This window comes from Papio anubis, chromosome 4, assembly GCF_008728515.1.
Source record: "Papio anubis isolate 15944 chromosome 4, Panubis1.0, whole genome shotgun sequence".
Classification (NCBI taxonomy): Eukaryota; Metazoa; Chordata; class Mammalia; order Primates; family Cercopithecidae; genus Papio; species Papio anubis.
The window spans coordinates 3,919,258-3,990,304 of NC_044979.1; the positions used below are offsets into that span (position 1 = coordinate 3,919,258).

The following is a 71,047-nucleotide window of genomic DNA, read 5'->3' on the forward strand; positions in this document are numbered from 1 at the left end:
GATTTCTGTGTATCAGGAAGCAACAAACACTAAGTAAGCACTTGCTGTGGCTAAATGCATATTGCACCCGGTGAGTGGGGGATGTGCAGATGGGGGAGTCCCACAGTCCATCTGGTCCCAAAACCAGCTACAACATCCACATTTTACTCAGACAAGGGGCCCTCAAGCGCCGCCTCACGCTGAAGTGCTGCTTCACGTGAATGGAGCTCAGGATTCTAAGCCAACAGGCTTATCTAGAACTTTCTGCATGTACCAAAGCAGCCTGCTTCCATCTCACTGCCTCCTTTCCACTGTTAGTGTTCTGCTGAGGCTTCTCTTGGGCTCTACCTCTCCCTGCCCAACACCTTAGAAAGGCCTGACCGGTGCTGGAGGCACTGGGGGCACCTCTCCTTCGGATGTGCTTCCCACGTAAGGCAGGGATAGGGAGACCTGTCTGTCTAGAGAGACATATGTTTATACGTCAGAGAGAAACACAACACCTGAGTTCTCTAACCATTTCCTGCAAGACCCCTCTTGACACACCTTAGGAGTTTCAGGGCCACACTGCCTGGCATAGCTGGTTCCCAGTGTGGACCTGTCTCCACTGCCAGCCCCTGCCCCACGCTCTCCACCTGAGTCCTGATCCCTGATGACCAGGAGAGGCTGTGCTGCCTCTGGCCCTCACAGTAAGCCAGCTGGCCTGCGGAGCGAGACTCTCGCTGCCTCCCAGCACTCCGGGCTGCAGTTGCTGTTTCATCTTCCATGGGTGTAAAACACCAAGCAAGTCACATAGTGACATGATACAGAATGACCTCTCTGTGCTGGCAGTGGCACCACAGAAAGAGGAAGACTAAGGGCCAGAAGCTGCCTGTGCAGACCACCATTATGGAGCCTGGGAAATGAGTCCTAGAAAGATTATCTTTTTTTTTTTTTTTTGAGATAGGAGCTTGCTCTGTCACCCAGGCTGGAGTGCAGTGGCGTGATCACTGCTCCCTGCAGCCTCTGCTTTCTGGACTCAAGCAGTCCTCTAGCTTCATCCTCCCAAGTAGCTGGGACTACAGGCATGTGCCACCACGCGTGGCTAATTTTTTAAACTTGTTGTAGAGACTATGTTGCCAGGGCACTATGTTGCCCTGGTTGGTCTTGAACTCCTCAGCTCCAGTGATCTGCCTGCCTCCAGTGATCCTCCCACCTCGGCCTCCCAGAGTGCTGGGATTACAGGAATGAGCCACCGTACCTGTCCTAGAAAGATGAAAGGATCAACACTCAGGACCCCAACCACAAGCCCAAAGAGGGAAGCCTTGGCAGATAATAGTAGTAATGACAATAATAACCCACAGCATCGTCAGGCATCATGCAGCTCTGTGAGTGCAATCCCACAGCAAGCCCCAAAGGTAGGCACTCTTCTCATCTTACAGAGGCACCCAGGGGCTTGGTGACTTCCCAAGGCCACACAGCCTGCCAACTGTGCTAAGTGGTGACCTGATGCCTTGAATGGTAACCACACCATCTGGCTCAAAACCACTGGCCAGCACTGCCTCTCACAGAGATGCCTGTCCCATCCAATGTGGATAAATGAGCATAGAGAAGAGAGAGGCTGAAGGAAGGCCCAGCTACCCATCCAGCTGCAGGATCCCTGCTTTTAATCCTCAGAACCTCCCTGTCCCTGAGGGCAGATGTAACGAAAGAAGGTTTGAATCTTCTAGTTTTATCTGAAAGGACACAGCTGGCCCTGAATGCCGTTCACCCAATAACCCACACGGGAGAGATTCCAGATGTTGTCTTAATACCCGAGCCCCAGCTCCCACTTACCCTCTTTCCTGGGCTTTGATCTCATGAGTCTTAATCCCCGCTGGCGACCTGGCCTTCATCCACCTGTTTCCGTCCACTATCCGGGCAGGCAGCAATGCCAGCCTCTTTGGAATTCTTTGGCCTAAACACCTGTTCCCAGCAACGATTCCAGTTCCTGAAACCGCCTGCTTTCCCAAGGGATGGCACCAACACAGCTGGAGTGAGGCTGTCACTGCTCCCTCCCGCAAATGTCCCGAAATCATCAAAAAAAAAAAGAAAGGAAAGCTGAGTTAATACCCTGCAATCAAAAGTCAGGAGATGTGTCTGTTTAATAACAAATTAGATTATTTCTTCCAAAGTGGACAAAATATGATTAAAAGCTGAGATTCTTATTATACATCGAGAAAATTTAACTCCCTACAAAAACAAAGAGTTTTGCTGTAGTTCACTCCAAGGTTTTGCAATGCAAACGACCACCAATGAAGACTTAGGAGCCTGCCTGGATGGTGGCTTTGAGCATGGGCTAAGCACCCAGCAGACTAAATTGGAGCTCACTAGCTGTGTGGCTCTGTCCTCCAACCCCTCTGAGTCTTATTCTCTTCCTTCCAACATATAACCACAGATGCTGTGATACTGCACGAGAGAAACTCTTGGGGATGAATTCCTGTCACTAACGCCAGCTCCTCTCAGTCACACACGACAGCTCCTCTCAGTCACTCTTCTCTTTAGACTTCAGCAAGACCAGCGGGGCTCAGTTGTGCCCGTCTGTACCCACAGCTCTCAATCCCAGGTCTAGGGCTTAGGTCAGGGAGAAGATGAAATGAGCCCAAGGAGGGAGGAATAGAAATAGGGGCACAGGGCAGAGAAGCACAAGGCAGTGGGGTTGGGAGGAACTGGTGTTGTGGTCCCTCCTTCAGCTCTTTCTTGGAAGGACACTCAGGAGTGTCCCATGGAGATACCCACGGTGTGTCTGCTCCTGCACAGCCCCTCTGGATGCTGATAGAGTCGGTTTAATGTTTGACCTGCCTCACGGGCCTTGCTTCACTTTTCCTGTGCATCTGGCCTGTCCTCCATGAGCTCTGCAGCCAGGATGCATGGTCTTTGAATTTCTGTGGAGCGTGCCCTTCCCATCCACGTTTGTATCTTGACAGTGCAGAGGAAAGAGGGCAGCTTCCTTCCCCTGGCAGCTGAGCCCTGAGTCTCCTGTACTGGCCTGTCTTGAAAACTGCACCTGAGTTTCTTGTATAACAAATAGGGTTCCAGATTTCAAAGCTTCATAGACCACTGTCGGGGATGGGAACAGCCTTGAGAAGTCACCTGCTTCGAACCAATTCTCTGTTCTCTGAAGCCACATAAATGGATGCAGCATCAATGACTTGATCTTTTTTTAACTGCACCCTCTGCAGGCAGAGAAGGGGGCAGGATTGAATTCCGCGTGCACGCTGTCCTTTGCTGACCTTTTCAGTCCGTGCAGGCGAAAGGTGCAAAGTCCCCGTGGGTGAGGCAGGCAAGATGCAGAGGGCTTTGGGGTGGGTGGGGTTGTTAGTCCCTAAGCTCATAGGTCCCCAGATAACTGAGAGCTGCCTCAGTGCTCCCTGGTTGGACTTAATGTAGTCTGAAGAGACGAAAACTCCTGGTCAGTCTTTCCCCGGCCCTCCTACCTCTGTGGTCACATCACCCAGTCGCCACCGACCTTCTCTGGAGGAAAATAAACCCCAAACTCTTGACATTCAGTTCATCTAGAGTTGCAAAATTAAAGTTTAAACAGGAAGAAACACTCACTGTGAAGGGAAGGCACCTGCAAGCCCTGGGGTCTGGGCAGAGGGGAGCCTTTGAAGTTTCAGAGCTGGGTTCCTCGTCACTCTGCAGTTGGCAAATGAATTTTCATTCAGAGAAAATCAAATCGCTTTGGAAGGTGGCTAATGTGGGAAGAAGATGGGGGTTAGATCACTGAGGTTGGATCTGTTGTGTGACACCTGAAATGGTTTTCCTGAATTCGGAGTGCCCAGGCCAGGTCTTTTTGTACTTTGCTTTGTTTTTTGTTCCTGAGACAGGGTCGCATTTGGTCACCCAGACTAGGGTGCCGTGGTGCAATCACTGCTCACTGAAGCCTCCATCTCCCATGCTCAAGGATCTTCCCACCTCAGTCTCCCAAGTAGCTGGCATGCGCCACCACACCAAGCTAATTTTTTTTTTTTTTTTTTTTTGTAGAGATGGGGGTCGTGCCATGTTGTCCAGCTGGTGTTGAACTCCTGAGTTCAAGTGATCCTCTTGCTTTGGCTTCCCAAAGTGCTGGAATTACAGGTATGAGCCACTGCATCTGGCCCAGTCTGGCTTTTAAATGGAGATGACAATAAGCCCAGGGGAGTATTGGTAAGGCCTGAGCACTGAGCTGCCTCCTTCCCTGCAGGCCTGGTTTTGTAAATATCAGTCTGGCAGCAGGTCCCTTTCCCCCAGGGAGCTTCACAAATCATACAGTAACCAGAGCTCCTGAAACAGAAGGCCAGGTGGGACACACTGCAGCAGGAACTGGCTCACCACCATCCTGAGTCCCACATCCCAAGAGGCTGTTTAAATTAAAACACAGCCTATGCAGGTAAAGTCTCCATGTAGGTCCTGAGGTGGCCTCGCTCTCTGTGGACCCTGGGGCTCTGTGGCCAGTGGGCACCCCTCACAGTTGGTTTCTTTCTGGAGGATTCTCCCTGCTGAGTGTGTGCTTCCTGAGGGCAGGGCCACCTCTCAGCCCAGTCTGGGGAGTGACGGGGTGAGACGTGGATGGGAGAAGCCTCTGGGTTGGCCAGCCCTCAGCAGGCATCTGATTTCATGATCGTCTGGGCTCTCTATGCATGAGCTGTCTCGGTGGTTCACTTGGGGTGGCTCAGATGAACTCCAGGGTGAGCTGGCATCTCTGGTCCTCCCTTAGAGCACCTCCAGTCTTACCCCGAGAGTTCTTGGTACCTTCCGGGTGCATTCAGCTTCCAGAGCCTGTGGAAGGGCTGCAGGAGGCTGTGCTCTGTGGATTTAATGAATGAATCTGAACCTCAGAATGTGCCTTATATAGAAATAGGGTCTCTGCAGATGTCATTGGTGAGGTTGGGGTGGGGTCACCCTGGAGTAGGGTGGACCCTCAGTACAATGGCTGATGTCCCTGTAGGAGGAGCAGAGGCACAGAGGGACACCCAGAGAAGAGAGCCATGCAACAGCAGAGGGGAGACTGGAGCCAAGGACCCCTGGGATTGCCGGTCACACCAGAGCTGGGCCAGGTGTGGGTCGATCCTCCCTGCAGACTTCAGAGGGGGGGAGGCCCTGACATCCTCCTCTAGGACTTCCAGGGTCCAGAGCTAAGAGAGAAGGAATGTCCACTGTTAAAGGTGCCCAGTCTGGTGGTCACAGGAGACTCATACAGCGCTTGGAAGAGGGGTCAGTGGACAGCCAGAAGGGCAGCAAGGCCAAAAGCTCCAGAGCTGCCACCTCCGCTGTGGTGTCACTTTGCTTATTTTGGTGCCTGTGTGTCCTCACTTGTCTGCCCTGAGGGAGGTGAAGTGCAAAGACCAGGGGTGGGGGAAGGCGAGTGAGGATGCTGCAGCCCACCCCCATTTTCCTTCCAGCGACTCCCCAGCCCCAGCCCCCACCTAAAAATACTTTCTGGGGCTGCCTTGGTGTTCCGAGAATGTCCGTGCCCATGTGGTATGGTCAAGTCATGTGGCCACAGGAGGTGATGAGGAGGAAGTTTAGCGCACTCAGGGCCATGGTGGGGGGTGCCAGGGCGGTCAGGAGGCAGGAGACAAGAGCAAGGGAGTGGCTGGGCAGGACTGGGGTTTCCGTGAAAAAGGAAGGGCAGGGAGGTGAATGCTTTAGGACTGGCCAGCTGGAATCATCTCAGCAGGTTTGGCTGTGGGGTGGGGGTGGTCCCTAGTCACCCAGGACCTGGCCCTGGGATGGTCAGGGCAGGGGAATATTGCCCGGGGTGGGGGGGGCTTTAGGGCTGGAGAGAGGAGGTCTGCTGGCTAGTTTGCATATGAAAAGGCATGCTCTCAGAGCCCTTGCTTTATCGCTTTATCAGAATTGGCCAGCCCCTGGAGGGACAGGCTCTCCCCAGCCAGAAAGCTTTTCTAAGACGTCAAAACACAGTACACAGAAAATTTAGAAAATATATACAATACACACAGGTATTACTGTCATGGAGACCTGCAGTGAGCAGGGCTGCAGAGCCAGAGCTCACGGCCACCTGTGCCCCCGGAGTCCCTGGCATCTCAGGTGGTACCTTTGACCAGCACAACGTGGGCTGTGGAGCTGCAGAGCTCTGCCTCTCGGTGGGGCGGGTGTGCAGGCCGGTTCTGAGGGCAGCGCAGGGGCTGCGGCAGGAGCCTGGCATGTGATGATGGGGGGCTTCAGTTTCATCTGCAGAACTCTGCTTGCAGGTGCCCACAGTGCAGAGACCGCAGGGGTCCCCGCGCCGCCGGGCGCCCGAGGACGTGAGACCGCGCACCATCTGCCCGCTGCCCGCTGCCATGTCCGTGTGCTTGGAGCAGGGAAGAGCTCAAGCCAGTGACCTTGAAAGAGGGAACACAGCTGAGAAACGTGTCAGACATCCTTCCGGGCTGGCAGCGCCGGCTGCACATCTGTCTGGAGTGTGTGGATGCCAGAAGTCACTGTCCATGGGGTGACAGCACAGCCTGGAGCTGATGAGAGGCTGGGTGCACACTGCACGTCTCCAGCAGGTCCCCACAGCAGGCTCTGCTGCAGGCATCGGGGTGGAACTGAGACTGGACAGACCTAGGCTGCCAGCAGAGGGAGGGTCGGGAGGCCTGTCCCAGGGAGGCACAGAGGGGGTGCAGCAGGGCCTCCCCCAGCCTCTCCCTCACCTGGCGCCCCGCCTTCCCTCCTTTCCTCGTGATCGCCTTCCCTTCCCTTTCTTCTTCAGAAGGAGGAGCTGTGGGCAGAGGGACCTTGGAAAGCATGGCGTTACTTACCTTTCTCACCTCTCAGGGCTTATGCCATCCTCCTACGAATGATGAAAGCCATCATCCCTGCCTCCACCTGGGCCCTGGAAGAGAGCACTGAGTTAGAGAACAGGGAGCTTTCCCCTTAGCGTGGCCCCCAGGTCAGTTTTCCCAGACGGAGGTCCTCGGAAGATTGGCTTCTCTCGGTGTTTCCAGCAGGCCAGGCAGAGTGAGGGGCAGCTCGTGTTGGAAAGAGTTCAGGACTCGCCGCCACCCGTGGCCTCTCCCGGAGGTGACAGCGTACGTGTGAGCACAGCGAAGGCTCCGAGCAGCCCCGGAGGAAGTACACATGTGTGGCTTTGTCTAACCAGACATTTCCCCTGGAGTCCTTTCCCCCCAGAGGGTGGACTGACACCTCAGAATCCTGTGTTCTGGAGACCCCGGGGAATCCTCCCTGGCGGCCCGGCAGGGAAACGGTCTCTGGGTGCAGAGCAGCAGTGCCTGTGCTTTTCGTGTCTGTGAGTCACTCACCGAGCAGTCTTTGCCCAGTGAAAGGTTTGAGGAGTTGTTAACTGGGCCAAGTCCTGGGGAAGTGATGAAGTAGAGACAGTTTGTCTTCAGTGCTGGCCACCTCCCATTTTTAGTCCCTTCTTTCCTGTCTCCAGAGAGGGCTTCCTCTCTGGTCTCCCACCTGCTCCGGCATCGGTGTTTTGATTCTGCCCAAACTTTCCTCTCTTTTAAATTATCCTTCATGGCTAAGATGGGAGTACTTGTTTATACTAATGTGTAAATGACTAACCAGCTAACATTGCTTAAATTCTGTGTGGGCAGGAGGCTTTGCACAGACCTCTCACGTGTCCTGAGGTTTGCCTTTAAGCAGAAGACTGTCTCCTCTGACAGCGTTAACTCTGTGCACCTGCTACGCTTGATGAGTATTTAGGCTTGGTGAATACCTAGATGCACCAGGTCAGTTCTGGGTGAAGAACAAACACCGTGAGCAGGACAGGCGGGGTCTGGAGGGGTCTGGAGCGGGAGGCAGATGCACCAAGGCAGGGGGAAATACCTAAAGACGGTTAGTGTCAGCACAGCATCGCTTCAGGCCGAGCAAGCAATGCCTGTCCAGGAAGTGGCAGACGGTGGAGTGTGGAGCAAGACATGGAGAGAGAAGGACGAAAGATGCTCAGATGGGGGCTCAGCAAACTTTCTCTACAAAGGCCAGATGACAAATAAAGGAACGGTGGCTGTGTGGGCCACTCAGGGCCTGCCTGAATCATTGTCTCTGTTTTCCGACAACCCTTCAGGGATGTAGGCACCACGGTCGGCCTGCCTGGGGCCACCTTTGGCCCAGCTGCCTGGCTAGACGATGGAATTTTGCCCACTGGAGGGCACTGTTTTTAGAGAAATTTCCTGGTTGCCTTCAGCGGAATTAAAACACAAATGTAAAACGTACTGGTGGAAGTCCAGGCAGGAGGAGGAGGCAAGTTCCTGTTGGCAGCTGTGGCGGTGAGTGTCACCTTGTCATGCTGGCCCGGCCGTGCCATTGTGCAGTTAGACACCCATCTGGATGTTGCTGGGAAGGTATTTTCTGTTTATAGAAATGGCTAGGATGGGAGTACTTGTTTATACTAATGTGTAAATGACTAACCAGCGAATATTGCTTATATTCTGTGTGGACAGGAGGTTTTGCACAGACCTCTGACATGTCCTGAGGTTTGCCTTTAAGGAGGACCGTCTTCTCTGACAGCGTTAACTCAATGCACCTGCTACGCTATTGATAGTATAAATAGTAGATACACTATAGTGTTTAACACCTATAACCAGTTGCATTTCAGTAAACAGAGGGCCCTCCACAGCATGGGTGGGCCTCATCCAATCAGCTGAAGGTCTAAAGGCAAAGACTGAGGTTTCCCAGGGAGGAGGAATTCTGTCTCAAGCTGATAATGTAGGAACTCAGCTAGAGTTCCCCGCCGGCTAGCCTGCAGATCGCGTGCTCAGGACCTCAGCATCAACTCTTACCAGACTCTCAGCCAGCAAGACGGTTCGACAGATTTCAGCCTCGCCAGTCCCTACAATCAGTGAGTGAATTTTTGTTAAAATAGATGTCTTCCTCTTGACAAAGACATAGACATATAGATGTGTGCACACATACACGCACACGCACACGCACACACACACACACCCTATTAGCTTTGCTTCCCTGCAGAACTCTGGCCAACATGCAGCTTAGAAAACAGCTGGTAGTCCAAATGACGTATTGTCAATCATATGGGGGCGTTGAACCTGCACACTGCAGGCGGGAGAGTCCGGGGCTGCTGGGCAAAGCAGTGTGGCGGGGGGCTGGAGCCAGGGCCAGCCTTGCCCCTCACAGCCACGGAAGGTTGTGCAGCCTGGCTAACGGGCACAGCCTCCTGCAATTCAGGGACCAGGTGCCTCAGCCTGTCAGGAGGAGGGGTGAGGGAAACGCTATAAGAAACCCTCCTTTCCTCTCCACCGTCCTGGTGGTCTAGAAGGTGGCTCCCTGACCCCAAATACTAGGCCCATCATATGTTGTTCATCTGCTTTGAATCCAGATTCAAGTTCAGCTATCCCTGAGCAGGTTCCGTCCTGTCCTTTGAAGCCAGCTTTTCTTTTCTCAAGTATGTTCTACTGTAGAACTGAGAAGAGTGTGCAGGCCCAGGGTTTGTGTTCAGTGTGGCAGAGGTGGCAGGTGTCTCTTTCGTCGGGGAACCACATGTTAGGGGCACACATTGCCATCTCCTCTGCAATTAGGTGAGGTCTGAGGGCTACACTTTGGAGGGTGGATGGTAAGTGGATGGAATCTGCTCTTGTTCCACCATCCTGTGGACTGCCGGTGGCCATCTGCACCGGGGGCAGCCTTGGGGATAGAACCCCAGTCATGTAGCCTCGACTTTTACTTGAGAGACAAGTCCCAGGCGTTCTACCCTCTGGGGGGCTCGCCGGGGGGTGCCCTGCCTGGCTCGCCAGTGCCTCCCTCTTCTGCATCTGCTTGCACCTTGGTGGGGATTCCACGTCGGCCGACTAGTGAAATGGGGCCTGAAGTAGGCTGAAGTAGGGCATACTTGCTGGGTACCCTTGGGAAGGCGGGATCGATGGGGCAGTGCCAGGGCTCAGGTATGTGATGTCACGCCTCCCAGGTGCCCCCACTATTCCTTTTGTCCATCATTGTCATCATCTTCGCCTTGGGCTTTTGTGACCCGGGTGAGCTCCCTGCCCCATGGCCCTGCCTTCCCAGCAGGAGACAGAGTCTGGGCAGCACTGGAAACACACAAGCCCTGGGATTCCCAACCTTCTGTCCTGCCCTCTGGCTCCAGGCCTGCAGCCTAAGTGGGACAGGAAGTGTCTGAGAGCATGAAGGGTTAGTGTGCCTGTGTGTGCATGTCATGTGTGTGCCAGTGTGTGTATCATGTATGTGCATGTGTGTATGTGTGTGCATGTGAATGTGTGTGTCGTGTGTGTGTGCCTGCATGGCATATCTGTGCATGCAAGTGTGTGCATGTCTTGTGTGTGTGCAAGTGTGTGTGTCTTGTATGTGCGTGTGTGTGCATGCCATGTGTGTGCAGGTGTGTGTGTGTGCATGCCGTGTGTGTGAAGGTGTGTGTGTGCGCATGCCATGTGTGTGGGCAGGTGAGTGTGTGTGAATGTGTGTGCATGCCATGTGTGTGCAGGTGAGTGGGTGTGTGTGCGAGTGTGTGTACACCTACATGGCGTGTGTGTGCATGCAAATGTGTGTGCATGCCGTGTGTGTGTGCAGATGAGTGTGTGTGTGCACCTGCATGGCGTGTCTGTGCATGTAAGTGTGTGTGCGTGTGTGTGTGTGAAGGTGAGTGTGTTTGTGAAGGTGAGTGTGTGTGTGAACCTGCATGGCATGTCTGTGCATGCAAATGTGTGTGTATGTGTGTGCTTTGACTGGACCTTACTATGCCAAAATAGATAATCTTTTTAATTTAGTAAGAGAGACGGTGTTAATTTAGTGGGAACACAAAAGTCAGACCCCTTAAAAAAAATCCGAGCTACCGTCTTCATCCAGCCAACTGGTATTAATTCACGTAAACAGCTGGGATTGGCAATTGTAGATGGGTGGTCCTGGGGCTGAGAGGACAGGATAATTGGCCACAAGAAAGATACTTGCTGATTGGTTCTCCTTAGAGCTGAGCAGCAATAAATGCCTCATAGAATTATTATATAGAGGGAATGAATTTTAAAAATTTATGCTTCCCTGTGTTCTTCTCTTTGTCATACGATTCTTCAAAAATAACATCCTCAAAAGCTCATCCTAAATATTTAACAAGATCATTCCTGATGAAAATCTAATGAGAGTTGGGGGCTTCCTTTCACATAATGTATCTGCTGTATAATCCCAGGTAGGAAAGTTCCAGAGGGCATTTGAGCCTCTCCTGTGTGGGCCAGTCTGTTCATCTTCTCTGAGTGCCCCAGCCCCACACCTGTTGCAGGAATCCGAGATGTCTGTGTCTTGCACTTCAGCAGGGAGGCAGAACACGTAAGTCCAAGGACGGGGATCCCATTTCCTGGGGACCACAGTTTTTACCCCATCTCCCCTGCAAGCAGCTGGCTGGTAAGATCACACTTACTAAATGGTTTGGTTAGGATGAGGAGTGCAGCCAGGGGTCCCCTGAGTTCCAGTGTCTGGGGCCCTGGTCTGGAGCCCCAGAGTCCAGAGAACCAAGCAGAAACATGCGGTTGGTAGGGTGGGGGTGGGGGCTCCCAGGGAGGCAAGCTTGCTGCCTGACTTGATCATTTCTAAAGACGGGGGCCTGGTTTTATGCCTGGACATCTTTGGAGCACCTTGGGCAAAATTGTCTTTGCTCTGGAGAAGATATTTCTTGTCATAGCGTCCTTTGGGGATGGAGTTGGCGTCTGAGAATAAAGTGCAACTTAAGTGTGACCCTGGGGTGTCCTGTCCAGTGGGTTAACGGCACTGATGTTTTCACAGTGCGGTATTTCTGCTAGCTTCAATTGCTTTTAAATTGTTAAAAACATTGGAATGGTTGGTGCCTTGAACGTTTTCAACTAGTTCCTCCTAAGACCCAGGAGAGCACTTGTAGCCTAAAAAATGGCAGAGAGACAAATTAAATGATAATATTGCACCTGCTCCAATCTGTCATTTAGACGCTCTTAATGAAAAAACAATGAGTGACTTCGCCTTTCTGCTGTGCTGGAAGCTTTCACTACAGTTATTTAGGTTACCAATAAAATGCCACCACCCCATCCCTGGACACACACACAGACACACACATGCAGAGCACTGCCATCCACAAAAGGCTGCAGTTAAACCCAATGCATTTTCCACACCAGGCTTCCCCTGTTTTCCCAGGACAATGGAAAAGCTCCCGCTGTTTGGGGGTGCAGCTCCCGTTAAGGTGCCCCTCGGATCAGGACGACGACAGTGTCTGCTGTGGGTCTAGCCCCTCCCCTGGCTCTTTACATATGAGGTTGCACCAACAGAGTTGCAGATATCAGCCTTTTTGCACCTCAAAATGGCCCTTTAATGGGGCCTGGCTGGTCCTTGTCTCACTCGGACCTCACAGCAGCCCTGAGGGCACCACTTGCCACTTGGACAGCTGAGGAAACTCAGAGGGGTAACTGCCACGTTCAGCCAGTGACGAATGGCAGAGGCTGGAGTTTAATCCCATATCTACCTTTTCCTGCCTATGCGGCCTGAGCGGCTGTGGAGTTCTCTGGGCCTCAGTCTTCTCATCTGAGAAACAGGATAAAGACAGCCCTCCTCTTATAGGACTGTCGTGAAGCTTAGCCAAGGTCATGTGTGTTAGTGCCAAGCCGCATTCGTGGTGCTGCGATGCCCCAAGGCGGGGCTTACCCCATTGCTGTTCCTACTATTCATTCACGGTGTTCATCCAGGTAAGCCTCACCCCGGTACACATCAGCAGGTGAAAGGAGTCAGAGAGGGATGGCTCCTCCCCAGCCTGAGCCGTCCAGCAGCCTCCTGGGTCCTGGCTCATGTCCGTGTGCCCTGCACACCAGTAGAGCAAGGGGCAAGAGGCGCCACCCTATACATACCCCAGCCGGAAGCTTCTCGGGCCACTTCTGCTGCTGTCCTGGGCCACTGAGTCACACATGGTCCCTTAGCTACATGGAGGCTGGGGAGCGAAGTCTTTCACAGGGTATCTGGGGCAGCCCAGATGGTTCTAGAAGGAAGAGTGGATACTAGGGGACAAGGGACAGTCTCTGCAGCCACAAAAGGATCAGGAGGCTGGACTTATCTAGCTGCCCAGGCACAGAAACTTGTCCACACGTTCACAGCTGCCCCTGAGGGGGTCTTTGCCTCTTGGTCCCACCCCAAAATGGAGCTTCCCCCAGTCCAAGGCAGTCTCGGACCCAGAAACGCGAGGGAGACGCTTCTCTCCACTCCTGCGGTGGGACCTTTACCGGTGTGGCAGGAGCAGCACCATGACGGCTGTGATGAGGCCTGGGGCTGTGCAGACCTAGGAGGGCCCTGGCTGAGCTGAGCTCTGGCCCACGGTCCCTAATGGGCCCTGCCCAAGGTCTCAGGTGCCCAGCCGCCTTCCTCATGCCTCCCCAGGCTTTCCTCCTCCATTTCACCTTTGCTGTCCATCCTGTGGAGGAAGAAACCAGGAGCCACTCACAGAAGGGATCTTAGGGGTAAGAGACAAATGCCCAGTTCAGGGAGAGCCTATGGCTTCCTGCAACTACCACTCAAAGCACCACAGACCATGTGGCCTCAGCAGAAACAGACTGTCTCGCGATTCTGGAAGCCAGATATCCAAGAGCCAGGCGTCACAGGGCCACAGTCCCTCCAGGACACCAGGGAGGGGTCTGTCCCATCCTCTCTGGCTGCCAGCGGCTCCCTGGCTGGCAACAGCATCACTCCACTCTTCCCCTGGCCGTCTCTTTGTGTGCTCCTGTGTCCACATTTCCACTTATTACAGAGAGGCCAGCACATTGGATTTGGGGCCACCATATTCCAGAACGACCTCATCTTAACTCCTTACAGCTCCAAAGACCCTATTTCCAAATAAGCTCATGTTCTAGGTGCTGGGGATTTAGGCTATTACCATATAAATTGGAGGGGGAACACATTTAACCCACAGCAAGGGTTCTGTGTGGGGTGGGGGAATGGGGAGAGGCAGGAGGAGGGGAGCCCAAGGGATTTGAGCTGTGCTGCAGGTTCCGTTTCTTAACAGGGCGGAACAGCTTGTATCTGTTTCATTATTCTTTGTATTTTTTATTTGTCTTAATAAGGTAAAGAATGGAAACTACGTAAACTCACCACATAAAGAGCAGAGGCGGAAATAACACAGATGCAATAACGAGCGCTGAGTTGTGTGGCCAGGAAGCCGGGAGTGGAGGCCGACCCGGAGACTGCAGGGAGCCGGAGGCCGAATCTCTAGGAAGCCGAGGGAGTGTGTGAGCCCAGCAGGCCGGGAAACTGGGGCTCGAAACCCCCGAGGGACAGCATGAGAGGGAAGAGGAACATTGGCTGGACGTCTTTCAGGAAACAGTTAGACGCTGGCATGGTCTTCCAAGCCTACTCCCGCAGAGGATAAGGGCATTGGTTTCGGGAGAAAGTGAACCAGAAATGCTCTGTCCTGGGAGCAGCAGTCACAGGACTGAGGTTCAGGGTAGGGCCCAGGCTGAAAGCGGGCATTCGGGGAAAGTCTACCCACTGAGTGAGGCCCAGCACACGCGGGGTGAAGAACCCCAAAGTCTTGCTCCGGCCCTGAAATGACCTTGAGCTCCCGCACAGCGACACTGCAGGGTCAGAAGCCTGTGCAGCGGCGTCTTCAAACGTTTCAGGGAAATAAATGCCTTCTGGGCTAGAAACCTGCTCCAGCCGCGTACTCCTTGCCCTTACTGGTGGAGCTTGGATGATCGCCCACCCTGTAGTCCTTAGGTCTCTGCGCCTTCTCTGAGCTTCCTACGGGGTGGGGCGGGGCTGGCGGGGGTGCTGCGCTGCTTCGGAAGGAGCTTGGTTCCCAAGGCAGGAGAACCCCAGGAGGACGCGGAGGAAGCCTCCAGGACGCAGGTGGTGAAAGGAGATCTGCAGGCTGTGTGAAGGACACTCACGCCTTGACTTCCACAGTCCTCCTTCGCTTCTCAGCAGTTTTGGTGGCTAGCTCCAGACTCCGTGGCTCTCCTGCTCTCTCCAGCTCGCAGGTCTGTCCTTGGCTACAAAGGGCAAAGTGTGGCGCCTGGTGGTAGGACCAGAGGGGAATGAGCGTCCTCATCTCCCACAGGCACCGAGAGGTTTGGCTCTGTGGTTTTTGTGCAGGAAGAATTCCCCAGCCTTCTCTTTTGTTTTTCCCCCTTACTAATATTATTTTTCAGCTGTTTACCCCCACGAATGAAAAAAAAGTATTTTTCTTCATTACTGCGCCTGCTACCAAAGTGACTCATTTACAGATTCATTTTGGCAGAGGCTGCAGCATCTGTTATAATTTTTACCTGGTCCCCAAGGGCAAAGCTTCTTACCTTGCTGGCTTCAAAGTACTGTTGGTAAGTGTCTTCTCTCTCTTTCTAGGTTTTGACAGTAGGCAGGAGCATCTGGGGATTAATGGGAGGCTCCATTCTCCACCAGGTCAAACAGACAGGTTCGCAGCCACAGACACCTGTAGGCAAGTAAGGCCACCTGGCCAGAGCTCCCGGCATGGGGCAGGCAGTGAGCAGGGTGGGGCGTTCCTGGCAGCCCTCTCCCTCTGCATCTGCACCCCTCCGCCCTGACAGTGGTGCTATGTAAGTGCTCTCTCTATGTAGGTGGTTTCTCTGTGTGGGTGCTCTCTCTATGGGGGTGCTCTCTCTGTTAGTGCTGTCTCTATGGGAGTGCTCCGTCTGTATGGGTGCTCTTTCTATGGGGATGCTCTCTCTATGTGGGTGCTTTCTTTATGGGGGTGCTTTCTATGTAGATACTGTCTTTAGTGAGTGCTCTCTTTATGTGGGTGTTGTCTTTAGGGAGTGCCCCCTTAATGTGTTACTTGCTCTATGCGATGCTCTCTTATGTGACTCTGCAGTCCCTGGACCCACTGAAGGGGTGGATGGTTGGTTATAATCGGATGAAAACAGCTAAAGCAGCAGATTGCAAGGCGGCTAGGGACCGGGTCTGGGTGGACCCGGTGGCTATTTCTATTGCATTTGTAATTTGACCTTCTAGTTTTTTACGTTTCAGCCACTTATGTGTCATCCCTGCTCTCAAAGCTTCATTGTCAGCAATCCAGAAAACAAGCCCCGAGTCCGTGTCTCCTGTAACCTCAGTGAATACGTTGCCGAAAGCTCTGTCTGGTGTGGATACAGCATGAGGAAAGAGAACCGGCGTACACCCTGCAGTTCTCAGCGACGAAATTCCCGCTACGTTGTGCCTTGAAGTCACCTGCAGGGCTCCGCGTTCCCTCTAGGGTGGGCGGGAGTCGGAGCGCGCGGCGCGCAGTGCGCGGATGGACGCCAGGGGGCGCTAGTGCGGCGCGGCGCGGGCGAAGGGGCGGGGACGAGCCCAGGGCGCCACTCAGTCCCCGCGCGGGAAGCCTTGGGGCGCGCTGCCGGGCGGCGTGGGCCGCGGTGGCATCCGACTGCGGGGTGACCGCGCCTCCCGGTCCGGGGACTCAGCAGCCACCGCGGCCCCTGGATTGCCCTGGTGGGACAGGTGCGTGGGAGAAGGAGGCTGAAAGCGCCCTCCCACTAAAGACACACGGGCGCAGGGGAGCCCTGGGAGGGCCACGGGACAGCCCCAGAAAGGTCCCAGGAGGGACTCGGAAGAGCCCCAGGAAGACCCCCAGAAAAGCCCCCAGGAAGGTCCCAGGACAGCCACCAGGAAGGTCTGGGGAGAGCCCCGAGAAGGTCCCGGGAGAGCCCCAGGAACGTTTGGGGAGAGCCCCAGGACAGCCCCAGGAAGGTACCAGGAGAACCCCAGGGAGGTCCCGAGAGAGCCCCAGGAGGGCCCCAGGAAGGCCCCGGGAGAGCCCCAGAAAAGGGAAAGCACGGAGCCAGCACGAGGCCCGCAGCAACAGGAGCGGCGTCAAGGGGAGGGTGCTTGCACCGCGGCCGCCGCAGGGCCCACAGTGTACGGTGTGGGTTTTTCCGTTTGGTTTTTGTTCTTGTTTTTGTTTGTTTGTTTGTTTGTTTGTTTGTTGAGACAGTGTCTCGATCTGTCGCCCAAGCTGGAGTGCAGTGGTGCGATCTTGGCGTACTGCAACCTCCGCCTCCCAAGTTCAAGCGATTCTCCTGCCTCAGCCTCCTGAGTAGCTTGGACTACAGGCATCCGCCACCACACCCAGCTGTTTTTTGTGTTTTTAGTAAAGACAGGGTTTCACCATGTTGACCAGGATGGTCTCAATCTCTTGACCTCGTGATCCACCTGCCTCGACCTCCCAAAGTGCTGGGATTATAGGCATGAGCCACCGCGCCTGGCCTAGGATGTGGTTTTCTGAGGCACGATGCCCAGGTAATGTCCCCAGGTCACCAGAGGTGCATTTCTGCCATTGGTGAGGTGGGAGAAAGGCCCTGCGCCTCACAGTGGCAGATCTTTCTGGAATGCAAGCTGAGGGCGTCGAAGTGCCTGCTGTGTGTGGGGCAGAGACAGATGACCAGCCTTGGCCTGCCTTTGAATCCCTGTCTTTGGCTCCAGGGGCCACTGGCAGCATCTGGAGCTGATTTGGTTGGAGGAGGGGCTGCCACAGGCATCTAAATGGGCAGAGGCCAAGGATGCAGGCAGGCCTGTGGCCATGCACAGGATTGCCCCACAGAGAGGTCCCTAGCCCTGCACAGGACAGCCCCACAGAGAGGTCCCCGGCCATGCACAGGATCACCCCACAGAGAGGCCCCCAGCCCTGCACAGGACAGCTCCACACAGTTATCCTGTCCAAATGCCACTGGGGCGAGGCTGAATATCCCAGTCAAGAGAGACAAAGACAGGCATCCAGGGAAATGCTCTGATGGGTTCCCAGGGGCATGGGGACAGGGTGCGGAGCCACTCAGCTGTGCAGTATAGACGTCCCCCCGGTGGTGTGGGCATTGGCCCTGCTCCCTGGGCCCCAGGACAGTTACTTGCAGATTTCTTCTTGCATTTGGACTCTATTTACCATCACTCCATGGATATTAACTGGGTGCCTACACTGCAAGCTCAGATCGCACAAGGGAGACCAGGTCCCCTTCCATCTGTTAGGACCGCAGTGGAGAGAGCTGCAGTTGGCCCCTCAGGCTTGGATTACACCAGGTGAAACCCCAGTAGTTGCTGTGATCTGGCTGCGTGAAGCGCATGTTCTAAATGGGTTAAGCAGGACGGATCCTACACAGAGTTATTGGTGTTCAAAGATGAGTTAAACAGAAGAAACCATTAGGGTTACTAAAGTAGAAATAATTAAAACAGAACAACAGAAAACTAAGCTCGTGAACTGAATGCAGAATCACAAAGTATTTGGAAAGAGGTGATGCGTGATTCAAAGATCTATGAACATACCAGGAATTTGGAAGTGGGGAGTGAGAAAGACATAGAGGAAAGTGAAGATATTTGAACTACATTGGGCAGTGGGGGTTGGGGGGCTCTTGCAAATAAATATTAAAGAAGTAGATGGTAAAGAATGGTTTAGAAAAATGTCGAGGTTACTACTTTTACAACTAAAAATACAGAGAGCTTTCAAATCATGAGAGATGATACAAACAAAATAACAGCCCTCCATAGCTTTCTCCTGCTGCCTCACAAAATACCACAGACTGGGTGGCTTGAACCACAGACACTCATTTCTCAGGCTTTGGAGGCCGGAGTCCTGAGGGGTGGGTGCCAGCATGGCTGGGTTCTCACCAGGCCCCTCTTCCAGGCTCACAAAACGCCACCTTCTTACCCTGCCCTCAGTGGCCTTTCTTGGTGCCAGCATCGGGGAGAGAGTGAGCGAGCTCTCTGGTGTCCCTTGTTATAAGAGCACTAATCTCATGGGATCAGGGCCCACCCTTATGGCCTCATGTAACCTTTACGGCTGCCTTACTCCACACACAGCCATACTGGGGTTTGAGGCTCCAGCATGGGAATTCTGGGGCCTCACCAACATTCAGTCCATAGGAGGCCCTTAGGATGAAAGGCTGGGCTCGAAGGAAACTGCATAAAACAAAACAGACATCTCGGAGCAAGGGAGATGGGGACCCACAGCCACACAAAGGAGCTGGGGACCCACAGCCACACAAAGGAGCTGGGGGACCCACAGCCATGTGTTTGTTGTTGTGATTAAGAGACAAAGAGTTTTTAAAGCGACGTTACACATAAACATCAAAACAACATTGAACTTCCAGGGAAGAGGATGGATTAAGTGGGTGAGAGTTTCCAAGATGGTAGGGGCTGAATTGTGTCCCCATAAATCCAAAGGATGAAGTCCTAACCCCTAGGACCTCAGAAGGACCTTGTAGGGAGATGGGGTCTTTACAGAGGTGATCAAGTTAAGATGAACTTGTTAGGGTGGGCCCTAGTCCAGTATGACTGGTGTCCTTAAACATGGGGGACATTGGACACAGACACCCACAGGGAGATCCCTGCAGGAAGGTAAAAATAGCTGTCTGTAAGCCCTGGGGGAGGCCTCAGAATGTGGCTGTATTTGGAGGTAGAGCCATTCAAGAGGAAATTAAGGTCAAATGGGTTCACTGGGGTGAACCCTAATCCCATAGGACTGGTGTCCTTAGAAGAAGAGAAGATGAGGACACGGACACACAGAGGGATGACCATGTGAGGACCCAGGGAGAAGGCATCTGTCTACAAGCCACAGAGAGAGGCCTCAGGAGAAACCAGCCCTGCCCAACCTTGATCTTGGACTTCCAGCCTCCAGAACTGCGGGGAGACACATTTGTGATGTCTGAGCCCCCGACATGTGGTGCCTAGCTAGGGAGGCTTTGCAAGCTCTTTCACCACATCAAAACAGGTGTGTCTCAGGCTCTTGTTTTTCACTGTGTCAAAGTGGGTGGGTCTCAGAGTCTTGTTTTGCTGTTTTATGGATTTGTTATGTGTGCTAATACATGGAAGAGACCTAAACATAATTCTAGGATGTGAAGAAGCCAGCCAACAAGGGGAGCCTAAAATACTGGTGGGATGAACCCCATGTGGTCCATCCATACAGCAGAGGGGTGCTCAGCCACGAGGAGGGACCTGACCCACACTATACAGCAGAGGAGTGCTCAGCCACGGGACCCGACCCATGCTATAGCAGAGGAGTGCTCAGCCACGGGACCCGACCCACACTATACAGTGGAGAGTACTCAGCCACGGGACCTGACCCACACTATACAGCAGAGGAGTGCTCAGCCACGGGATCCGACCCACGCTATACAGCAGAGGAGTGCTCAGCCACAGGACCCGACCCACGCTATAGCAGAGGAGTGCTCAGCCACGGGACCCGACCCACGTTATACAGTGGAGGAGTGCTCAGCCACGGGACCCGACCCGCGCTACAGCAGAGGAGTGCTCAGCCACGGGACCCGACCCACACTACAGCAGAGGAGTGCTCAGCCACGGGACCCGACCCACGCTACAGCAGAGGAGTGCTCAGCCACGGGACCTGACCCACGTTATACAGTGGAGGAGTGCTCAGCCACGGGACCCGACCCACGCTATACAGCAGAGGAGTGCTCAGCCACGGGGAGGGACCCGACCCACGCTCCAGCAGAGGTGAGCTCAGAGGACATGAGCCAGTCACAGGAGGACAAGTATTGAATGATCCCGCTCACAGCAGGTCCCTAGAGTTGTCACATTCACAGAAACAGAAGGTAGAATGGTGGGTGCTGGGGCTGGGGCAGGCAGAGTGGGGAGTTGCTGCTTAGTGGGTGCAGTTTCCATTTAGGAGAAGGAAGAAAGTTCTGGAGGTGGATGGTGGGGAAAAATGCACAATTCTGTGAATGTATTTCGTGCCCTTGAATGGTGCATTCGAAACTGGTAAATTCTATGTTAGATATACTTTACCACAACAGCAAGAAAGTAACAAAAAATGCTGGTGAGAGAGTGACACTCGCCAGAGCATCCTAGGTGGAGTGGGCACCACGAAAGGCAATGAGTTCCCTGGCCCCGTCAGGAAGCAAGGAGGCAGTTCTGCCCAGCGGGATGCTGGACACAGCCCTCGGCAGCCTCTTCCATCATTGGGTTTCCGTGGTTCTGTGCTCCTGGGCCTCACACAGGACAGTGGGCCAAGCCGGTCAAACAGATCAGACGCAGGCCTGTGCCAGCTGTGTGGCCATGGGCTCGGAGGAGAGAGGACTCCGTGGTCCAGGAATGGGTGCCTGCTGCCGTGCATGACAGTGTCCCCCGAAGTGGACGGGGCTCTGGGCTGCAGCCACAGGCCAGGGTGGGGGCAGTGTCCAGCTGACTTTCCTTCCCGTTGTGACCTGGAAAAGCAGGCGTCACAGCCTCTAACCCGCTGCATTGGGCCAGTGTATCTGCTGGCTCCCTTCTCCACTGCTCTTCTCCTTCTCTGCCCCCTTTTCCCATCAGGCCCTGTCCCTTTGGAAAGGCTATAGACAGTCCCCTTGCTGGGAATGACGCCCCACAGGCAGACACCCCATTCACAGATGCCTTCTTTGGCCCATCATGGTCTCCTGAATTGACTGAGTCTCGAGGCCTCCGATGAAAAGGTAGCTGGAGCAAGCGACTAAAAGGGCAGTCTGAGAGGTAGCCGTGGAGCAGGGTCTGAAGCTGGAGCGCATGATGGGCTCTTAATTGTGGGCTTAGAGGGGTGGGTGCGGGCTGGTGTGTGCCTGGGCAGCTGGGCGGGGTACCTCCCCCAACACGGACAGGCCGGCTGGCCCCACTCCAGCGTGCAGCAGGCCTGGATCCAGCAGTTCCTGCAGGAGAAGGGGCTGAGGAGGATCCCACTGGGTCAGCCCAGGAGGACTCCGGCCAGGTCACACCTCCAGAAGGGGCCCACTTTCGCCAGGCCCCAGAGGCTGCTGAACAGCCCACCCCCTGCCCTGGGCTGCCCTGGGCTGTCCTGGACGAGAGCAGCCCTCACCCGGACAGATGCGCCTGGCTTCCCCTCGCGTCTCGGGAGGTGGAGGTGATGCTGACGCTCACGCATTATTTTGTTGTCTTTACGTTCGTCACCATGGGAAAGACCTGCTCATGGGGAAAAAAAAGACTTTGCTCTCAACCCCAACCCTGAAATTTAATTTTCAAAAACGTACCCAGGATAAAACCCCTCTTGCTGTCTGACGGAGGACTTGGCTTCTCCACGCACAGCCGCCGAGGCTCTGTTTGCTGTGGGGAAGATGAGCCCATGCTTGGGGCCTCCCAGGAGGTGGGAGCTGGACTGAGCCGGGATTGAGTCTGGGGGCAGCCAGACTTAGGGGCAAAGCCCACCTGGTCTCATTTATAGTCCCTGGAGCCCCAGGAAAATCCCAAAGGGAGCCAGGTGGCACAGCCATAGCATTTGCTTGGACCTTGTGACATAGCATTAAGTAGTGCACTTCCTGGAGGGGAAGCCCGTGAGAAAGGAAGAAAATAGCGAGTAAATGAAAAAGCCGCAGAAAGAAAAACTGCAAGGTGGGCGAGCGTCCGGGGGCTGCACAGCAATCCACCGCCAGACAGGGGCTGACAACCACAGGGCGTGGCCTCTCACTGTTCAGGGGGCCAGGAGGCCAGCACCAAGGTCTTGGCCAGAGGTGGTTCCCCCTTGGGGAGCTCTGAGGGCCAGTCTTCTCTGTGCTTCTGTCCTGGCTATGGACCCACTGCACGTGTCACTGTCCCGGCCACCAGCCCCCCTGCACATGCCTCTGTCCCCGCTGTTGGCCTCCACACACATGCCTCTGTCCCGGCCGCTGGCCTCCCCCTGCACATACCTCTGTCCCGGCCGCTGGCCTCCCTGCATGCACCTCAGTCACAGCTGCTGGCCTCTGTACACGTGCCTCTGTCCTGGCTGCTCATCTCTGTACATATGCCTCTGTCCTGGCTGCTCATCTCTGTACATATGCCTCTGTCCCGGCCGCTGGCCTCCCTGCACGCGCCTCTGTCCTGGCCGCTGGCCTCCCTGCACGCGCCTCTGTCCCGGCCGCTGGCCTCCCTGCACGTGCCTCTGTCCCGGCCGCTGGCCTCCCTGCACGCGCCTCTGTCCAGCACGCACCTCTGTCCTGGCTGCTGGCCTCCCTGCACGCGCCTCTGTCCCAGCTGCCAACCTCCCTGCACTCGCCTGTGTCCTGGCCGCTGGCCTCCCTTGCACTTGCCTCTGTCCTGGCCGCCGGCCTCCCTGCACGCGTCTCTGTCCCCGTTGCTGGCCTTGCTGCATGGGTTGGCATTCCTTGGTTTGCAGCTCCGTAACTCTGATCTCCCTTGCCACCGTCACATGGCCGGCTTCCCTCTGTGTGTCTGTGTTACATGTGGCATCCGCTTTCCGTGTGTCTCTCTTCTAAGATTGCTGGCATACGGCACAAACACCCTTCTACTCCATATGACCTCATCTTAACGAACTACGCCTGCAAGGACCCTCTTTCCATACAAAGCCACTTTCTCAGGTGCCAGGAGTTAGGTTTGCAACAAACCTTTCAGGGGGACACAATTCCACCCCCAAAATAAAGAGACAGAAGACAAGAAATAGCATTAAAAAGAGAGAAAAGAAAAATGAGGCGAGGGATGCATTCGGTGTGACATTTCAGCCCAGGACTTTTCGGGTGTATAAGGAGAGACAGAATCCAGGTCTAGGTGGGTCCTTCCTGGGGGCCCTCTATGCTCTGCCCCTCAGGAGCCCACTCTGGGTTGCTGAGTGAGCAGGACTGGCCACTGGCAAGCCCGGCCCTACCCGCCTCGTGCCCTGGGAGTCACTCACGTGTGTAAATACAGCCTGTGCCCAATAAGATACAAGAAATGACAGATCAGCCTCCACACCCCGTGCCCTTTAGCCACCCCGCCACCACAAACAAGAGCCAGATGGCCACAAGGCCATGTAAGCAGCTTGTCTTCCAAAAGCCACCTTGTGTCTGCAGCACGCGGAGCACCCGGCAGCCCGCGCTGGTCCTCCTCGCCGGCATTCCCTGGTTTTGCCTAATGAACACTAACACAGTCATGGGCTTCCATCCAGCATTCGCAGCTTACTTGTGAGCTGCCAAGCTGGTGGGTTTAAACCCAGTTAGGTCACTTTCTAGCAACATGACCTTGATCTGGCTGAGTTTTCTCCATCTGTGACGTGGGGAAAGGAGTTTCAGCCTTACAGGATGTGTTGAAAATTCAAAGGAATGTGTGTGTAAAGTGCGCCAGCGTCACTGAAAATCGAAGCTGTCCATGCCGCCGTCCTCATCAGATCAACATGACCAAGCACCATGTTGGTCTTCTTGTCGGCCGTGGTTGACTTGGCACAGCAGGAGGGCTTGGGAAGAGTAGACGATTGTCCCACTCGAAGTGGGCTGCTCAGATCTGACAACGCCTGCGTTGGAAACAGGCACCAAGAGCTCACCTCTAGCCCAGTTTTCACCGAGCACCTTTGGTTGAGTCACCACTGTAGTGGGTGACAGGACAGGCAGGGAGAGGGCTGGAGCCCAGGACGCACTTTCTTCTTTAGGAACTATATAGGAGTCTTGAGCTCCTTTAATTAGATTATAAGTCTTGCTGGTAAGGTTTGTCTGCTTCTTAACAAAATTCTCTAAATGAGTCGAGAGCTGTGAAGGGTCTGAGATCTTACTCTACTTGCTGTCTAACAAGTTAGGCTGCCATAGTTTCGTGGATGCTGGCGGAAGACGCAAGACTCCTGCATCAGAGACAAAGGAAGGTGTATCACTCGCAGTCACAGCAGCAGGCAGAGTACTAGCATTTTTTGTCTTAGTTATATAAGCCCTAATCCCCACAGAACGAGACCTGCACTCACTGTGGATTCCAGGACAGGAGAGGATCCTCCAGCTTAGGGAACCGGAATCTTTTCTCTGGAGGGGACCCTTCAAATTCCAAAGCAAGGTTGTCTGCAGACATCCATGACAAGACATCCTGGGGCAGAGGTTATTGAGATCTTTGCTTTCAGGGTGTACAGACAATCACGAGACCTGTGGAAAATTGTGTCCCTACAAAATATGACATTGTTTGCTACTATTTATTGGTAATGGCAAAAACTGCAATTACTTTTGCACCAACCACACAGGGAAGAAATCATGCCCTTCATGAACATTCAGAGCAATGAGGACTGAGGGCGAGGAGGACTGAGGGCAACGAGGACTGAGGGCGACGAGGACTGAGGGCGATGACAAGGACTGAGGGCGACGAGGACTGAGGGCGACGAGGACTGAGGGCGAGGAGGACTGAGAGCGATGAGGACTGAGGGCGACGAGGACTGAGGGCGAGGAGGACTGAGAGCGATGAGGACTGAGGGCAACAAGGACTGAGGGCGACGAGGACTGAGGGCGACGAGGACTGAGGGCGATGACAAGGACTGAGGGTGACAAAGACTGAGGGCGATGACAAGGACTGAGGGCGACGAGGACTGAGGGTGAGGAGGACTGAGGGCGACGAGGACTGAGGGCGACGAGGACTGAGAGCGATGACAAGGACTGAGGGCGATGAGGACTGAGGGCGAGGAGGACTGAGAGTGATGAGGACTGAGGGCAACAAGGACTAAGGGCGACGAGGACTGAGGGCGACGAGGACTGAGGGCGATGACAAGGACTGAGGGCGAGGAGGACTGAGGGCGAGGAGGACTGAGGGCGATGACAAGGACTGAGGGCGAGGAGGACTGAGGGCGAGGAGGACTGAGGGCGAGGAGGACTGAGAGCGATGAGGACTGAGGGCAACAAGGACTGAGGGCGACGAGGACTGAGGGCGATGACAAGGACTGTGGGCGACGAGGACTGAGGGCAATAAGGACTGACAGCAATGAGGACTGGAACCGCCTAGGGGAGAAAGGCCAAGTGGCTGTGGGCATGCAGAGCCAGGCTTTGCAGAGTGCTACACATCCACAATCTCATCTGCTGACATCCCAGTGAAGGGCCCCTGAACCCACGTGGGCATTGGACTCTGCAAGCAACCAGGTAAGAGATGAGAGCTCTACAGAATATTCTTGATTCTCTTTTAGGCTGCAGATCTGCCACGCGCTACCCTCCGCTCTCAGGTGTTCCTCCCATTCCCTTTCTTCAGCCAGATGTTCACCCATCAGGCTAAGATTACCCAACAGAGATGGGAGGTTGGTGCTGGCCCTGCACAGGATGCCTCCAAGGAAGCCCTGTGGCGAGAAATGTACCTAGCTCAACTTCCATTCTGCTGCTGGCGCCTGCCCCGGTGACATCCACGTTACACGCGGGTCTACGCCCTTGGAACCCCTGCACACATGTCCGAGTGCCGAGGCTTTCACTTTGCAGTACATTGCAGATATATTTCATTGAAAACAAATATTAATCTACCATGGAATAGCTAACATTCAGTTTAGTGTTCCAATATGTGGGCGACAGCTCACTTAGCCAGTCATGCTCTGCCGGCCAGCATTTGACCTCTTCCCTGCAGCTTTGTCCTCTCTTAGCTTCTGTGATGTTGAGTTTTCCTGGACCTCTCCCTGCCCTTCTGATGCCTTCTGTCTCCTCAGAACACACCTTTGCTTGTTCCCTCTGTCTGCCAAGTGTCTTCCCCAATGCCTTGCTTTCTTCTTTCCCGTGTTCTCACTCTCTCAGGTGCCCCAGCTGTGTGTGGGTTGCACCTGCAGCTTCCCGGGGGCATCTAGGATGTCCTATTCTCCTCTCATCCTCAACTCCTCTGCCACTGAGCTCCCATTCCCATTGTAAAGCCAGGATTTCCATCAGAGCATCCCCGTTCTTCCCACCTTCCGGGGGCCATCCAGAAACTTCACGTGCAGAACAATGGGAGTCAGAAAGCACCCAGTAAGTGTGTGCTGAATGAATGAATAAATGCAGCCCACAGCCAAGAGGGACCTGTGCATTGTGCACATATTAGATCTATTCTTGGAGCGACTGCATTTGCTGTCCTCTGAAGCCTTACACCTCTGTCTTCAGCCTGTGCTTGCCCCCGCCATTCCAGGTTAGCAGATCTGTTTTGTAGCCAGGGGTCTTGGTTCCTAACAGCAGAAATCACTTTGCTCAGCTTACACGGAGAACAAAGGTACTGGAAGAGTGTGGGATCGGGAAGACATGGGGACCGAGGGCGCCGGGGTTAGATTCCAGACGGACACTGAAGGTCCAGATGCAGGCACGGCGTTCATTCCCACGGCCATGCCACACCCATCGCACACGCCTGCTCCCTCCTCCCCACTCACTGGAGTCTCGTGAGCTGCGGCCAGCTCCGCCTGCTGTGGAGGTCTTCCCTCGTCACTCCAGTCTGCGTCTCTTTCTTCTCTATTTCCCATTGCACCTCATTTGTTTCTTCACATAAGGAGCCCATTTCTTAAGACAAGTCTTACACTTTTTAGATTCCCCCCCACCAAGCTGGGCAGATGCTCCGGCCACGTCCCTCTCCGAGGTCTTCACTGACCGACTGCACAGGGTGGCGTGGCCGAAGACCTGTCTCTAGGTGAGGCCCACATGGCTAATGACCCATCAACATTGGTCTTTCCTTTCTCCACAGCAGCAGAAATGGAGCTGGGTCCTGGAGGCCTCATTTTCCAGCCTCCCCTGTAGCTGGTTGTGACATGTGGCTGTTATCCTGAGGGCAATGTCACTAGAAGCCTCTGTGAGTTTCCGGGGCTTCCGTAGCAAAGCCCTGCAGCCTGCAGGCTTAAACGACAGAAATGTCTGTTCTCCCAGGTCTGGAGGCTGGAAGTCTGAGACCAAGGTGTCTGCAGGGCTGGGCTGGTTCCTCTCCTTCCTTACAGACAGGGTCTTTTCCTGGGTCATCCCACTCCGTGTATCTGTATCCTAATCTCCTCTCCTCATAAGGACATCCATAGTATTGGTTTAGGACCCACGCCTATGACCTCATTTAACTTAATCGCCTCTTCAGAGGCCCCATCTGCAAATACAATCCCATTCTGAGGTCCTGGGGTGAGGTTTTAACATGGGACTCTTGTGGGGCAAAGCACTAACAAAGCACTCCGTGCGATTTCCATATTGCTGGCCTAAGAGATCTTCCTGGATTCCAGCTGCAGCCCTTGCTCCTGGCTGGAATGGCATCCACTGGGGTGGCCTTGGAAGCCGCAGGGTCAAGACGGCAGAGGCTCCATCCACAGAGCCCCGTCCACTGCCCGCCAGCGGGGACGCTCACCTCTGCCTGCTGCGCCAGTGGGAAGTATCTTCTTTATTCTTTGAGCTGTGCTTTCGTGGGGTCTCTTGTTAGAGGGGCTCCTCCTAGCCTAATGAAAACACCAGGTGCAAACGGAATAGGGAAATGTTCACAGAAGTGCAGCTCAGGCTAACTGAATTCATTACCTGCTCTTCTCTGAGTATGCTGGGAGAGGCAGACGACATTGTAATGGCAATGATGCCCCCAAGCCATCCGAGTCTCCAGTGAATCCTGGAAATAAATTGAACTGGCAGGAGAACATCAGACGGAAGGAAATGCTTGACAGGAGCCATCGTGGGTATATCTAAGCTTCCTGGAAATGCGCTGGAAGTGAAGTTTTGTTTTCTCTTTTTCCCATTCTCCATAATTAAAATATTATGTTAAAATATTTTAATACATAAAAATATATGTAACATGTACGTTCCAAAACATACTCATAGAACGAAACCCCTGGGAACCAACTTCTCAACTAAGGACTGAAGTGTAGCCAGTAGCTTGCATGTACCTAGGAGTCTCACTCTGTAACCCAGGCTAGAGTGCAGTGGCACAAACATGGCTCACTGCAACCTCTGCCTCCTGGGCTCATGTAATCCTCCCACCTCAGCCTCCTACGTAACTGGATCCATAGGCGAGCACCACCACACCTGGCTAACTTTTTGTATTTTTGGGAGAGACGGCGTTTCACCATGTCGGCCAGGCTGTTCTCGAACTCCTGAGCTCAAGTAATCTGCCTGCCTCTACCTCCCAAACACTGGGATTACAGGCGTGAGCCACCATGCCCGACTGATGATGCACCTTTGGCCAGAAAGTACTCCTGGGTAGAATTCTGAGTGAGTCAGGGTTATGGAGTTAATTTTAATTCATCAACAGTAGTCAGGTAGCTGGAAAATTACCTGGGCTGTGTGGCCAGAGGGCTGAACTCCAGCCCAGATGATAGATGGATGTCTGTTCCAGCTTTTCACGTGTCTTTTTTCCATTGATAGAAGCAGTGGGAAGTCAACCAGATATTTAGCCTAGTTCTGGGGCTCAGGGATTCCTGCATTTGGGATGGTCTAGATTCTAGAAGGCCATTTTAAAATTTAAGATTACAGAAAATACAGTCCCTGGAGGCCTTTCCACCAAATTGGAATATGAATCCAGGCACTCCTTTGATCTCTGCTTGGTTTGTTCCATAGGGTTGCCAAAAGGTTATCTATGTTAAAACTCTGAAGAGGCAAGTAACTGTTCTTTAATTTGACCCTGTGTTCAAGACTCAGACTGGCAGAATTTTGGCCCCAGCTCTGCCACTTGCTGACATGTGACCTTGAGCAAGTTACTCAACCTCTCTGTGTCCTGTTTTCTCATCCTAAAGTGGGAGTAATCCTACTTCATAGGTTATGATGAGGATTGAATGAGATAATACAGACAAAGGGTTAGAACAGTGCCTGACGCGCATCGAGTCCCCAGTGAGTGAAGCTGTGCTTGGGATTACTGTTGCCATGTTCAGTGTTATACAGGATGCCTTGGCAGTTCTGGCCTCCTCAATAGCCACCTTAGAAATCACTGAAATGACCTGTGGCTTCAGATAAGACTTTCCTCACCAGTACCTGTAGCACGCTTAGCCTTTAGCTTCCAAAACAAACATTGGTATTGCTTTGGGCACCTAGGAGCAGCGCAGATGCCCTGGCCATCCACTTAGAGCCCTTTCCGTCTGCTGACGGGACTCTTCTCAGCTTCTTCTGATGTTGTTGGTTACACAACAGAGTACGTAGCTGAGGTTACCATGTGCGCCATAACATACGGGTCTTCAGAATCACTGGACCAGGGGTAGAAGCACCAGGAGGGGAGATTAGGTGGTACTTTGTTCTGCTTAATTCCAAGTTCTTGGTTCAGATCCAACTTTTCTTTATGTTTCCACCATTTACCTTCAACTGAGAATGTAATCCAACAGAAACATCTTATTTCTGGTTCCTCATTCATTTGCTCATCCATTCAGTAAACAAGTGTTGATTATCTCTACTAAGTAATGCAATAATGCATGGTGTTTATACAGCTGAAAGATCTATCTTGGTGATTTTGTTTTTAAACTAAGACCTGTCTGCTCTAAAGGGGAATTGAAGTGTCTATCTCCAGAGGCAGACAGCTTCATGCAACTCTGGGGCAGTTGATTCTGTGTTATCTTCATCATACTTGGCCTTTGTAAATGAAAGAAACCCAGGTGCCGTGGAGGAAGAGAGAGGCAGACACAGCGAGGCTGCAGTGTTAGGTACTGTTTATCACTCCAACCCAGATGCTTGAGAGTGAAGGGGGAGCAGTCAATCATTACTGAAGGTACAAGCTGGGACCGTACCAAGCACACCAGGGCATATGGTCGCCCTGTACATAAAAGACAAAGGGTTTATGTTCCTAATATACAAATAGGCCCTGAAAGTTAGAAATAGCAACAATTAAGAATAAACAACCAGGTAGAAAAATAGATCAGCAGCCAGCACCCTCATCAGTCAGCAGCCATCAACATAGAGACAAGAGCCTCTGCAAGCAAAGGAATTACTACTCGCTGGCAGCTCAGATGATTGTTAGCCTTTTTTAGCAATAAAGCATTTTTAAATTAAAAAAATGAAAAATAGAAAGTTAATCAGAAAAACACAAATGGCTAATAAACAAATGGCTAGTGATCAGAGAAATGCAAGATAAAAATCAGAAAGCATTTTCACCTGTTGACTAGCAAAAAGTTAAAAGCTGCTCAGTATTGGCAAGGTTTATTAGTCCATTTTCACACTGCTATAAAGAAGTTTCCAAGACTGGGTAATTTATAAAGGAATGAGATTTAATTGACTCACAGTTCCACATGGCTGGGGAGGCCTCAGGAAACTTACAATCATGGTGAAAGTGGAAGAAGGCACTTCTTACATGGCGGCAGGCGAGAGAAACAGAGAGAGAGAGCAGGAAAAACTACCATTTGTAAAACCATCAAATCTCATGAGAATTCACTCACTACCACAAAAACAGCATGGGAGAAACTGCTCCCATAATCCAACCACTTCCCTCCTTTGATTACAATTCAAGATGAGATTTGGGTGGGGACACAGAGCCCAACCATATCACAAGGGTTCAAGACTCTGTAATGGGGTTGTAAATAGGAACAAAATATTTGAAAGGAAATTTCACAACAACTGTTAAAAATTAGTTATGCACATGCTATAAGTCCAGAAATTTTCCTTCTAGAACTCTAACAGTAGAGATACTCAGGCAAATTCCACAAGGATCTATGGAGGAACATCTTTGTCTTGACAATTCTGATTTTAGTGAACAACTGGAATCAACTTAAATGTTCTCAGGAGGAGATGTTTAAATGGTTTAAAATCTATTCCATAAAATTGCATGCCACTAATAAGAGGAAAGAGACTGTCACACAAAGAATGACATAGGTAGTTTGCATCCGACAAACCATGCCTCTTCTGAGTCTGTCAGCCTTTCTGTCCCTAGAAACCTTGGCCATTTGCTCAGCATCCATCACTGTGGAGACCTTCCTCACTGCATGGCCGGAGCCTCAGTTTCCTCTCACCCTTTTTGGACACTCCCCAGTTGGAGGACATGGGAGCTGCTTCCTGCAGGAGCTACCAAAGTGTTCGAGTGACACAGCTCAGAGCCCAGGCGGCATGACTCATGACTCCTGCGGCTCCAGCTGCATCTAATGGGAGTTAGGAGTGAGCAGGCAAAAAGATTTCTCTCTCCCTTTCTCCCTCCTTCCAATGGGCCGTTCTCAGGCATGGTTTTTCCATATGAACTGTGTGGGGATGCCCCTCTGGCTGAGCACCTGGTCTGTATCTCTGTGGCTTGTAATGAAGCAGTGGTCAGCCTGCAGCCGTCTCAGCCTGCATCTCTTCCTTGGTTTCCCTGCCTTCGTGACCTGTCCTCACCACGCTGCTCTGGGATGGCACCTCCCCAGGAAGTATCAGCACCTAAGCCTCGTCTTGGGCTCTCTTTTCCTTTTTTTTTTTTTTTTTTCGAGACAGAGTCTCGCTCTGTTTCCCAGGCTGGAGTGTAGTGGCACAATCTTCGCTCACTGCAACCTCCACCTCCCAGGTTCAAGCAATTCTCCTGCCTCAGCCTCCCAAGTAGCTGGGATTACAGGTGCCCACCACCATGCCCAGCTATGTTTTTGTATTTTTAGGAGAGACAGGATTTCGCCATGTTGACCAAGGCTGGTCTGGAACTCCTGACCTCAGGTGATCCATCTACCTTGGCCTCCCAAAGTGTTGGGATTATAGGCGTGAGCCTTTGAGCTCTCTTTTCTAAGGAACACGGACTTAGCCACTTTCTCAAGGAAATTTCTAGTTCAACCATCCTACTTAAAATCACAGCCCACCTTCCCATCTACCCTCCTAATTCTCCTCACTCTGCTGTACTTTTTCTTTTATGTCTACGGTACCTATCAGGTCCTAATTCACTATACCATTTACTTACTTATTAGCCTGGTGTTTAGTGTCTGTTTCCCCCTGCTAAAAAAGAAGCTTCAAGAAGGCAGGTACAGGCTAGGTGCAACGGCTCACACCTGTACTCCCAGCACTTTGGGAGGCCGAGGCAAGTGGATGGCTTGAGCCCAGGAGTTAGAGACCAGCCTTGGCAACATGACAAAACCCCATCTCCACAAAAAATATCCAAAAATTAGCCAAGCATGGTGGTGTGCACCTGTGGTCCCAGCTACTTGGGAGGCTGATGTGGGAGGATTGACAGAGCCCAGGGAGGTCAAGGCTGCAGTGAACCATGATTACACCACTTCACTCCAGCCTGAACCATAGAGTGAGATGCCATCTCAACTCACCAATACATCCCAAGTGCCTAGAACAGTTCCTGGAACACAGTGGGCACTTACTGAACTCTCACTGAATACGTGGATGAATGAATCTGTATGTTTGACTCATGATGATATATTGTTGAGTAAAAATCATCATTTTCAACATCCTTTGATCACGAATTGGAGGACTTAATTAAGTCCTTAAGTTAGGATGTCAATACTATCCAAAGTAATCTACAGATTCAACATAATCTCTGTCAAAATCTCAATGGCATTTTTTGCAGAAATTGAAAAAGTCATCCTAAGATTTGTAGGGAAGTTTGAGGGACGCCAAATAGCCAAAAAAAAAATTTGTAAAAGAACAAAGTTGGAGGACTTACACTTCCTGCTTTCAAAATATATTAAAAAGCTATAGTATTGTAATTCCAGCACTTTGGGAGGCCAAGGTGGGTAGATTAGGAGTTCGAGACCAGCCTGGCCAACACGACGAAACCCTGTCCCTACTGAAAATACAAAATTAGCTGGGCATGCTGGCACACGCCTGTAATCCCAGCTTCTTGGGAGGCTGAGGCAGGAAAATTGCTTGAACCCGAGAGGCAGAGGTTCCAGTGAGCCAAGATCATGCCACTGCACTCCCGCCTGGGTGAGAGAGTGAGACTCCATCTCGAAAAAAAAAAAAAAAAAAAAAGCTATAGTAATCAAAACAGTATGGTACCAACATAAAGAGAGACATATAGACCAATGGAATAGAAGAGAAAGCCCAGAAAAACCCTCAGGTATATGGTCAAAATGATGATCTTTGATCTTTGGCAAGGATGTCAAGACCATTCAATGAGAAAAGAACAGTTTTTTCAACAAATGGTGCTAGAAAAACTGGATATTCACAAGCAAAAGGATAAATTTGGATCCTAACCTTATACCACATACAAAAATGAACTCAAAATGGGTTAAAGACCTAATCATAAGACCCAAAATTTAAAAAGCCTTGGAAGAAAACATAGGAGAAAAACTTCATGACACTGGACTTGGTAGTGATTTCTTGGATATTACACCAAAAGCACAGGCAAAAAAGCAAAAATAGACAAATAAGACTACATCAAACTTAAGAAACTTTTATGTATCAAAGGATATAGTCAACAAAGTGAAAAAACAACCTATGAATGGGAGAAAATATTTGTGAGTCATATATCTGATAAGGGGTTAATATCCAAATATATAAAGAACTCCTTCAATTCAACAACAAAATGTTAAGTAACCTGATTTAAAAAATGGGCAAAGGACTTGAATAGACATTTCTGCAAAGATGTTATAAAATGATCAACAAGCATATGAAAAGAGGCTCAGCATCACTAATGATCAGAGAAATGCAAATCAAAACCATAATGAGATATCACTTCACACCCTTTAGGATGGTTACTGTCAAAAAAAACCCCAAAAGACAACAAGTGTTGGTGAGGGTGTGCAGAAGTTGGAACCCCTGTATGCTCTTGGTAGGAATGAAAACTGGTGCAACTGGTATAAAACAGTATGAAAGCTTCTCAAAAAATTAAAAATAGAACTACCACATGATTCAGCAATCCTACTTGTGGGTATATATCCAAAAGAATTGGAAGCAGGGTCTCGAAAAGATATTTGCATATCCATGTTCATAGCCGCATTATTCATAATAGCCGAGAAGTAGAAGCAAATCAAATGTCTGTTGGTGGGTGACTAGTTAAATACAATGTGGTATATACGTACAATGGAATACTATGCAGCCTTACAAAGGAAGAAATTCCGACACGCTGCAACCTGGATGAACCTTGAGGATGTTATGTTATGTGAGATAAGCCAGTCACAGAAAGACAAATACAGTATGATTATATAGGGTATCTAGATGAGTCAAATTCATAGATAGAGAAAACAGAATGGTGGTTACCAGGGATTAGTGGAAGGTGGCAAAGAGGAGTTTTTATTTAATGAGTATAGACTTTCAGATTTGTAAGACAAAAAAGTTCTGGAGATCTGTTTCCCAACACTGTAAATATACTTAACAATGCTGGACTATACACTTGAAAACTGTTAAGATAGTAAAGTTTATGACAGGTATATTTTACTACAATAAAAACAGCACAGTTTTCTTTTCTTTTTCTTTCTTTCTTTTTTTTTTTTATCTTGAGACAGAGTCTTGCTCTGTCACCAGACTGGAGTGCAGTGGCACAATCTTGGCTCACTGCAACATCCATCTCCTGGGTTCAAACGATTCTCCTTTGTCAGTCTCCCAAGTAGCTGGGATTACAGGTGTGTGCCACCACACCCAGCTAATTTTTGTATTTTTAGTAGAGACAGGGTTCCACTGTGTTGGCCAGGATGGTCTTGATCTCTTGACCTCATGATCTGCCCACCTTGGCCTCCCAAAGTGCTGGGATTACAGGCGTGAGCCACTGCACCCAGCCAATATTTTTCTTATCGTTATAGTGCATTTTTTGTGTGTGTATTGATGAAGACCTGGAAGAATACACACCACGTTGTAAATAGTATTTAACCCGGCAAGTGAGAGGAGAGAATTCCAGTTTTTACTTTATCCATTTTGATATTATTTGACATTTCCAGAAGAAAAGTATATTACTACTGCAGTTTTAAAAACCATAAACATAAGGTTAACTATTTTAACAGCTTAAATAGGTAAAGAGTTAGACGATAGCTGGTTAGCTAACTAAAGATAAATGCATGCCTAGGAGTGCTGAAGCTCAGTTCATTTTTCCATCTTAAGAAGAATTGTTATTTTTCACGTCTAGCACCCTTAGCCCTTAGGCTTCAGGGTTATAGTTCTAGAAATCAGAATTAGGATTCTGTAAATGTGAGCTATAAAATGCTTCTGATGCGCTTCTCTGTGGATTGACATAGACGCAAAGCAAAGCAGGGCAGAGCAAATAATAAGAATAAAGAGATGACAATGATGATGATGATGAAAATGATGATAGTGATGATTATGATGATGGTGATTATGATGATATGATGATGTGATGATGATTGATGATGCGATAGTGACGGCGATGCGACGAGTGACATTTGCGACGACAATGATGATGGTGATAATGATAATGATGATAATGATGGTGATCATGATAGTGATGACAATCGATCATGATGGTAAGGACGGTGATGACGCTAGCGGTGATGATGACGATAAAGGATGATGATGGTGATGATAGTGAAGGTGATGATAATGGTGATGATGATGATGGTGATGGTGATGATGAGGATGGTGATGATAGTGATGGTGATGATGGTGATGATAGTGACGGTGATGATGATGATGATAGTGATGATGATGATGATGGTGGTGGTGATAAAGCACGATGATACGCGACGATAGTGATGGTGATGATGGTGATGATAGTGATGGCGATGCATGTATGATGCAGATGATGATGATGGTGGTGGTGGGATAGTGACGATGAGGACGTTTACGAGAGTGGATGGTGATGATAGTGACGCAGTGATGATGGTGGTGATTATGATGGTGATGGCGATAGTGATGGTGATGGTGATGATAGTGATGGTGATGATGGTGGTGGTGGTGATGGTGATGATTATGATGGTGTGGGGATGATAGTGGGATATGGGATGACAGGCCTATGCATGGTGACAATGATGGTGATGATGATGATGGTGATGATGATAGTGATGACAATGGTCATAGCTAACATTTGTTGAGCTTACACTCTTGTCAGGCAATCACAGCCCCAGGAGGAAGGTACTATTATTATTCCCATCTTACAGAAAACAAAAATGGGATAATGAGAGGTCGTGAGTCCAAGTTCATGTAGCTATGAAGGAATGGAGCCCTGGACTTGAGCCTGGTCTCCGATTCAGGAAGGATGTCCCAGCTCTCTCTTTCCCTGTCTCCACTGTAGGACTTGGCCTGAGGCTTGCAGAGGCACTGAGGAGGCCTCCTCAGCTGAAAGAAGGAAAGAGTCAGCCAGGTAAAGCAGAGCAGTCTGGGACTAGGATACCTTTAGGCAGAGGGAGCAGATCTCATGGGCCTGTGCCAAGGGTCTATTCATAGCACCCCAAAGCTCTGAGGAGACACCCTCAGAACCCTGGATGGCAGTTCGATGTACCTGCCTTCCAGTAGCCACAGGGCTTCAATTATCAGGAAGGTCTAGGGAGACAGGCAGGGTTCCACTGCAGAAGGGTACCAGCCTACAGGGACAGGCACCAGGACCAGTGCACTGCAGGGTCTAATTATGTGAACTGGACACACGGGGCTCATAGTGAAAACACAACAGGGTTAGGTCCCCCTTATTAAAAGATCACAACTGGGTGCCCTAGTGCAGGGGATGGAAGACAATGGGGAGTGCAAGGCACAGTGACTGGGGGCGGGCAGGGAAAGGGCACTGGAGCTTCTGGGCTGTGAAGTGGAGGTGGGGAAGGGATGGATGTGGACAAGTCCGAGACATTCTGGTCTCTGATATGACTGTGTTCCAAATAACAGGGGGCATTCTAGCCACGGAGTTCACAGTGGGAGTGCCCTTTGGGCCCCCTGGGAAGGAAAACTGCTGGACCCACAGGGGAGGGCCAGCTGCCAACCTTGCTTGAGTGTGAGTGGGGTGCCCTCAAGGCCCACATGCCTCTGCTTTCGGTTCTTTCTATTTTGTTTGTTTTCTTGAGTCGGTTGCATAGGGGCTGGCTACTCGAAGGAGATGGACTGATCTGCTTAGCAGGGGAATTTGACACTGGATGTTGAAATTCTGCTGCTTAGGGCTGATTTTCATCTGAGCCAAACATGTTTACACAGGACTAGCAAACTTTCCCCTGCTTGCTAAGGAGAGCCCTTCAGCATCTGTCTTCCATGGCCCTGGCTCTCCGTGTCCTGGTGTCCTCACCCTGGCTGGAAATAAGTGGAGGACATTTTCCAAATAACGGAAGCTTTTGCTTCAAGTAGTGGACTCTTAGATTTTAACCATTTTTAATGGAACTATTTCTGAAATATCTTGCATCTTTCTCCTGCCTTACATAGAACACCCTGATGATGAGCGTACCTTGAGGCCGCAGGAATCTCTGCCTCCCATGCTCTGCCCCCCTGCCCTTGCTTAGGCCTCAGCAGGCTTCACCTACACCCGTTGCAGCTGCACATTCACGCCATGAACTGGGCGTCCCTCCCCATCTCCCTCGTTGCCCGCACAGTTGTTGAGGGAAGTTCTGGGTGCAGAGCTGCCTCTTTTGAGGTTCCTCCAGACAATTATCTCAGAACCTATAATTGTGTCCACACTCCTTGGGAAGCAGGAGTGTTGCAGCTGCTCTCCCTTCCTTCCTGTTTGAAGCTGGAGACCCAAGTGGGCTTGATGCCTCCTCAGCACGCATGATCTTCAAGCTGGGACTGAGGTTGTGGTGCATTCTTAGTCCCCTGGGGCTGCCCCAACGAAGTACCGCAGAGACCACGTGGCTTAAGCAGCAGACATTTGTTGTCACACAGCTCTGGGAACCAGAGGTGTGAGCTGGAGGTATGGGCTGCGCTTGCTTCCTCTGAAGGCACAGGGAAGAGTGTGTCCTGGCCTCTCCCCATCTGTGGCAACGGCAGGCGTTCCCAGGCTTGCAGCTGCACTCCTCAATTCTCTGTCTTCACGTGGTATTCTCTCTGTGTCTCTTCGCATCCTGTGCCTCTGTGCTTGCCTGTCCAAGTTTTCCCCTTTTATAAGGACCCTAATTACTTCATCTTAAAATGGTTAATTCTGCAAAGACCCTATCTCCAAATAACATCACATTCTTTGACATTGGAGGTTAGGACATGGACATATCTTCTTATAGGGGAGGACACAATTTAACCCATAACACAGAGTGAAGAACATGAGATCCCAGAGAAATATGACCCAGGACGGACAAACTCCCAGCCTGTGGGTTCAACACAGGAAGCACACTGACACTGACAGGGGATGCTTCTCCCAGCTCCACTTTCTTCCTACTGCCCAGAGAGCCAAGGGGACACTACATTCAGGTGCTAGGTAGGCTAGCACCTGAATTTGGTAGGTGGTTATAGGCTATTTTAAGTTAAAAATTGGTTTAATAATGTTCAGCACCTGAATGTTTAACAACCAACCTCCCTCTCTCCCCTCTTCTCTTCCTTTTGCTTTTATTCTTTCCTTTCTTCACTCATAAATTTCTTTTTTTTTTTTGAGACAGAGTCTCGCTCTGTCGCCCAGGCCAGAGTGCAGTGGCGCAATCTCGGCTCACTGTAAGCTCCACCTCCCGGGTTCACGCCATTCTCCTGCCTCAGCCTCCCGAGTAGATGGGACTACAGGTGCCTGCCACCACGCCCGGCTAATTTTTTGTATATTTAGTAGAGATGGGGTTTCACCGTGTTAGCCAAGATGGTCTCGATCTCCTGACCTCATGATCCGCCCACCTCGGCCTCCCAAAGTGCTGGGATTACAGGCATGAGCCAACGCGCCTGGCCCATTCATAAATTTCTTTTGAATATCTAATATGGAGAAAACCTGGGGTTACTAAGATGAAACAGACAGTGTCCCAAAAGCATTTTATTTGTTATTATTATTTTTATTATACTTTAAGTTCTGTGTTACATGTGCAGAACGTGCAGGTTTTTTACATAGGTATACAAGTGCCCTGCATCCATCAACCCATCACCTACATTAGGTATTTCTCCTAATGTTATCCCTCCCCGCCGCCACCCCCGACAGGCCCCAGCGTGTGATGTTCCCCTCCCTGTGTCCAAGTGTTCTCATTGTTCAACTCCCATGTATGAGTGAGAACATGCGGTGTTTGGTTTTCTGATCTTGTGATAATTTGCTGAGAATGATGGTTTCCAGCTTCATCCATGTCCCTGCAAAGGACATGAACTCATCCTTTTTTATGGTTGCACAGTATTCCATGGTGTATATGTGCCACATTTTCTTAATCCAGTCTATCATTGATGGACATTTGGGTTGGTTCCAAGTCTTTGCTATTGTAAATAGTGCCACAATAAACATACATGTGCATGTGTCTTTATAGTAGAATGATTTATAATCTTTTGGGTATATACCCAGTAATGGGATGGCTGGGTCAAATGGTATTTCCAGTTCTAGATCCTTGAGGAATCGCCACACTGTCTTCCACAATGGTTGAACTAATTTACACTCCCACCAACAGTGTAAAAGCATTCCTATTTTTCTACATCCTCTCCAGCATCTGTTGTTTCCTGACTTTTTAATGATCGCCATTCTGACGGGCATGAGATGGTATCTCATTGTGGTTTTGATTTGCATTTGTCTGATGACCAATGATAATGAGCATTTTTTTGTATATCTGTTGGCTACATAAATGTCTTTTTTTTTTTTTTTGAGAAGTGTCTGTTCATATCCTTTGCCCATTTTTTGATGGGGTTGTTTGTTTTTTCTTGTAAATTTGTTTAAGTACTTTGTAGATTCTGGATATTAGCCCTTTGTCAGATGGATAGATTGCAAAACTTGTCTCCCATTCTATAGGTTGCCTATTCACTCTGATGACAGTTTCTTTTGCTGTGCAGAATCTCTTTAGTTTAACTAGATTCCCTTTGTCAATTCTGGCTTTTGTTGTCACTGTTCTTGGTGTTTTAGACATGAAGTCTTTGCCCATGCCTGTATCCTGAATGGTATTGCCCAGGTTTTCTTCTAGGATTTTAATTTCTTCTAGGATTTCTTCTAGGATTTTCTTCTAGGATTTAAGACCTTCCTAGGTCTTATGTTTAAGCCTTTGATCCATCCTGAGTTGATTCCCCAAAGCATTTTAAGTCTCCAGAAGTGTAACCTAGATCTCCAGTGAACAGGTAGATTTCTGACAGCTCCTACGTGGGCAGACACCTGCTTTGCACACTACTGGGCTCCCAGGGTACAGCATGATTCCTGACACACAGTAAGTGTTCAAGAGCATTTCCCCCACAGTTTCAAAATGAACAATCAAATAATTGCAAATACCTATATGTGGAGCTTAGGAAATGCAACAATTTCATTGAGGAGAAACCTTAGGAAGGGCTTTTCTATGTCCCCAGTCTAATAAAAGGACTCACGATTTATTTCCAGTCCTGGCAAGATTAATACGGTGCAGACTGTCTCTCCTGGTGGATGCGTGAAACTCTGAAACCGTCTTCCATGTAATTTGTTGGCGTGCTGACCTTTCTTCAGGCGGCTCCTACAGCTGGCTGGATGTTTGAAGAAGACATGAAGAGCGGTGTGTGATGAGGTGAAGGCAGGAAGCCCCAGAGCCGGCCCAGCAAGTCGGGCTCGTGGAGGCGGATTGATTACACGCAGGCTCGCACACCTCTCCGGGGCTGGCAAGGACGGGCAACAGGCGGTAGGAAGCGGCTTCTTAGGAACAAGGCTGGCACGGGTCCGTGGGCACTGCTGCTCTCCTGACCCTGGACTCTTTCTCTCACAGTCGTCTGCTCACATTCACCCTGCCCTAGCTGGGTCTTTGCAACTAACGTGATTGACGCAGAATGAGGGGAAAAGGGGGTGCCAAATGTCCACGTTAGCCTGGGTCAGTAGGCCCCTGGGCACTAAAGAAAATAGGAATGGGTTTGAAAGCAGTTGATGGCAAAGAAGATCAAATTTGAAGGGCAGGGACCGATGTCACATGTCAAAGCAAGCAGCCTTCCTCCTTGAGAAGATGGAATTTCTGAGGAATCAGTGTGTACCCGGGAAGGGCAGGCCAGCAGGTGGGAACGGGCGAAGGCTCTGAGGGATTCGAGGACTTCGCACCGGTGCTGCCCAGCGGGCGCTTCCTCCTGGGCCTGTGGGTGTCACACTGGCCACCCACAAGCAGATGCCGAGCAGCAGGGCAGTGGGGCGGGAGGGTGTGGGCGGTTCAGCACACTTCCAACCCCATTCCTGGGAAAAAGAATCCCCAATCCTGTGACAGCTCATATCAGTGTTAAAACAAATCCTGCCACTGAAACTCATCCACTCTACGTGGAGGAGTCCTCCCTGGATCTTGACTCAGATTTTCATTGTATGATGGATTCTAACAGCTTTATTTATCTCATTCTCTGCAGATTGGAGATCACAAATCGGAAGGGGACTCAAGGGCTGTTGGCAACAGGATGGGACCGTGGACAGTTCACGTGCCTGCCTCTGTCATGATAGGCACCCAGAAATAGTTCCTGGATGGCCAGTGACCAAGTAGGGGAAGCCATCTCTTCACACACTCCCAGCACACGTGTGTGATGAAGCAGGATCCAGGCCGTGGCAAGGCACCAGGATAGGACAAGCGAGGAGGCAGCCCCTCCCTCCGGGGAGTCTGGCCTGCGGGAAGAAAGCAGCCTGACAGCCCTGACTCCAGGGGCCGCTGGAGGAACTCTGGGAGGTTGGATGTGAAGAGGACAGCCAGGGATGACCCTTCGGTGAGGTCTCAGGGATGAACTGGGAAACACTTATGATTTTAAATGAAAAACTTGCCCGAGAGAAGACACAGAAAAAAATACAAAGAGCTAGGTTCTGATGAGGAAATTACTTCTGTGGACCCAGTGCTTTTGACTTCATCTTCCTTCTGTTTCTGAACTTGCGAACGTGGAGAACAGTGAGGAAAAAGGGTGTCAAAACACTCAGAAAAATTAAGTGTCAAATACGTGGAAATAGTAATAAAAAAGCACTTTTCATATTATGTGACCATTTGTCTTGAAAACTACAAACCTAGACTGGCACTACCATACCTAAGGCACTATCTCAGCACATTTATTCTTCCCTGAGAAAACTGGGGCAAGAAGGGAAAGTAACATTTATTGAGAGCTTATCTTGTGCCAGGCACTATTAGGTGTTTTTATAAATGCTCGGGGAAACAATTCTTCAGGTATGAATCTTACCAAGATTTATAAAGTCCACAGGGCACCATGTTTGGGTATTAGGACTTGGATCTATTTCATGCACCTTTTTCTTACCTTTCTTTGCATATTTTGACTACGTTTAGGGATCAATATGAAATCCCTCCTGTGACTAATTTATTGCTTACAAGTTCACCTCACTCCAAGAGTAAGCAAAATGGTAGATTAGTGAGGACTAGGCCAGCTTCTTATTGCATAATATATGTTAAAGCTAAGTTTTAATATCTTTATTAATATTTTACAACATTAATACTCTTCAAAGAGAATATCCCTACAAGGGTATGCTAAAGTTACATTATTACCAAGAGATAATTTGAAACTCTCAGAGAGTGAACTTTCTTAGTAAAAGGTCTGTTTTAACAGGTAAAGTAGAAAAGGCAAGTTTAGATTTATAATTGTTCCCTTCTCTCATTTCTTTTTACCACCAGGATAAAGGAAGTGTTTATAATTCAAGGGTGGGGAGCATGCCAGGTGATTATATCTTAATTCATTTAAACCAATCTGCCGGAAATCTTGCTTAAGTTAAGATCACAGGTGGCTCTTAAAACTAGCCAAACAAACAAAACATCCTTGAATCTATCTTGAGTTCCTATTTACTCAGCCTTGCTCCTTCAGTTGAAAAGAAGTGAACGAGGAAATCTTTTGTAAATTACACACCTTACCCTTCATGAAATGGTTTAATTCCATCACTTGCTCAATAGATCAGAAAAATTCCAGGAAACATTTAACCTCCAAAACTTATTCTAAAACATGAATAGGCCAGGCGCGGTGGCTCACATCTGTAATCCCAGCAGTTTGGGAGGCCGAGGCAGGCAGATCACTTGAGGTCAGGAGTTTGAGACCAGCCCGGACAGCATGAAACCCCATCTCTATTAAAAATATAAAAAAATTACCCAGGCGTGGTGGTGCATGCCTGTAGTCCCAGCTATCTGGGAGGCTGGGGCAGGTGAATGGCGTGAAGCTGGGAGGTGGAGTTTGCAGTGAGCCAAGATCGCACCACTGCACTCCAGCCTGGGAGACACAGCAAGACTCTGTCTCAAAACAAACAAACAAACAAACATGAATTTAGACTAATTCAGTAGGCATTCCTACACTCGATCCACATAAATTGGGTTAATCTCAGGCAAATCTCATCTCTGTAATGAGGGAAATGTTTTCATCATGAGTTCTACCAGTTTTTCCATACATGAATGTTTTATGTTTTAAATATAGTAGAAACATACTGGTTTGGATCTGTATTATAAAATGTATTGGTACATACAAGGTAAGGCCTTTCTCTGCTAGTATTGAAATGCAATTTCACAACTACAAGTAATGTTAAGCCTGCAGGGCATTAATGTTCCAGATGCTCAACCCATCTCTTCCGTTCTCATCCCATCGTGATAACCTGTGAGAGCAAGTAACTCCAGCCACACTGGCTGGCAGCAGGGGAGCTTGCCCCTGTGACAGGCCAGGCACGCCTGCTCCTCCTGCCTGAAAACCGGGTGCCTGTGGTGAGGAGGGGTAAAGTGGCAGGTTCAATTCAGCTTGTGCTGCACTTAACTTTCTACCATAAGAAAAACACATACTGTTGACCCTTAACACAGGGTTTGAACCTGTGGGTCCACTTACACACGGAGCTTTTCCAACCAAACATGGTTTATTTGCTGAATGTGAAACGCATGTATACGGAGGGCTTTTAGTGTACGCAGGCTCCATAGGGCCAAGTGCCAGACTTGAGTATGCAGATTTTCGCATACGTGGGGTATCCTGGAACCAACGCCCTGCGTGTATCTAACATCCTACATAGAGAATACCACCCCAACTGTTTTTTTTAAAAAGCAAACAAACATAAATACAACACTTGGTTTTGAACCTTTAATAAAAGTAAAAAATGAATGCAAAAAGAACACAATGTTGAAAACTTAGTATGAATGTGAATCTCACTAGATGTTCAAATCTGGTATAGTGCAAATTTTGTTCATACTATTTTACATTTTTACAAACTCAAATCACTTTGGTTCATATATTTTCTATAAACTATTGGCAAAAAAATCTTCCAATTTACATTTTTTTGGCTACATTATTTCTAACAGATAAAGATTTACTTCCGGTTTCGGAGAGAAAGACTTAATGTTTGCGCATGATCGAGTCTGTTTTGAAGATTCACTCACTGCTTTCATCTAATAACTTCTGGTTTTTCATAAAATGCTGACATCTTCATTGGAAATTTTTTTTCATGTAACTAATTGTTTTCATTTTCAGAAAATATATAAGGGGGTCATTCCAAAGTTCAGAATGATCCTATCTTTTTAAAAAACAAAATTCCTCTAAAACAAATTAGCTTCAGGAACTTAAAATTTACTCCAAGACAGTTCCCTCAAAACAAAGCAAAAAACCCCAGCAAAGATCATTACATACACAAAACCAAACACACAGAGCAGCGCTCACAGGCAAGGTCCTCTAAGCTTCCCTTCTGCTGACTGCTGGCTTCCATTTAAAAGGAGTCTTTTAATCAAGCCACTTTCACAGAATTTAAAACAAACCAAACACATGTAAATTGCAAAATACAAAAAGGGAAATTTGTAAGTAAAAATGACTAAACCCACAAAACTGGAGTATTTCGAAGGTTGAGGGTTCAGTGGAGGGTGTAACATGAAAGGAACTTCACAACGGAAAGAAATCATCGCCGAGTTTCCTCCATGCAGCACTGAAATGAATGGAGAACACTTCTCTCGAACATCTCACACGTTAAAAAAAATAAATATTTAAGAGATACAAGGCTCAGATTGGTTTTCATATACATTGCACTTGAAGTTTAAGACCCAATACTTGCAAATTAGGTCTGGTATGGTCTATGCCATTAAATGAAAACATTGTGCTCACCAATATCATTGAATATTTAGAAACACCACATGTTTAATGCAGTGACATATGCACTCTCCTTTTTACAAGGCAATCACAGATTGCAAATTCCATAGGGCTGTGGAAAAAAACAGTCATCTCTATTCTGTAGTAACAAAGAAACAATTTTCGCTCACTAAGATTGAAATACATGGCAGACAGGTATTCATTCTTAGATGATTACGGATTTCAAAATACACTTCATAAACTGAGGTGAAAATTCCAATATATCGCAGTGTGGGAACCATGACTTTTCATTGCCTTTTGCTCAGTAAGATTGTCTATACAAACTTCCACGGTATGAAAAGCACAGTTGACCCGCTGGCAATACACACACGTGTGACCGTGTAAACACGCCACTGCAGGATGAACGAGCGTGACCATGAAGCGTGGCCATGCCGCGACTCCACTTGGAGCGTGACCTCTCTAGAATCACTGCTGCTTTTCTTGTTTTGTTTTGTTTTGTTTTGTTTTAAACATAGCCCTATTTTAAAAAATCTTTTGGATAAATATTATTCCTATTACACCATACTTCATGTTTGTTAAGCACCATCAACCTACCTCCTTTGGGCACTGATACAAAACTGATAGTTGGTAATTGAGTCTTAGTTCAAGGCTTTGAAATATGGCAACTTGTTTTAATCACATGAATGAAATCTAATACTTGGGAAACTGCCACCTGCCTGAACCCACGCAGCCTTGGCAGGATGCTGCAGGGCACAGACAGGCGCCAGTGCCGTCAGTCAAGGGAAGGCTTCAGGGTAAGTCATCATATTCTCCACCTCCCTATTCTAGACTAGGTGAACAGTGTTTTCCAGGAGTCATTTGTACAGTCAGCCTGATCTAAATAGATTAAGAAAAAAGATAATCTTTGTCGTAATCCACAATCAGATTTTCTTCCAAAATCTTCCTTGCTCTCAGAATCGGTGGTTTTGAAGACTCAATCACTATGGGGCTTTTCAGGAACACCCTGTGTGTAGAAAGGAAAAAAAAAAAAGGAAAGAGAAAATTAGCACTAAATGTATAAATATTTTAATTACCAATTAAGTAGGTCCTAACATGAGAAAGATTAACATTTATATGACTGAAGAAACAAGACTGAGATGTGGGAAATGTGGAGAGAACTAGAGCCTAAGGCCAGCTCTCCCAGCTCCCCTGCACCTTCTTCATGGCTCCAGCCCAGTGAGCCACAGCTCTCACCTGCAAAATTAGGATAATTCTCTGCCTCAAGGGCTAAGGCCCTTATATAAAGCCTATTATGTAAGTGTAAGATATTGGTGAAAGTGTAACTAAATTAATATCTATATAAAGGAAACACCCAATTTTATCAAAGCATGGTGATGCTTACGGTATGGTAGGTTCCTGAAAGTTCTAACTGCAATTTAAGGGATTGAACCTTTATCTGAAGGGAGGTTTCGGCCACAAACCTTTATTAGTATCTGATGCCCATGTTATAACCCACCTTACCAGCAGTTTGTTGAAACAGACATTGGAAATAGGTCATGCTTTGTAATACTGAATAGTAACTCTACCCTCAGTTCACACAGAGCTTCACAGTTTGGAAATCCTTTCTACATATTCTTCCTCATTTGACCCTCACAGAGCTTCCGAGAGGTAGACACTACAGTTACTGCTATGACCAGGCACCGCAGGGTAATTCTCAATAGAGAACAGGATTTCACTGATGAAGAAGCAAACCCAAAGAGATTAAATGACCTTCCTGAGGCCACAGAGCTTCTGCTAAAGGGCCAAAGAGAAACCTCCATACACAATTTTTTCCCCTCAGAATCGTGCCTTCCCACGTTACTTAATTGCCCTCCATTAAGAGGAAGGAGCTGAGCTCCTCACCTTCGGCAATGAAGGAGATTACTCATCCAGAAAACCGCAGGATCCTCTCATCTAAACGGGCAGGTACAAAAGTCACGAGTCTGGGTTGAGTCACCCAGGTATGCCAGTTACTACCCTGGGGACACACACAGTAAGATCTTCTAGGAAACATACATGCTTTTAGGAACTGATCATGTGAAAGCATTGCCAATTGTTAAATATGAACACTGGGAGGGCTCTATACACACTGCAGTGAGAAAACAAAAGAGCAAACTTTTGGCAGCAACTTGGAAAGAAAATTGGTCATCACATTTGACAACCTGTTCACTAACGTGCTGATAAATCAATGGGAAGTGGACTTTTAGAATCCCTGGTCGACAGAGGCCACAGTGAGGCCTGGCATTAGTGTAAGAACACAAAGACACCAGAGATGAATGACAACCAGCCCGGGCGGACCTGACACGTGGCACAGGGACTTCCAGCAGTGTTGTCTAATCGTGGCACCCTGTAAATGGCAATACGGATCCTCCTCTCAACCCAGACACCAACGCAGGCTGCTGTCAACCTACTTCCAGGGTGAAGGCAGGTGCAAGCCATGTGTTGAAAGGGCATGTGGTATACTAATGAGAAGCATGGTGCCAGCTCCAACTCTGCCACCCACCTGGCCAAGTTGTTTAATCTTCCTAAGCTGCAATTTCCCCTTTTACAAATAGGCTAATAATAGTTTCTACTTCAAAGAGTTATGTTAAGAGGACAAAACTGGCTAACAATGGAAACGTTCAGCACAATGTCCCCTGCGCAGCAGTAAGAGCCCAATACATGTAAACCCTCAATAACAATAATAGTATTATTATCATTAGCAGCTGAATTGGGTCAATCAAAAACAGGAACGGCAAATTAAATCCCAGGCTGACACTGAGGTGGGCGGGACTCTGCCTCCAGGTGTCCCAGTGGGGCCGGGCAGTGGAAGCAGGACAGGCTTGACTGCTGTTGGCAGTTCGCAGCTTACTCTTGAGAAAAGACTTGAAGCTACAAACAGCAACAAGTTCTATAAATGATGGTTACTGACTCATTTTCTTTTAAACATACAGGCTGGGCCGGGTACAGTGGCTCACACTTGTAATCCCAGCACTTTGGGAGGCTGAGGCAGGTGGATCACCTGAGGTCAGGAGTTCGAGACCAGCCTGGCCAACACGGCGAAACCCCGTCTCTACTAAAAATACAAAAATTAGCCAGGCGTGGTGGTGGGCGCCTGTAATCCCAGCTACTTGGGAAGCTGAGGGAGGAGAATTGTTTGAACCTGGGAGGCGGAGTTGCAGTGAGCCAAGATTGTGCCACTGTACTTCAGCCTGGGTGACAAAGCAAGACTCCGTCTCAAAAAAAATAAATAAATAAAAAAAAATAAACAAGCAAAAAAATAAACAAAAAAACTGAAACAGGCTGATAACAAATGTTTCTGCTATATTTTCGGACACAAAGGACAATGGCATGTGCGGGGGGCGGGGGGGGGGAGCGGAAATACCACATAGAAAAAGCTAGGAGACTATATAACTTGAAGCAAAGCCAACTTGTAACTTTTGAGCATGGTTATTCTTGCAAGTAACTATGTTTCCTCCTAAGGGAGGGAAGCATAAGTTAGAACAAAGGCATCTGAAGAGAACTGAGACAGCTAAGAAGGAGAAGGTGTCAACTGCACTAGGGAAAACCATCAGCACCAAACACAGACCTCCAATGACCCTGGATCTGGGCGGGTCTGGTCCTGGTGCTGAACTGAGCCTCGGAATCTCTTCACCTTCAGACTGTCATCAACTTCACTCTCGTCACCTCCCTTCACAAAGTCTTACTTGGTGTAGGTTTCAACCTTAAACCAATAGCTCTTAGATACTATCCCTAGAACATCCAACCGCTTCCATTTTGTGAGTAAACAGTATGACAACAGTGGAATGTGAGGAAGGCTGCCCTGGGGGAAAACACGCACCACGAATGTGACGTCAAGGGGCCCAGCCTGAGGAACGGATGCAGCAGGAGGGAGGGGACTGCACCGTGAAGCCCCTGGGCCATTTCCAGAGTTTGATGGATGGAAATGAGTTTGCAAATTTTGAAGAGAAAAAAGAATAACAGTTGGGATCCAGAGGTAAGGATTTAAGTTTTTATGAATAAAAATGGTGGTAGGCGGGGTTAGACTCAGAACCTGGGAGGTCAGTTTCATGAGATAGCCCAGTAGGGAAGGGATTAAGGCGGTGATCTCTCTCCTCCAGTTTTAAGATACAAAAGAACATCCAAACATTTTCCCCCAAGTTTAAAGAATAAAAAGGATCAAGAGAAAGCTGAAATAAGGAGAATTATAATTATGTCAACTATCCTATTTTGAGTTATCTTTAACATTTTTTCCTGTAAGGATCAAAGGAGCACAGCAGGAATTACTTAATGAAACTATCTTCAAAACTGAAAACGATTCCTCCAACCATTTCTAGATGTTTAGAACTTATGAATGTTGTGGAATTTCTACCTCCACCAAAATAATGCTTATTTCTTAAAACTGATTTAAAAAGCCTTGACATATAACAGCGTCAACCTATCGTACAGAAATAATCAACTCTTTAAAAGTTATTCAAGTTTCAGTTACAATGTATAATTAGTCAATCTGGTTGAGGACAATTGTATTCTAAAAATCTTCTTAGGAATTCTCTCCCAAAGAGTCCCGGAACAAAAATCTCAAAGCAAGAAAGCGGAGATGGAGTTGCCTAGCTCTCGTTTGAAGACTGTAACAGGAATGATGGCGAATGCATGAAAACAATGTAGTATTTTCATGTGGGACCATTCGACCAGATTTTTAATATTAAAAAAAAACAAGGCCAGGCTCACGCCTAAAATCCCAGTGCTTTGGGAGGCTAAGGTGGGAGGATCGCTTGAGCCGACGAGTTCAAGCCCGGCCTGGACAACACAGGGAGATAACATCTCCACAAAAAATAAAAAAGTTAGCCGGGCAAGGTGGCATGTGCCTGTAATCCCAGCTACTCAGGAGGCTGAAGCGGGAGGACTGCTTGAGCCCAGGAGTTCAAGGTTATAGTGAGCTATGATGGTACCACTGTACTCCAGCCTGGGTGACACAGTGAGCTCTGTCTCAAAAAAAAAAAAAAAAAGCAAGCAAAGTCCTTTCTTCTCCATCATGAGAAATTTGGCAGCACAGACTCAGTAACCAGTGGAACACTGCAAATTCTACTTGTAATTACTTCTGTTTTTGTGAAACAGCCAAGTGGCCTTCAAATTCAACTCCTCACAGAGGTATCAGCTGGCAAAAATAAATGTACTGTTTTAAAAATAGCATGAGGTGCCCAGATAAGTCTTCCGAGAAAGTCCCAGAGCTTATCTCCGAGAGCAACAGCTCTAGGTTTGTTTTTTTTTAATTCACTTTATTTCAGCCTGCCAGTCAAAGTCAACTCAAAATAACATTTAAAAGTTCACCTCTAGTTTTTTAAATTAAAGTGCTAAGATGCCAATTTTTAACTAATTAAGAACTGCTAAAGCCATCCTGGAGTTCATCTACCTTTCCATCTCCCTCAGGGGGGCTGTGAGAGCCCTGTGGGGTAGTGCTGCTTTCTCCTGCAGTAGGAACAGGTGCAATGTTCAGGCAGGACAGTCCATCTACACGGTGGCCCGGCCACGTGCAGCGGTGCTCTCATCACCACTCCTCCATGCCCAGGGCCACTTGCCCCACAGAAGGGTGTTGCCTGTCTGAACCAGGCTGTCCCCTTACCCACCCACACCAGGCCCTGCCCTGGCCCGAGACAGACTCTGGAGCCTCAGGCTCGATTTGCTTGACTGTGGACTAAGAGGCCAGCATCACCTGCATCCACTCTGATTTTGTGAAAAGCAACACCGGCGGACTGATGCTCAGGGAGCAAAGTGTCACTGCACGAGGTCATCCAGATCTGCTTCTGACGGCGAAGGAGGAGGGGACACTCACACACCAGTCACTTTCTTTACTGCTTACTACAGAAATTTCAAGAATTCAGAACACCGACCACATCTGCAATTCAAAGGGGCAGTGGGAGGGCTCTAGTTCCTTTCTAAATCAAATATTATGAATTTATGAATCTACAAATCTTTATAATTTAGCAAAGAATTACCTGGGTATCATTACCTATTTTTTAAAATACAACCTTTTCTCAGTAATTGTCACTCAAGTCTGAACCGGAACATATAAACACAAAATTGAATGTATCATGTAAAGTAATTCTATCAAGGTAAAGAGACGCAAGTTTTACAAGATAATATAATATGATCATTTCACTCACCATAGCTAACTGTCGTCCTATGTTCCCCACTGTGACGCCTCCTGAGAAAAATATACAAGGGAGCCAAGAACGAATATAGAGGAAATCTGGGGATGTATACCTGGAGCAAGAAAAGAAACCGTGCCTTAGCAGCCAGTTTCACCTGGCTCAATTCTGCATCAAACATTCTCTGTAGTGGGGATATGCAGAATGCATATCAACCACGAAATGCTACAAAACGTTTATATTTGAATGTTTGGTTGTAACTGCTACTACTTGGTTTTCCTTTGCATTAAGTTATGGATAGCAGCGTTTTTTTAGAGTTTTGTACCTAAATCTAGATCATTCTATATAAAAACCAAATAAAATATGAAACTATCTAAGCTTTGTGCATGTTTTAATGAAAGTTAAGTAAGCTTTCCAAAGCCAATATTTGAAAACACATACTTACTGATAGACACCATTATACACGAGAAACTGCGTGATCAGCGTAGCTAGAAAAGCTATGGTGATCCCCAGCCCAAGGCCGCTTCTGGAACGATCAAATGTCCACCAAAGCCCCAAAGACAGGGCTGCTAAAGTCAAGGACAGTTGGACGTTATTGGCAAAATCCAATTTCTAGTGATGTAAAAGTTAAGGAAAAGTCTGCTGATTCTTAATAAGATCAAAAACACAAAGAAAACCACAAGGGTCAAAAACATGGGTATTTTATTATTGTACCACAAATAATTCACTGTCCATAAAAACAGTGTAATGAGCTAAAGAAAGGATTCGTTGGATACAGGCTACAGTAACCACCAAGATCACCTGAAATCTCCCCTGGCATCATTGACTCAAAAACTTAACCAGAAGAATAAACCTGCTGAAAGCTACATATAAAATGCCGCTAGCATTTTCACCATAAAACAATATATTTCACTATGAAGTCATCGACAGCCCCATTCTTCTTCCTCTTTTTAGTAATTTGAAATGGGCAGGTACCACCATCATGTTTGTATTATGACATGGAGTCATTTGAGTATGTAACAAAACAAAACGCTTCAATGTATAACCTAAGAAGATACTCTGGACATAGCACAGAAAATTCAGGATACAGCACTGGCATGGTTAATGCCAACAAAAACTGCTATGCAGCGCATGACACTGGCCCACTCTCTCTTAAATTTGTGGGGTTCTCCGAGGTGACTGTCGATACAGGGGTACAGCAGGCCAACAACAGCTGTTTTAAAAAAAAGATGACAATGTTAGAATACAGCAGATTCAAGTTCCACAACTTCAGTGTGGTCATTAGTAACACAAGACATTACTCAAACCAGTCCTTTTCCTAGAAAAAATTATCAGCTATAACATAACAGTTAAGAGTGATTTTATATTCTTGTTCTCTTTGAGTACCACTCCCACAAAATTGTACTGTTTAGAAAAGTTTTTAAAAAATCACTATTATTTAGTGCAGTTGAACATGGCTCAGTAAACACAGAAAGGAATCAAGCAGGGATTATTCATATTAACATGAGCAATATGTAACCTTGTATTTAATATCCACATTTGCCTAAAGTACACAGAACTTAAATGACTATGTAGTTCACCTTATCTTTTCATCCAGTGTGATTTCGATCTTACAATAAAAAGGCTAGCATCTGTCCACACCCTGTCACATCATAGCTCTGACACTCCTGCCACCACCCAGCACTGGGATTGGGCACATGATGAGATACATATTTGCTGATGTGACTTTGACAGTCTGGGTCACATGCTCCTAGGGTGGCCCTGGAGTTGATTTTCAGGGGTTCTAGCATGTACTGTACTGGGCACTGAGCACTGTGCACACATGCCTGTGGGCAAGTACGGGGCGAGAGAGCCCCACGCGGGCTTCTCCTATTCTCCATCTGGTTCCTGCACGGTCACGCCTCAAGCTGTGGTAAGAATACCAGACCAAGAAGAGGAAACTCAGCCTCCAATCCCAGCTTGCCCTGGCGGGACCTGGCTCTGCATGTTTGTTTTCTCCTGTGTGAAATTATAAGGATTATGTAACTGGGACACAGAGAAAGAAGGGATCACTGTGGTCCAGCATCGTTATTCTTTACAGACACAAACTCGGATTTTGGACAGGTGGGAAGGAATGGCATTCCAAAAGAGAAGTAAAATGGCAAAAATGAAGGCAGGAATGAATGTCTGTGGGGGGCAGTGGGGTGCTGGCCTGCGGGGTTGGATGCTGGGACACAAGGGTCACTGGGTCCCAGGGCTCTTCAGAACCCTGCAATTGTTTCACCTTGGTCTAGTATGAAAGAAATACACATTTTAGGTTCAACTGAGAAACAGGAAACACAGTTTTCATCAAACATTCAGAAAAAAAATGTTCAGTTTTCAATTTATTAATCATGTTCTAATTTTGGAGTTTTGAAAAACAGACCCCCCCAAATTAACTTTACTTCACTATAGCTTAATTTTGCCTTTTAAGGTTAAAAACTAAATAGGTAAAAAACATACTATGATATTTTACTTATGCTCTTGGCTGATGGTTTAAAAAAAAAGGTAGAGTATGATAGTATGAGAAATTGTCCAGATATTCCTAGAAACCCTTGAGGCTTCAATTACAAATACTGAAGGCTAAACTATTTCATTTCTAAGATCAAGTTTTAGAAAGGAAAGAAACTATTCTGCCAAATGTATATGAAATATGGAATTTTAAATCTAGATATATGTCTCAAAAATTTTTCAATTAGTACAGCCACATAAAGTGTTTCAAAAAACAAAAGAGGTTCCCCTCCCTCTGAGAACAATGATGAAAACATTCTACCCACTACTTAATAATTACAGACATATGTCCTAGTTCTTGAACACACAGCCCTCTGTTAATCTGTTACAAAACTCTGCTGCTTGCTGTTTGCAGTGAGTCAACTGAGGCAATGTGTTTCCACAGTGCAGGAGACACACCTACAGAGGCAGCAGGAGCTGTTAGCATGGATGGCTTGGCCCCTTTCTACCTGCGCACGCTTGGATGTGACTTCACCTGTGATTCGGTTTCCACATCTATAAATGAAGCTACACATGGTATTGCTGTAAGGAATGAACACAGCAAAGCATCTGAAGCCTATGGTCAGCAGTCGGCTGACAAATGTCAGCCATAAAGCAAACAGGATGCCCCCTGCACTGCACTGGAGTCACTTACTCATTTGTTTTCCCCACCAGACTGTAAGCTGCTTAAGGATAGGGGCTTGTGGTGCTACTTTTGGATTAACATTTCAACAGCTTGTAGAGTTGAGGTTGTAGAAAGCACCTGACAAAACCTCGTTAAAGAAACAAATGCTGTGTGACTACAGCAGCAGTAAGGGATCTGCTGGGCCAAGATCAACTCAACATTTCTATAAAAGAGGTTCAATGATAGCCAAGAAATTCTAGTAAAGACACTCAGCAGTCCCCCTGTCCACAGTTCAGACTGACCTAGTGTTACCCTGTAAGGCATCTATGCTACTGCCTGGGTGTACGAAAATCTAAATAAACGTCGTAAGGGGGTTACTCTTTTCCTTAAGAACGTAATCTACAGAGCTCTAACAGTTCAGGGAGTAAACGTTTTGGCTTCCGACCACGGTTTACTCAGCGACCCGGCAAAAGGAAGTACTGAGAAGTTGCTCCCCTGGCAACCGCCTCCTGAACACATGTGACGGGTTTGTTTTCAGTTATCCAGCAGGGTAGCATGTTTGCTGCCGCGACCAATGGCCTTTCAGTCCCGCTGCTCACCAGTTCCCCAGGCGGCCAATCCGGGGCGGCTGGCGCGGGATGACAGCTGGGGCTGTACCCGGACGCCAGGAGGGAAGGGCCCTCAGTCAGCCTGGCACAGCACCTGCTTGAACAGCCAATTATCTCCCTGCCTCATCTCCATCACTGTGCTTCCTCAAACTTCAGAGAGCTGTGGCCCGAACCCGCCCTGGGGGGTGCCAGGTCCTCTCTACCCCTCCTTCATTTCTCTAAATCCCCAAACTGGAGATGCACACTTGCAATCTGTGGACAGTTATAGTTTCAAATGCATGTTTCTCAATAGGCTGAAAAGTACTTTCAACCGAAAAGACACCCTTTTTACTTCCAGAAGAACCGCGGGGGGGTACTCACCAGCTGCTGTCCCGCAGCAGGGAGGGACCCACCAGGCGGAGGAAAAGATGGTAGCGATCACCTCCTCGGGGAAGAGAGTGACATTCCTCTGGATCTGCAGCAGGTTGAGCACCAGGGCTAGGACCACCCCAACCGAGAAGAGCACGAGGCTCCTCTGCACCAGGCGATGATGCCAGGTGTTGGGGTAGGGGCCGCCGGGCTCGGGGCCGCTCATCGCAGCACTGCGGCCCCCGGGCGCGGGGTCAGCGTCCGGGGCACCATGGGCCGCCAGCAGGGAGGGCCCGGACACGGAAGCGCTGATCATCTCCCCAACCTTGGCTGCCAGCCCCGCGGCGCTGGCTCGCGGGGGGCCTCGGCGCCTCGCGCTGTGCGCACAGGAGCAACTCCAGAAGTGGTCGTGCAATCTGGGCATCGGTCACCCGCGTCCGAGAGGCGCTTCCTGGAAGAAGGGGGTCATCAAGTTCACTCAGAAGAGACAAAGAGCCAGGAAGGCCCCGCGGGACGCGAACCTCGGCACCCGGGCCAGGCGGCAGCGCAGCCCCCACCAGGTTAGAACCCGGTGCACTCGCCCAGGGCCAGCGGCGGACGGGACCCGCGCTCACAGCGAGCAGCACCCCCGGCCCCAGCGGGACCAGCGTCCCAGAGACCCAACGGGGCCCGCGCCCGCCTACCTCCGGGGAGGACCGGCTGCAGCGCGACCAAACCCCGCCCGCGACCCCTGCCCCAGCCCGCCGCGTACCTGGCCGAGAGGCGCCCGCCCTCGGGCTCTGCGAGCGGAGGCGGGGCTGTGGGGAAGGAGGAGTCGCGGCCCGGGACGGCCCCAAGTGCGGCCGCGGCGCCTGGCGGGCACGCGGGCTTATATGGCGGGCCGCGGGGCCCGCACCACGTGACCCTGCCCGGCCTACCCACCGCCCGCGCGCACCGCCTAGGGGCGTGGCCTGAGCTCGCCCCGCCCCGCCCGCGCGCCCGTCCACAAGCGGTCTGGTGAGGCGGCGGCAACCAATGGGAGGCGGGCGGCCCATATGACGTGCGCACACGCCACCGCCGGCCCGCGCGCGCTCGGGCGGGAGCCGCGGCACGGACGGCGGGGCGCGTGGCGGCTGCGGGGCACGCGGGCCCGAGCGGGACGGGCCGGCTGCGAGGGGACGGCCGCGGAGTTGGGGCCTGGGAGGGGACGGTCTGGCCGGGAGGAGGCGGAGGGAGGACAGGGTGGGGTTGCGGGCCCGGCGCCGCCCCTCCCGGCTCCTGGCTCCCCTCGCCTGGTGTCCCGCGCCTGACCCGGAGGCGACGGGTCTCGAGCGCGCAGGCCTCCCTGGCGGAGCGCGGGCTCTGGCGCGGGGCCGGACCCTGCTCAGAGCAATGGCGGTCTTGCATCGGTGGGTCATTTCCTCGGGCCCCTAGTGGCCTTTGCTCACGCCAGGAGAGCAAACCACCCGCACAGCCCAGAAGCAGATAAAATCGAGACCACAGTCCCCAAAGGATCGCGCCTCCATCCTGTTTGCCCCTCGGGTCGCCGTCTAAGGGCGGGCCCGTGCCCTCTCAGAGCCTACATCCGAGTCGTATAAAGCGCTGACAGCGGAGAAAGCAACGGCTTTGCTCCGTGCAGATGAGCAGGGGCTAAGGGAGGACGCTGTGCTCTCAGTAGCCGCGCTCGGCCCGGGGGCCCTGCAGTCTTGGAAACGTGAGTCACGCCTGCAGCGTGGCGAGGAAACGCCGCTGATGTGGCATCCTCAGCCTGGGGTTGTGGCTCTAAGCCAGAAGGTTAAAAAAAGACGTCTTCTTGAGCTGGGACTGCCCTGAGTCCCTTTAGGGGCGAAATTCTGAGCATCCGATTGCGTTTCCTGAGGATGACACGCGTGGTGGGCGTGGACGGCCTGCAGGGGTCCGTCCTCAGCGGTTCTTCTGCAGGGCAGTCTCGTCCTCAGGGGTCTCGTCCTCAGCGGTCCCTCTGCGGGGCAGAGTCTCGCTGTCACCTTCCCAGCTGACTCCTCTCAAGCCCTGTTAACCATTGTACATATTCCCAAGGACTCCAAGCAGGTTGGACTTCAGGGAACATTGCAGTTTGGGTCTTGGCCATTGTTTACCCTCCACCTTGCATTAAGTGCTTGAGGATCACACACCCAGATACGTAGATCATCCGTAGATCATCGCAGTCACATCAAAGACTTGTTTATAATAGGAAGGAAGAAAAAAAAAAAAAGCTGGCCACTGTCATGCGCTGGGAAACTAATGAGCTGAAGGATGACCCATCTGTCAGTTGGGTGCTGCCTAATGGACAGGGAACCCTTCAGAAACCTGTGCTGTGTCTCCCAGACCCCAGTGTGAGCTCCCTGTCCCGCGCAATGATCTAAATCTAGCTGCTAACCTCATGGAGAGGCATCCGCACGGCAGTCCCGGCCCTGAGAGGCAGGCCAGTCACCCATTCAGTTAGGAAACACCAGCAAGTGCCAGAAGCTTCTCATTAGCAGGTCAGCTTTCAATAACTGGTTTATCCAGGTGTGTGAGACCCGATAAGCAGAAATGAAAGCTCTTAGCGACCTATCCAGCTGCTCTACGCTGGGCTCCTGACGTCACAGAGATCAGTACCTCTGTCTTCTGGGGTCCAAGAGGTATTTCAATTTCTCTGGCTTTTTTTTTCCTGTCATTTCTGCCTGGCCCTGCAGACTACCCTGGTATTTCCATCGTAATACCCCTGTGGGCAGGTGCATACCTCGTGACAATATTTAATATTAATAGATTTCCGTGTTGTCTCCAGAATGGAAAGGGGCTATCTATTCCTTTAGCTAGTTGGCTTGTTAAAGACTATTGACTTCATCTTCTTTTCCTATCTGCCTAATAAACCAGTGTTAGTACAACCCAGCCTCTCCGACTCTGTCCCTCCTCTCATCTGTACTGGGATATTATGAACCATGGAAGATCCTGGGGTCATAGAGGCACCCTGTGGCTCTGTGGCTGTTGCACGTACGGTGACCAAGATGTCCTGTGGGAATGTGGGAGGGTTGCCTGTGGGGTTCCTGCTGAGGGCCATCAGCGTGGCCTCTGAGTCGTAGGCAGAGATTGTCACTGCGTTCTCAATGTGTGTTTGCCCAGGTGCCTGTGGAGTCTGGCCCCATAAAGGAATGCAGCCCAGGGTAAAGACAGTGGGAGAGTTTGAGTTTATCCCCTTGAATACCCCCCTTGAAGACCGAGCCTCCACATCAGTAACCACATTCCAAGATTTTCAGGGGTTGAAATTTGCTTATCCTCAAGCAAAGCTGTTGATTTTGTTTCCCTGCGAATTGTGGGCTGTGTGTTGAAGATAATGGGGTTCATTCTCTTCAGCCCCTGTCCGCCACTCTTAGTTAAGCATTTAGGGAAATCTGCTCATGATGGCACCGTTTAGTTCTTAATTGCCCCACTACACAGTAATCTTCACAGATGTGGCCTTACTCTAGGGGAGCTGACTATTGTTGAGCTAAACACCTCACTGTGCCTTCTCAGATCACTAAGTAACCCTCAGAGTATTGAACGGGCTGGCGGAAGGGAGCACAGGATGGCTGTCGCTCTTTCAGATACGTAAGAATCATGCATTCATAAAGGCCTAAAGACTGGGAGGTGTCACATAGTGAGCAATCTTGCCTTTAGTCTGTTCTTGCTATTCTTTTTATTATAACATTAATAACCATTCATAAGAAATATTCCTAAGGTAAAGTAGATCCCCAAATATATATTTTTTTCATATAAAAGCATCACATACTCATTGTAAAACATTATGGAAAAATAATATTTTAAAGAAATCATCTATAATCCTACCAACTAGAGATAACCACTGTTAACGTTTTGGGGTATGTATTTCTGAATATTTTTTCTATGCATAAATGTGTCTGTCTAAAAAAATACAAATAGGATCAACTTCACATTAGTGGAACCAGTTCTTAAGTGATCATGAACATCTTTCAAAGGCAATCAATATAGACTATGCCTTTTTTTAGCAGCTTTAGTGAGAGCGAATTCATGTATTGTGCAATTCACCCATTTAAACTGTTAATTCAGTGGTTTCTCGTATATTCACAGAGTTGTGCAACTATCACCACAGGCCATTTTAGAACATTTTCATCATTCCAGAAAAGACCTTCATATGCTTTAGTTATTGCCTCCTTACCCCCTGACTTCCACCCCCAGCCCTCGGCAACCACTGATCTACTTCCTGTCTCTGTGGATTTCCTGTTCTGGACTTGTGTATGAATGGAATCGTACAATGTGTGATCATACACATCATGGAATACTATGCAGCCATAAAAAAGGATGAGTTCGTGTCCTTTGTAGGGACATGGATGCAGCTGGAAACCATCATTCTCAGCAAACTATCGCAGGAACAGAAAACCAAACACCGCATGTTCTCACTCATGGGTGAGAATTGAACAATGAGGTCACTTGGACTCTGGAGGGGGAACATCACACACCGGGGCCCATTATGGGGAGGGGGAGAGGGGAGGGATGGCATTGGGAGTTATACCTGATGTAAATGACGTGTTGATGCGTGCTGACGAGTTGGTGGGTGCAGCACACCAACATGGCACAGGTATACATATGTAACAAACCTGCACATTGTGCACATGTACCCTAGAACTTAAAGAATAAAAAAAAAAAAAAGTATAATGTGTGATCTTTTGTGACTGGCTTTGTCGACATAATGTTTTCAAGGTTCAGCCATGTCATAGCATATGTCAGCACTTCATCCCTTTTTATGGCTGAATAATGTTCCATTGTATGGATAGGCCGAATTTTGATTATCCATTGACCAACTGATGGACATTGGATTGTTCTTACTTTTTGGCTATTATGAATGATGTTGCTATAAATGTGTACAAGCTCCATGTGGATGTAGCTCTTCATTTCTCTTGGGTGGAATTACTAGGAGTTCAATTGCCTGGTCACATGGTAACTCTATGTTTAATCGTTTGAGGAACTGCTGGACTCTTTTTCCGAAGCAGTGGCATGATTTTAAACCTCTATCAGTAGGGTATGAGGGTTCTGATTTCTCCACATCCTTGCCAACACTTGTTATTCCCTGATTTTTTGATTCTAGCCATCTCAGTGGATGTGAAGTGGTATATCATTATTTTCAAAAGCAGAATAGTGTTTGTCTGTGATAGGAGGTGTCTTAGCTTACTTGCCATGAAAGTGCAATTCCCGAAGAGTGAGGGAAAGAGGTGAGTGAAGCAGTGGAGGAGAAGCTATGGTGAGGGTCACCTCACTCAGCCGGCCTTGGCTGTTGTGTGACATCTGATTGCTAGTTACACAGGGTACCTTCCATACAGGCTGTGGAGACCCATCATGCCTTGCAAGAACAGTCCTTTGAGGGAAAAGAAAGAAAAGAAATGCATCTGGTAGCTCTCTATCTTCTGTCTCTTATCGCCCCCAATTTACCCCTCCTTCATTAACTCTTTCAGTTTTCCTGATTCTAGTACAGTCATACACTGCACAATGACATTTCCATCAATGATAGGCTGCATATACGATGGTGGTCCCATATAATACCATATGTTTACTGTATCTCTTCTGTGTTTAGATATGTTTAGGTGTACACATCCTTACCATTGTGTTCCACTTGCCTACAGTATGCAGTACAGTCACATGCTGCACAGGTGTAATAGGAATACCCTCCAGCCTAGGTGTGTAGTGGGCTGTGCTATCTAGATTTACGTAAATGCACTCCACGGTGTCTGCATGACAAAATCGCCTAACAATGCATTTCTCAGAATGTATGCTCAATGTTACGCGACACATGACTATACTCAGCCCCTCACGGCGGCTGATGGGACAGCCAGATTCCACAGTCAAAAGTGGGCTCATCGTCAGAGCTCCAACTGGTAAGAAGAGACCAGAGCTGCTTCTGCAAGTCAAGTTGGTCAGACTGTCCGTGCCTATATTGATCACTGGAAAGGGAAGTAGAACAGTTATGATTGGCAGAGAGACGACCCTCCAATGTGAAGAGCTGTTGGTGAATGCATCGCAGAGACCACTGCAGATGGTGACTCTGCATTGGAGTGGAGGATGGGCCAAGGCAGACTGTGTAGGATGAGAAGTCAGTGTGCCTCGTACAGCCCTGAGGCTGGAGCAGAGGAGAGGGGCTGCCAGGGGCACTGGCAGAAGGTCCAATAAGATAGGAAGAAAGTGTGTGGCCAAGAAATCCAGGGAGGGATGTTCTGGAAAGGAGAAAGTGGCAGCCATGGCATGCAAGACAGAGACCCAGTCATGTCCGGGTGTCCTATGATGTAGTCAACAGGAAGCTTGGTGAGAGTGGCCTGAGTCATGGGGGAAGCTGGGCTTCCATGAGATAAGGAGACAAGGAAAATGAGGCTGCCAGTGGAGATCCCTCTGGAAGGAGTCTGGCTGTGAGAAGGAGGGGAGAGATGATGGATGCCAGAGGAGACAGTGATGGGGAAGGAGTTTAGTTTGTTTGTTTATTTATTTATTCATTTTGAGACAGAGTATCTCTCTGTCACCCAGGCTGGAGTGCAGGGATGCGATCTTGGCTCACTGCAACCTCCACCTCCTGGGTTCAAGCGATTCTCCCCCCTCAGCTTCCCACTAGGGATTACAGGCACCTCCCACCACGCCCGGTTAAGTTTTATATTTTTGTAGAGATGGAGTTTTGCCATGTTGGCCAGGCTGGTCTTGAACTCCTGACGTCAGGTGATCTGCCCGCCTTGGCCTCCCAGCCTGTTTTGTTTTAAAAATGAGAGAGACGTGAACAAATACAAAAGCTGATGGATCCAGTAGAAAGACTGAAGAGGGGCAGGACACAGTGGCTCATGCCTGTAATCCCAGCACTTTGGGAAGCTGAAGTGGGCAGATCATGAGGTCAGGAGTTTGAGACCAGCCCGACCAACGTGGCAAAACCCCGTCTCTACTAAAAATACAAAAATTAGCCAGGTGTGGTGGCACACACCCGTAATACCAGCTACTCGGGAGGCTGAGGCAGGAGAATCACTTGAACCCGGGAGGCAGAGATTGCAGTGAGCCAAGATCGCGTCATTGCACTCCAGCCTAGGTAACAAGAGTAAGACTCTGTCTCAAAAAAAAAAAAAAAGAAAGAAAAGAAAAAGAAAAAAAGAAAAGAAAGAAAGATTGAAGAAGAGGGAGCAAGAGCAGGCAGTGGAGAACGAGGTCCCTAAAGAGTAGATTGGAGGAGTATATTGGTGTCTCGGACCAGAGCCTGAGTGGGGATTCCCAGGCAGGCATACCCTCTACTGAGGAAGTAGGTAGGAAGAGATGGGTGGGTGTGGTGGGCTGGGTGCAGGGCCTTCCCCTCAGGGGTTTATGTCATTTCTGAAGAAGGAGGAGAGCTCCTGAGTTAAGAGGGAGACAGGAGCGATTGGAAACTGGGAGTGTGCACCTTTCAGTGTGGAGTGCCTGGTGGAGGTTTGTGACGGTGACTTCACAGGGTCTGATCTGCAGGGTGGCATGGTAGTTCTCTCTGTGGCTCTCCAGGCTGGGTAGCAATGGCAGAGCATTCGAGGGGCATCTAGAATTGGGTTTTTCCTGGTGGTGCCAAGGAGGGACAATGGAGCCGTTGAGTGCAGGTTAGTGGCAGGCGGCTGGTGGCATCGTGGAACCTGGGTCAGGGGAAATGGAGGTGAAAGGAGTATGCTGGGAGGAAGATGGCCCCACAGAGGGAAAAGCCAGTGTGTAGAGGCTTCCCCTGTGTGAACACTGGATGTTGGCCCCACAAGGGCAGCGATATTCAGTGATTGATATAACCTAAGCTCCCACAGATTCATTACTGGATGGGTGATCTGGAGGCGAGATCCTGGGCAGGAGGAGGCTGTGTGGGTGCATGGCATCAGGGGAGAGCCACTGCAGAGGGTGGCAGTGCCCACGATAAGCTTGGGATTGGGTGGCCGGAGTGGTGTGGAGTGAGTCACCAGGGCCAAGGAGGTCAGGGAACCCAGAGGCCAGGCCTTGGATGAGTCATGCTTGGGTGGGACGAGGTCCTCAGCCCAATGACAGGTTTGAGATATGGAGACAGACTGTGTGTCAGGTGTCTGAGTCCCTGGGGAGTGAGGGCAGCAGATAGCAGTGGCAATGACAGGTTTGAGATATGGAGACAGACTGTGTGTCAGGTGTCTGAATCCCTGGGGAGTGAGGGCGGCAGATAGCAGTGGCAGAGGGGGTGCACTGGGTGAAGCGGTGTCCCCCCCCAAATTCATGTCCTTCCAGGAACCTCAGAATGTGACCTTATTTGGAAATCAAATCTTTGGAGATATAATGAGTCAAGATGAGGTCCCACTGGAGTAGGGTGGGCCCAAATCCACATGACTGTTTCCTTCTAAGAAGAGAAGGTGAGACCCAGAGACAGACACGCAGGAGAAGTCTTGTGAGGACAGAGGTGGAGACGCACTATGGTTTGCCGGGAGCCACCAGAGGCCGGAAGGAGTAAGGAAGGATCGTTCCCTGGGGCTCTCACAGAGAGCAGGGCCCTGGAAACACCTTTGCTTTTGGTCTTCCGTCCTCCAGGACTGGGAGAGACTGTGGAGCACAGAGCAGGAAGGAGCAAGGGGTGGAGGGGCCAGGGACTTGCTACCTGTGTGACCATGTGAGGCCTCGGCCCCACTGTCTGTGGCTACCACCCACAATATAGACACACCACATGATCTGTGTTACTCATTTCACGGCACGCGAAAGATGAGTGTTCTATCTGGTGAAGAATGTGAAGAAATGGAGTCCTGAAGCAAGCAGTGTGCTCAAAGCTGCGACAATGCTGAGGGGCAGAGCAGGGGTTCAGATCCAGCCTCCCTGAGTCCGTAGCTCGGCTGCCCGCACCCCCACTGCTGTCATCCCTGGAGTTCCTGCTGTGCCCCAGGCACTGTGCTAGTGATGCAGAAGGGCTCTCGTTGCTGCATGGTCCTGGAGCTGCTCAGAAACTAATAGGGGAGAAGGACCTAGGAGGAGGCTCCCGGGGCTGCTGTGACAAATGACCAAAAACACGGTGGACCTGCCCAGCACGATGTGTCATCTCAGAGCTCTGGGGGTTTGGTGCCTGAACTAGGTTTCACTGCAGTAAAATCAAGGCACTGGCAGGCTGGGTTCCTTCTGGAGGCTCCAGGGGGTCTGTTCCCTCGCCCTTCCCAGCATCCAGAGGCTGCCTGCCTTCCCTGCTCATGGCCCTATTGTGGTATCACTCTGGCCTCCTGCTTGCTTCGAAGGGCCTGGAGTTAGGCTGGACTTGCCTGAATAACCCAGGTGTTATGAGCTGAGTGTTCGTGTCCTCTCAAATTGTTATGTTGAAAGCTGCACCCCAAGGCAGTGGTGCCAGGAGGTGGGGCCTTTGGGAGGTGCTGAGGTCATGAGGGTGGCACCATTGTGAATGGGGTCAGGGCCCTGAAGAGAGAGCCCCAGAGAGCTCCCTGACCCCTTCACCATGTGTGGATGCAGGAGAAGGCACCATCTCTGAACTAGGAAGTGGCCCTCGCCAGACACTGAGTCTCCCAGTGCCCTGAGCTTGGACTTCCAGCCTCCAGAACTGTGAGAAATGAATGTCTGCTGTTTATAAGCCCAATCTCTGGTACTTTGTTAGAGCTGGCCACATGGACTTAGACACCAGGAGAATCTCCTCATCCCAGGATCCTGAATCGAGTTTGCAAAGTCCCCTTGCCATGTAAGATCACACATTCACGAATTCCAGGGATTAGACTGGGGACTTTTGGGAGGGAACTGGTATTCTGCCTGCCACAGACATGAAAACATCATTTCAATGCATTTTGGTGAATTTTATCCTAGAAATTCATAGACAGGCAGTGCTATGGAAACACAGAAGAGGGACAATTAGAAAATGCTTCTCAGGAGATGTGACATTTGAGCTCGGTCTCGAAAGATGAATTTGTCACGCAGAGAAGGAGCAAAGCTATTCCAGCAGAGGAACGACTTGTGCAGAGGCGTGAGGCCCTCGGGGGATTCTGAGCGTGTGGGAGACGGAGTAGGGAAGTTAGCTGGGCTGAAGCCCGGGGACAGGCTAAGCAGCTTAGCCTTTGTCCCCAGGGGCTGGTGTGGCTAAATCTTTTTTGATCATCTGTTCCTGTTGGCTGATGTTTACCTCATTCCCCCCAATACATATATCAAGGTATTTAGTACATATATATATATATATCTGTCCTCATATCTTATATGCACTACGTGTTATATTATAAATACATATTTAATTACAGAGCCTTTTGAATTTTAGCTGAACCAGCTAAAGACTGGGCACCAGCTAGAGTGAACTTCTCAGCGGTCGGCATGGCCATGAGCCTGAATTGGGGCCAGTGGGCAGTGAGCAGGTGGGATGTTTGTAACTCCCGGTCACTCTCTGAAGATGAAGGCGCTTCCCTGGACTCCCTCTTGATCTCTGTTGTTTCCTACAGCAGGGAGTGTGGATGTGGCAGCAACCCAGCATCTACCATGCCAACCATGTACCAAGCCATACACGACATGTCGTAACAGGACAACGGAGCAAGAGACCCAGCAGACTGGGGTCCCCAGCAACTTCATGAAGCGCCATCTACTCCCCTCCAGACAGTCTGGGGAGAGAGACTGAAACTTCTATCTAAGCCATTTCATCTTTGATCTCCTTGTTTTCGTGGTTCAGGTTGTAACTTAATAAATAAAACATGTTTGAGTTCATGTTTACATCCAACCATTAAAAAAGTATATTTTGCTGTGAGATAAACAATGAGACCCTGCGTGAGATGAAATATTTCCATGGTCACTCGCCATCTCCTTACAGAGAATTATTAAGATTTTATTAAAACAGTGTAGATTATGAGAGTTATGGTGACTATAAAGTGATGTTTATGTTGAGATGACCCCCAGGCCCACGTAAGGAGTTGTGGTGCTGTAGCTGAAGATGGAACAGAGGCGGTTATGGTGACTATAAGGTGATGTTTATGTTTAGATGACCCCCAGGCCCGCGTAGGGAGCTGCAGTGCTATAGCTGACAATGGAATAGAGGCGGTCATGGTGACTATAAGCTGATGTTCATGTTTAGATGACCCCCAGGCCCGCGTAGGGAGCTGTGGTGCTGTAGCTGAAGATGGGAAGATGGAACAGGCGCAGGGAGAGCTGCAGTCGCGCTCTCGGAGGCATGGCCACATGCAGATCAGACACATAATGTTCAGTCAGTGCCATGCAGGTGTGCAGCAGACAGTCTGACTGAGGCTGGAGGTGCCACAGTCCACCCACCTGCTAAGTAGTAGCAAAGCTGAATATTTTTCTGGAAACATTTTGTGCGTCCCTGGCGTGTGCTGCTGAAGACAATGAGAAGTCTTTGGAACTCAGGAGCAGCACACACTTGGTGTTTGTGCTGGAAGATGACCAGCCACAGACTGGAGATCATGATGGCCCGAGACCAGGGCCATTGCTGACCCCGGGGAGGCAGGATGTGCTGAGGCAGAGGCCTGTATTGGTGGGATGGGAGGAGGCCTTGCTGGGGAGCTCTGAGATGGAATATGGCGGTCGCACGTGGCTTCTCTCACCACAGACCCCAAGACAAAGGTGCCCACTGGTGGGAGGCTGTGACCATTGTGGCGAGTCGCACGACCTGGAGCGTCTCTGAGAGAGCAGAACTCACCGTCCCCACGGCATCGCTCTTCAGGCCCAGGGCTGGTGAGGAAGAAACAGGTGATCATCTTCTACCTGGCAGCGCCCAGGAGATGGGTGGGGTCAGTGGACCCTGTTCTCCGAACTAAAGGCGGGAAGACCCTGGCTTCCACTCACACCCTCAGAAGTGAGCCAAGGGCCCTGGGCGGAGGACAAGGACTCTAAGAACCTTGCAGGACTGTGCAACGTTCGTGACTTCCCCTTGTCTGTTGTTTTTAAAATCCTGCGTCAGTTTCTCTGCAGTTATTGGCAGAAAAATCTTTAAAGCAAAAAAGGACATTCATTTTGTGCCCCTGTTCAAGATTAGCAAGAAAGAGGAAATGTGGAAAAGCCACATCCTGTTTTGCAGCCAGGCTTGCGTGTGATGGAGGTACAGGGGACAGGACCCTACGGGATGGGATGAAGCGGGATAAAGACGGCCTGGGATGGAGACAGTGGGAAGGCGCCTGGGATTCCTCAGAGCAGCACAGGCAGTGCAGAGGCTCCAGCTGGGGTCTGGAGGACGAGGCTGCCATCAAGCTCCACCATGGGCCCTGGGAAGGGGTAGGCAGGGCAGGGGGACAGCCAGAGGATGGGGAAGAGGAATGGCTGTACCATAGACCTGCGGTGACATGGAATGGGCACTAGTAGGAAGGCAGCCAGGTATTTGGGGGCCTGGGCCACAGCAGATTTCAATGATAACATGGATAAAACATAGAAGGAGCAAAGAAGACAGTGCAGGTAGCCTATAAACACATGGAAAGGCACTTAGCTTCACCACTCAGCAGGGAAATGCAAATCAAAACCACAGTGAGTCGTCACTTCACACCCTTTAGGATGGGTATTGTAAAAACAAAAAACCAGAAAAGAACATGCGTTGATGAGGGTGTAGAGAGACTGGAACCCTGTGAGCTGTTGGTGAGAATGTGAAACGATGCAGCTGCTCCAGAAAACAACGTGGCTGTGTATTAGTCAGAGTTCTCCAGAGGGACAGAACTAATGGAGTAGAAGTCAGGGTTCTCCAGAGGGACGGAACTAATGGAGTAGAAGTCAGGGTTCTCCAGAGGGATGGAACTAATGGAGTAGAAGTCAGGGTTCTCCAGAAGGACAGAACTAATGGAATAGAAGTCAGGGTTCTCCAGAGGGACGGAACTAATGGAATAGATACATATATGTACAGGAGTTTATTAAGTATTAACTCACACAATCACAGGGTCCCACAGTGGGCTGTCTGCAGGCTGAGGAGCAAGGAGAGCCAGTCCCAGTTCCAAAACTGAAGAACTTGAAGTCCGATGTTCAAGGGCAGGAAGCAGCCAGCACGGGAGAAAGATGTAGGCTGGGAGGCCAGGCCAGTCTCTGTTTTCCCCTTTTTCTGCCTGCTTGTATTCTAGCTGCCCTGGCAGCTGATTAGATTGTGCCCATCCAGATTAAGGGTGGGTCTGCCTCTCCCAGTCCACTGACTCAAATGTTAATCTCCTTTGGCAACATCCTCACAGACACACCCAGAAACAATACTTCATATCCTTCAATCCAATCCAGTTGACACTCAGTATCAACCATCACAGGGGGTTTCTGAAAAAAATTAAAGAAAGAAAAGAACTACCATATGAGCCGGCAAGTCCACTTCTGGGCATTTACCCATAGGAACTGAGTGCAGGGCCTTGAAGAGATACGGGTACCCCCATGCCCCTCACAGCACCATTCACAAGAGCCAAGGGTGGAGAAAACCCAAAGTCCACTGATGGGTGAATGGGTGAGTGAGCAAGATGGGACCTTCCTGAACCGTAGAATATCCCTCAGCCTTAAACAGGAAGGAGATGGAGGAACCTGGAGGACGTTATGGTGAGTGGAATCAGCCAGTCACAAAAGGACAAAGACTCCTCCTTTTCCACTCACATGAGGTCCCCAGAGTCATCAGATCACAGAGGCAGACAGGAGAGTGGGGGGTGTCGGAGTCTAGGGGAGGGATGGGGCATGAGTGTCTAGTGAGGACAGAGTTTCCTTTCAGAAGATGAAAAGGGTCTGGAGATGGATGGTGGCAATGGTACAACAATGCAAGTGTACATAATGCCACAGAACTGTGCACTTAAACAAGATTAAAAGGGTAAGTGTTATGTTATATATGACCACAATGAAAAAAACATGGAAGGAGGCAGAAATGATGTCGGCCTGGTTTTTCCTTGACATTAGGTCCCACCCGGGCCTATGTTCCGTAAGTCCCTGGGGTTGGAGTGCAAAAGTGATGAAGAGGAGACACAAAAGCAGAGGAGTGAGGGTAGGGACATCGTCTTTGTGGGCAATGCTCTGTCCTCTCAGCTGCTGGAAGCTCCAACCTCATCCACAAGGCAGCGGGTCCTTCATTAGGCTTCTTTGTCCTTCTTGAGGTTCTTCTCTGCATATTCTCTGACCTCTCTTCCCTGCCCTTTCAGGCCTCCACCTGTGTGCTGTCATGCTCTCTGCACTCTGGAGGTTAGCGTTTGCTAGAGCTGAGCTTCATTGCAAGAATTCTCTCCGCTCTTGTCTCCTTCATCTCTTCTGGGTCACCTGGTGATCCACCGATGTGCCCCTTGATTGAGTTCTCCCAGGGTGAGTCCCCCATAGGTCCTCATCCTCTGTGCTGGTCTCTCTCCCTTTGCTCTCAGTCTCCTGATCCATTCTCTGCCCTTCTGGGCCCTGCCTCGCTCTCCAGGCTGCCTGTGGGCCCACTGCCTCTCTCTGACCCCTGCTGGTGACAGCAGGTGCAGAGGGTGAGAGAGGGAGGTTGGATGCCCGTCCTGCTCCCTCCTTGCCCAGCTCTCTGTCTGCAGCAGTGACTGTGCGCCCATCCCTGGACAATAGCTGCTCCCAAGCTGTACCCTCCCCCTCCCCACTTAGTCTGCAGCCCTGGGGATGGGAAGGTGGGTCCTCCTGGCTCCTTCCTTGGTTTGCAGCCCTGGGGAGGGGAATGACTTCCCTCTGTCTCTTGTGTTTGGTTGCCTACCAGCCCTTGTTTGTTCCTTCACCCTGGTCACACCTCTGCAAGTAGTCTTTTCATTAATGCATCTTTCTTTAAAGGGTCTAGGGGACTTCTGGTTCCTGCTGGGACCTGAAGGACTTATCACTACTTCTTGTCCCACTCTCAGCAAGCTGCTTTCAGGAAGAGCTGACCCCTCCGCAAGCCTGGCTGTCCTCAGTCCAGGTTCCCATGGATGACACGGAAGCCTCTGAAACATGGAACTGAATGTCCTATCCCCGGGGCTAAGGACGTGGAGGCTGCTGTGAACATGCAGGCTTCCTCACACTTAACCCCAAATCGCTGGAGGGCCCTTGCTCTACACCAGGGCAGGGCTCACTGGGAGCTTGGACACAGAGACAATGAGCCATTTAATAATATTAGAAAAGCCCAGCCAGGCGAGGTGGCTCACGCCTGTAATCCCAGCACTTTGGGAGGCTGAGGCAGGTGGATCACTTGAGGTCAGAAGTTCGAGACCAGTCTGGCCAACATGTTGAAACCCCATATCTGCTAAAAATACAAAAATTAGCTGGGCGTGATGGCGTATGTCTGTAATCCCAGCTACTTGGGAGGCTGAGGCAGGAGAATCGCTTGAATACAGGAGGCAGAGGTTGCTGTGAGCCAAGATCATGCCACTACATTCCAGCCTGGGCGACAGAGTGAGACTCTGTCTCAAAAAAAAAAAAAAAAAAAAAAAAAAAAAATATATATATATATATATATATATATATGATTTGGTTTTGGTGGGGTGGGGTTTTTGGTTTTGTGCTTTTCTTGTACTTGCACCAATAGGTACAGTAGGATTACTGAGAGTGGGATTAGGAGACACCAGGGTGAGAAACAAGCACCACTAATCCCAACAACCATTT

General features: G+C 49.6%; 1 protein-coding gene and 1 long non-coding RNA gene across 5 annotated transcripts; one reads left to right on the plus strand and one right to left on the minus strand.

Moving 5' to 3' along the window:
* Window positions 1-36,286: 36,286 nt before the first annotated feature.
* On the plus strand, window positions 36,287-42,277 carry LOC103883368. 4 transcript variants are annotated; one of them, XR_004183069.1, is made up of 3 exons: window positions 36,287-36,624; window positions 40,699-40,969; window positions 41,670-42,277. It is a non-coding gene; the product is annotated as an uncharacterized LOC103883368 (long non-coding RNA). The 4 variants fall into 4 exon arrangements; XR_004183068.1 differs by having other exon boundaries at window positions 40,699-40,858; XR_002521255.2 differs by having other exon boundaries at window positions 36,341-36,395; window positions 36,556-36,624; window positions 40,699-42,277.
* A 2,060-nt stretch (window positions 42,278-44,337) lies between these two features.
* Window positions 44,338-56,531, minus strand: INSIG1 (insulin induced gene 1). Its single transcript, XM_003896909.4, has 6 exons — window positions 56,328-56,531; window positions 55,589-56,027; window positions 52,576-52,700; window positions 51,933-52,099; window positions 51,503-51,602; window positions 44,338-46,347 (listed from the first exon to the last, which is right to left on the minus strand). The coding sequence occupies exons 2-6, from the start codon at window positions 55,998-56,000 to the stop codon at window positions 46,318-46,320; spliced, it is 834 nt and encodes a 277-aa protein (XP_003896958.1). The 5' UTR covers window positions 56,001-56,027; window positions 56,328-56,531; the 3' UTR covers window positions 44,338-46,317.
* Window positions 56,532-71,047: the final 14,516 nt, after the last annotated feature.

Excerpts from the sequence above, each read along its gene's own strand:
- INSIG1 (XM_003896909.4), bottom strand. The coding sequence starts at position 56,000 with ATGCCCAGATTGCACGACCACTTCTGGAGTTGCTCCTGTGCGCACAGC. Across the intron at positions 52,701-55,588 it reads CTGCTGCGGGACAGCAGCTG|CTGTTGTTGGCCTGCTGTAC; the intron begins GTGAGTACCCCC and ends TTTTTAAAACAG. Across the intron at positions 46,348-51,502 it reads TAGGACGACAGTTAGCTATG|GGTGTTCCTGAAAAGCCCCA; the intron begins GTGAGTGAAATG and ends TTCTACACACAG.